The sequence below is a fragment of the Vitis vinifera genome, chromosome 4 (genome assembly GCF_030704535.1).
Source record: "Vitis vinifera cultivar Pinot Noir 40024 chromosome 4, ASM3070453v1".
In the NCBI taxonomy this organism is placed as follows: Eukaryota; Viridiplantae; Streptophyta; class Magnoliopsida; order Vitales; family Vitaceae; genus Vitis; species Vitis vinifera.
The window spans coordinates 16,197,306-16,269,394 of NC_081808.1; the positions used below are offsets into that span (position 1 = coordinate 16,197,306).

Here is a 72,089-nt window from a genome sequence, read left to right on the forward strand (position 1 = left end):
CATTTAAAAGTTTTTGGTTGTGTTTCTTATGTTCATATTGATTCTGATGCTCATAGTAAACTTGATGCAAAGTCAAAAATATGTTTTTTCATTGGCTATGGTGATGAGAAATTTGGCTATAGGTTTTGAGATGAACAAAATAGGAAAATCATCAGAAGTAGAAATGTGATATTTAATGAACAGGTTATGTACAAGGACAGGTCAACTGTAATGTCAGATGTTACAAAGATAGATCAAAAGAAATCTAAGTTTGTCAACTTAGATGAATTGACTAAAAGTGCTGTCCAAAAAGGGGGTGAAGAAGATAAGGAGAATGTAAATTCACATGTAGATTTGAGTACACCTGTAGTTGAAGTTCGCAGACCTTCCAGGAACATTAGACCTCCGCAGCGTTATTCACCTATTTTAAATTATCTCTTGTTGACTGATGGTGGTGAGCCAGAGTGTTATGATGAAGCCTTGCAAGATGAGAATTCAAGCAAGTGGGAGTTAGCCATAAAGGATGAGATGGATTCCCTGTTGGGGAATCAGACATGGGAACTGACTGAATTGCCAGTAGGAAAGAAGGCTTTGCACAACAAGTGGGTATACAGAATAAAGAATGAGCATGATGGTAGCAAATGTTACAAGGCTAGATTAGTTGTTAAAGGGTTCCAGCAGAAGGAGGGCATTGACTACACAGAGATATTTTCTCCAGTTGTGAAGATGTCAACAATTAGACTTGTACTTGGAATGGTGGCTGCAGAAAACTTACATCTTGAGCAGTTAGATGTGAAGACAACATTCCTTCATGGTGACTTGGAGGAAGACCTTTACATGATTCAACTAGAAGGGTTCATTGTTCAGGGGCAAGAGAATCTAGTCTGCAAACTGAGAAAGAGCTTGTATGGCCTTAAACAAGCTCCTAGACAGTGGTACAAGAAGTTTGACAATTTTATGCATAGAATTGGGTTCAAGAGATGTGAAGCTGATCACTGTTGCTATGTTAAGTCCTTTGACAACTCTTACGTCATATTACTGTTGTATGTGGATGATATGCTTATTGCAGGGTCTGACATTGAGAAGATTAATAATCTGAAGAAGCAATTGTCCAAACAGTTTGCAATGAAGGATTTGGGAGCTGCAAAGCAAATCCTTGGTATGAGAATCATTAGAGACAAGGCTAATGGTACATTAATGCTTTCACAGTCAGAGTATGTGAAGAAAGTTCTCAGCAGGTTCAACATGAATGAAGCTAAACCAGTGAGCACACCCTTGGGTAATCATTTCAAACTAAGCAAAGAATAGTCACCGAAGACAGAAGAAGAAAGGGACCATATGAGCAAGGTGCCCTACGCATCAGCTATTGGCATCTTGATGTATGTTATGGTGTGTACAAGGCCAGACATTGCACATGCAGTGGGAGTTGTGAGCAGATTCATGAGTAGGCTTGGAAAGCAGCATTGGGAGGCAGTCAAGTGGATTTTAAGATATCTGAAGGGTTCATTAGATACATGTCTTTGCTTCACAGGTGCAAGTTTGAAACTGCAAGGTTATGTAGATGCTGATTTTGCTGGTGATATTGATAGTAGAAAGAGTACTACTGGGTTTGTTTTTACTCTAGCTTGTACAACTATATCATGGACTTCAAATCTACAGAAGATTGTTACTTTGTCTACTACAGAAGCTGAGTATGTTGTAGCAACTGAAGCTGGAAAGGAGATGATTTGGCTACATGGTTTCTTAGATGAATTGGGTAAGAAGCAGGAGATGGGCATTCTACACAGTGACAATCAGAGTGCAATTTTTCTTGCCAAAAATTCAGCTTTTCATTCAAAGTCGAAACATATACAAACAAAATACCATTTTATCCGTTATCTTGTTGATGATAAACTAGTAATACTTGAGAAGATTTGTGGATCTAAGAACCCTGCAGACATGTTGACTAAGGGTGTCACTATTGAGAAGTTGAAGTTGTGCGCAGCTTCAATTGGTCTTCTAGCTTGAGGACAGGAGGATGAGTTGTAGGGATGAGGGATTGTTTCTTGGAGGATAACAGTTTGATGTTGGTGATTGGACTAGTCTCCAAGTGGGAGATTTGTTGGGCTTTGTGGAGCCTAGTTTTGTTTGATTCGGTTTGACAACCCGACCCGAATAATATTGCATGGCTTTTTAATGGGAGATTTACTGAGGCCTGTTGGGCCCATTTAACCCATTGTGGAACCACCTTTTGTAATTAGGGTTTTTTAGTATGGTGGGGTTGTCGTGTTATATATATAGAGAGAATATTGTAGCCGCTTGGTTGTATTATGTATTCTTCCCTAATAATAGTGATATCCCTGCAACTCCGTGGACGTAGGCAAATTGCCGAACCACGTAAATACTGTCTTGTGCGTGTGATTGTTTTTTCTTTGGCGTGTGTTTTCTCTAATTTTTGTTTCTCACAGGTTGGGAATTCGCTTTAATTCCATACAGGGTATCACTTGATGAATTATTTAAAAGTGAAAAATTTCTTAAGGTTTGTGTGAAAGATCCCTCAAAAGAATTCAAATGGAATAGTTTGAAGACTTTAATTCTCAAAGTCTAATTGATCATATTGAAACCCTTAATTTGGGATTGAAATTTGAGGAGAATGGACATAAGTTGATTATATCAAACCACTATAAAAATCATTATTTGTATTTCTCTATCCTTCTCTTTTTATTATAATTGCTATTTTGTTGTATTTTGTTTTATATTATTGCTTAAATTTTTATATGCATTCATCTAAGTTAAAATTTATTAAAACTCTAAAAAGAGACTAACATCCAAGTCACCTCCCTCTCCATTTCTTGAATGTTTACCATAGGTTAGATTAGTATAAATCTAATAGTTCCTCCACTAATACAAAATATAATGCAATAGCTTCTACAACCATAGAATTGTCATGGGTTACAAATCTTCTTTTTAAGCTAGGAGTCTCCTTTTTGTAACCCCCTACCACATTTTTGAGATAACCTTGGGCTTGCTTATTTATATGCCAATCCATTGTTTCACTTCCAAATGAAACACATTCCTCTTGACTATCATTGTGAGTGACAAGATCAATAATGGTTCTCTTTAGGTGTTTCCAATCTCCTCCCATGACCAACTAGCTAATCAATAAATCATGATTTGCTTCTTTGGTCTAAGATCAATGTCTCTAAAAGAAGCACCATGTTGTGGGGGCATATTAGAAAAGAAGACGATTCAATTAATCACTTTCAATTGTAAACAATTATAAAATCTTAATCAATTTCCCATTTCAACTAGTTACAAATGTTGTATTATAGTCTTCAATTCCCAATTGACATGTAATTTTTGTTGTAACGTACCTTGTATATTCCTAGTCTTTATTCAAAATTTTAGGTACTCTTAATAATATTCCTCTCAATATCACGTATATATATTTTGCAACATTGACAATGGACATGATAAAGTTTTACACCAAGTTGTGGTATCTTCATTATTCCTTGTAAAATCAAACAATCCCAATAACAGTCTTTGAACCATCAATCCCACGAGTGTAGTAATAAGTCTATAGGGATTTGATTTATTCATTCCTTCTTTTACTCCCTTTCATGATCTTATCTTCTTACTTGTATATAAATGAATGAATTCCTTGTAACAAAGAAATACACTATTCTTTTCTTTCTTTCCTCCTTAGTTTTTGACAAGAATAGATAAAATACTTTTTCTTATATATTTTTTAAAAGGTATAATAGAATTATATACAAAAACAATAAAAGGAAAATGAAATAATCTTATATATAATAAAAGGAAATAAAAACTTTCCTAAGAATATCTCTATTCGTAACATGGAAAGTCAAATATCTTCATATTTCTAATAATATCTCAAATTAGGGAATCAAATATCTCCACATCTCCAATAATATCTCCATATCTCTAATACTCCCTTCTCAAGGTGGCATGTGAAAATTGTGAACACCCAACTTAAAAAGTAGAGTATTGAAAATATCAATTGCAAATGTCTTAGTAAAGATATGGGTCGATTGTTCTTATGATCGAATTTACTTGGTGCAAATTAGACCTTATTGAAGCTTTTAATGAACTATGTGGTAGTCAATCTCAATGTGTTTTGTTCATTCATGAAAAGTTGGATTGGCTGATATATGAAGAGCAGATTTGTTATCACAATAAAGTAGGATTGGTTGCGAATGAGACACATCTAAATTTTCAAGTAGATAACAGATACCTATAACCTCACAACAGGTAGTTGTCATTGCTTAATATTCAGCTTCAGCTAAGGATCATGACGTTATTGATTACTTTTTAGACTTCCAAGAGATTGGTGAATTCCTAAGTAAAATACAGTGCCTTGTAATGGATCTTCTAGTATTATAGCACCTCCCCAACTAGAATCACATGACCGTTAGGTATAGAAAACGACCCACCAAACGTCTATATCAAGTGACATCAATTAAAGGTTCTTAGTCTATTTGGTTGAGCTTTAAATTTTGTTCCATAAGGGTTTTTGAAAGTTAGGAACTAAGGTGGCCAAATTTCTCAAGAAGCTCTAGTGCATATTTTCTTTGACTTAGATAGATCCCCTTTTTAGAGCGTGCAACCTCAATACCAAGGAAATATTTCAACTTTCCAAGGTCTCTCAACTTAAAATGATTTTGTAGATTTTCTTTTATTGTCATGATCCTTGTGATGTTATTGCCTACAATGAGAATATCGTCAACGTAAACAAGAATGGTTGTAAAAGAATCATACATGGCTTTACTAAATAAAAAATAATCTACCTTGGATTATGTATATGATGCATTCTTCGAAGTAGTTGATATCTTGGCAAACCATTGACATGATGCTTACTTAAGACCATAAAGGGATTTTTGTAGTTTGCAAACTAAGTTCTTTGTTCCCAATTGCTTGAATCTTGGTGGAAGTTGCATATATGCTTTTTCATATAGATCTCTATTAAGGAATGCATTATTGATGTCAAGTTGGTGAAGGTGCCAATTACGAGTTATCACTATAACAAAGACAACACATGGTTGTGAGCTTTGCAACTAATGCAAAGGTTTCCTGATAATTAACCCTCTCTTGTTGGCTATATCCTTTTGCTGCCAAATGAGCCTTGTAATGTTCAATTGAGCCATCTTGTTTATGTTTAATTTTGTAAACCCGCTTACATCCTATTTCCCTTTTATTTGGAGGCAAAGGTTCAAGAATCTATGTTTGGTTGCCCTCTAAGGCTTTGATCTCCTTTTTCGTTGCTTTTTTTTTTTTTTCCAATTCTTATCAAGAATAGCCTATTCAATACTTTTGGGTTTTGTAATAGAAGAAATAGATACTAAAAAAGATCTATATGAAGTAGAGAATTTATCATATTACAAATATTTATTTAATGGATGAGAAATGCTTATTTGACAAGAAAAGGACTTCAGAGATGGTAAAGCACAAGTGGCCATTTCACAATCATAGTCACTAAGGTAAGATGAAGGGTGTGTCTTATGGTTTGATCGTCTAACTGGTGGTTGAGGATAAGTTGATTCCAAAAAAGATTCATGAGCACCACAATTTGTGAAGTTGACTTTTTTAGTATGCCTAGAAATTGGTTCTTATTCTTCCAAAGGAAAAGGCACAATAGGTGCATTTGGAGAAATGTTAAAGGTCTTGGTAAAGAGAAAAACATTTTCATGAGATTAAACATCTTTTGAAGCAAAGAATCTTTTGGTGTTTAAATTGTGTAGCTTATACCCTTTTTTACAGTATGGATAACTAAGGAAAACACAATGAGAGGCTCTTGTATCAAACTTGGTTTCTGCAGCACTAGTATTAGTTGTGAAACACAAACAACCAAACACTCTCAAATGATTATAAAAAGGAACAAATCCAAAAAATAACTTATAAGGTGTTTTTCCTAAAAAGAGGGGTAGGAGTTCTATTTATTAGGTATGTGGTAGTCAAAACACACTCGACCTAAAAATGAATTAGGAAGTTGGCTTGGAAATGCAGGCTCTAGCAACATTTAGTAAATGACCCTATTTTCTACTCCATTTTGTTGAGGGGTGTCAGTGCAACTTGTTTCATGGATAATTCCCTTATTTTGATAAAACTCTTTCATTTCAAATTCTAACCCCTTATCAGAACGAATAATTTTAATTTCTTGCAAAACTAAGTTGAAAATAAGAATGAAATGATTGAAAAAGTAGGCGAGTTTCACTTTTATTTTGCATAAGGAAAGTCAAGTACTCCTTGTATAATCATCCACAATAGTAAGAAAATAACAAGCCCCACTAGAAGAAGCTCTATGTTATTTTCCCCAAATGTCACAATGAATCAAATCAAAAGGAGAACAAATTTTTCATTACTTAAAGGGTAAGGGTTTGTTTAACAAGATGATAAACTTCACATATTCGAGTTTCAACAAAAGAATTATAACTAGAAATGTATTTGGAAAATAATTTAAAATGACTAAAAGTAGGGTGTCTTAAACGTTGATGCTACAAGGTAGGATTTGAAGATGCGACTTGAGAACATTTGGGTGTATTAGGAAATGGCTTCACAACAAACAGGCTATCATGTAATCTGCCTACTCCAACCGTCTTCTTCAAGGACTGATCCTGTATAATTATACAAGAACAGACATAAAAAAACAACCACACAATTGGCATCCTGGATAATTTTCGCAACAAATATCAAGTTGACAATAAAACTTGTCACACACAACACTTTTTTTAAAATAATATTGGAAGTCAAATGAGCGATTCCAATGTGAGTTATGGATGCTTTTGAACTATTTGGTAGTTGGACACTTACATGTGAGGTGATATGAGAAAGTAATGAAGGAGAAGACACTATGTGTTCAATTGTACCAAAATCAACAATCCAAGAAATGGAGTTTGGAGAGGAGATGACATTTAAAGTGATCTTGATAGACTACTTTGTGGAAGGTTGTTACCTACAAAGTTTGAACTTGGTTGTGAACCAATTAAAGCCAAAATTTATTGGCATTGCCCTGGAGTAAAGGAAAAAGCCTGGGGGTGGACATGATAACAAAAACTTGGTTAGTTTTGTTGGTTTGGTCCCTTATAGAGCATATGGCCTGGAGGGTACCCACGTAGCTTGTAACATTTTTCTTTAATTAACATGTCCTTGCCTCCCACAAAAGTCACCACTTGGTTTTGAGCTACCCGAGTTGTTTTACTTCTTGAGTTTTCCTAATTAGTTATTTCTTTTCATAACAAACACAATGTTGCCTTGTGATGATGGTGGTGCCCCTAAGATTCCTCATTGCCTCTCCTCTAGAAGCAACAAAGAGAAGACCTTTCCAACAACTGGAATTAGGTCCATCAATAATATTTGACCATGCATGCCCGTATATGTTTTATTTAGACCCATTAAAAACTGCATGGTATGATCTCCATCTTAATTTATAGGCTTCTAAAGTTTTGTTAGATTCGGAGGTGCATGGTGGTATAGAAGAATAAAGATTCAACTCATCCCACAAAGCTTTTAATTTTGAATAATAAATAGTCATAGAATCCTAACCTTGCAATATCAAAATAATCCTTTTTGGCCATTCGAATATACAATGTCCATTGATTTGTAAGAACCTTTTTTCAAGATCCTTCCACAAGTCTTTTGCTATTTCTGTATAAATTACTGTCTCCTGCAAGTTCTGGAATGATGGCGTTCATGATCCAAGATGCAACCATGTTGTCATTGTTTTCAAAAAACATAATTTTCATTATCAATAGGAGGTTTATGATAGTTCCATTGATAAATCCAAACTTGTTCTTGGTGCTAAGAGCTTTGATAATTGCTCTACTCCGCATGGTGTAGTTGTCTCCATTTAAGAGAAGGGATACCAATTTGGCTTTAAGATTGTTGAGGCATGCAAAATGAAAGCTACGTTCTTGCCATTCTTCCTTGTATCATTATTTTCAATGTTTATTTTGTCAACCATAAGAACAAATATCAAAAGAATAAATGTCAAAAGATAGAACAAGAACAAAGAAGGCTTATTGGGTCTCAAAAGTGTTGTTGCTCTAATACCATGACAAAAATTGAAAAAAATATTTTTCTTGTATATTCTTTAAAAGATACAATTGTAAAAACAATAAAAGGAAAAGAAAATAATCCTATATGCAATAAAATGCAATAAAGATTCTCCAAAGAATATCTCTATTTGTAGCAAAGAAAGTCAAATATCTTCATATCTTCAATAATATCTCAATTTAGGGAATCAAACATCTTCATACCTTCAATAATTTTAATTTAAAATTTCAATTATGAACTATCAAAAAAAAAATAATTAAAATTTTGATTTAAAATGATAAAAGAGTCTAATATTACTACATGGAGAAAATTAACCTCTTTGTAATAGAACATAAATAAAATAAGGTTAACTTAGTATTAAGATAGAGTGATATTTTTTCCTTAAAAATTCATTTTATATATATATATATATATAGTCCCAAACAACTTAAGAAATGTTTGAGATGAATTTTAATTTTTAGTTTTAAGTGTAGAATTAACCTTATGTTGGAAAATTCTATTTTTAAAAAGGTTTTCAATATAATTTGATAGATTTCATTAAACATACATATGCTTGTACTCTCTCAACTTCTTCCAAACTTCTGTAAATCATGGTGAGAGTAGATCACATGTTGAGGAGTTCTATTACTGAATTATTTTTAGAAGTCGTGTTTGAGCTCTTCCAAAGGAGGCTTTAATCTTGGAAATGAATCTTTTTATTGTTGTAAAAAAAAGTTAAAAAAATAAAATAAAATTTAAAATGCATTTAATTCCACATTTTTAAAAAGAAAATGTAAATTCTGAAAAGTGGTTCACTTTTAAAGTAAATATCTTTTAAATTGTAAAAATACAAGCAGTTAAGTCATTACCAACATTGTGATTATCAAAATTCACAAGTGTCATCAGCCATATCATTTTAGATCCATTCTGCAACTTCCATACCCTTTTCTTTAGAACCTCCTCAATCAATCAAATCCCCCATCTTTACTTGTATCCTCGTACACAACCCTTGAAACCCTTCTACATTTTCTCAAGAAATCCACCATAGAATCACCCAGAAGCAAGAAAAACCCTTGAAGCCTTATGGTTCAAGGGGCTGGTAATGAGCCTCCACTGATGGTGGTGACTGACCCACAAACCAAAAATGAATACAGAATCAGGGATGTGATTGGAACTTCCAATGGAGCCACCGTCTACCAAGCAGACGAATCTTATGAATCCAACAAAGCCACTGCTGTAGCTGTGAAGATTCTCAATATCAAAAACAAAGATGAGAGGTACTGGGACTTGAAGCATGATATTCTCAACAGCAAATCTCTCCCTCATCATCCCAATGTAGTTGAAATCAAAGCCTCATTCAGTGTTGATGATAATCTCTGTGTTGTGATGCCTTTCATGAGCTTTGGCTCTCTCCAGTCCCTCATTTCTTCTCGGTTCAGAAATTGTTTTTCAGAAGATTGTATAGCCATAATCCTAACAGAAACATTAAAGGGTGTAGCTCATATCCACAGGAACCGTCATATTCACAAGCATATAGATGCTAAGAACATCTTTCTTTGCGAAAGTTCTGCTATAAGGTTGGCTTTTGCAGCTGCAGAGTATGATCATGGTCAAAATCACACCACTACAGCATTACCAAATCTGTGCGACTGGCCTGCGCCGGAGGTTCAGGGCTGCTGCACCACAATGTCTGATATATGGCTCGTTGGTATCACTGCACTGCAGCTAGCATTTGGCTTACGAGTTTCTACACGCCAAGGCATGGCGAGGATGATAAAAATGTACAGAAAAGACTGGGACGAAAGGACTCAGAAGGTGGGGTTAGATCCAACCCAGAGACATTTGCCCAGATCGTTTCAGGATATGGTGGGCATGTGCCTGGGTCAAGAGCAGCTGGACAGGCCGACTGCAAGTGAGCTGCTCAAACATGACTTATTCAAGAACCGTGGCGATGTACATTGCTTTTTCAACGCCATAAACCGAAAACGAATATGAGAGAAGAAGATATGAGTAAGATAGAGAGTGTTAGTAACAAATGTGAGGGGAAGAAGATACGAGTAAGGTAGAGAGTTGTAGTTTGAATTGGTTGATTTTTGGTTGCTGTAGCGTTGCAGGAAGAATAGAAAAGAGTTTGAGAATCGAAAATCCGTACATTTTCCCATCATGGTTGGAAGTGGACAAAGATATATGTATATTCATTTTGATTCCTCTTAGAAAATATTTTCCAATTTTCTAATATCAATTAACGTTCTCCTCTTTTTTTTTCCTGTCTTCGTCCCTCTGTCCAATATCCCACAAAATATTTATAAGAATGGTAAATTAACAACCCAGGAAAACATCCATTGTTGTGGTTGAACTATCTATTAAAAATAAAAAATTCATTCTCATGGAACCTTACTTTCGCATGGTATTACAATTTATCTCTATTCCCACTCCTATTCTTATATTCTTGCATGCCAAACACACCCTCAAAGAAACCAAAACCGAATCACAAGCTGCTAGAATAGTAGACTGGCCATGGGTTTTATTTTTCAGATCCAAACTGGTGATAAAGAATGTTTGTTTTTGCCTCATGTAATTCCAAATGAGGGAAGAAAAGAGTTTGAAAAGCACCCTTGAAGAGATGACATTAAACAAGGGATGGTTTTCAAAGAATACATCATCCTACCACAAAATCTGAAACAAAATAGGGGCATCAACTGATGCTCAGTTGCCTTCGCTCAACGATAATTGCAAGGCATGCTCAGCTTCCTTGAGGAAAAGACGGGTCAGTTGCTTTTGCCCTCGTCTGTATACTATACTTGACCATCTGTTTCTGCTCATCTTGTGTGGAATGCAGCTATCTGTCCCACTGTAGCAGCAATCAGAAGATGAAATCCAATGTTAGCAGAAAATTTTTATGAGCTATTTGTTCTCTGATCAAACAAGATCAAATGAAGTCGCTGATGCAAGGAAAATGCATACAGTGCTCAGTAAGAACATGATGACTCAGATGAGGTGCAGAAGTCACCAAAATAGTAACAAAACATGGTAACTCAGCAACCTCAAACCCCATCACATCCTTACCACCAACCCCAGAAAGAGATGTCAAACATATCAGAGCATTGGTATCAAGAAAGGGCAAATTTGAACATTTTGTAATTGAATATTCACTATAATATTTGGGCTCTTTGGAAAAGCATAATTTCTTTTTTTTTTTTTTGATAGGTAAATAGATTTCATTAAGAGCCAAAGGCTAGAGAAAGGCATACACGGAGTATACCAAAGACATAGAAGCAAAAAAACAAAGGGACAAAACAAACATGACCCTTACTTGGTGGCTAGCCAGTCTACAAAATCTATCAAAGACAAAGAGTGTTCCTCTATATACACCCTAACCCAATTCACAAAAGTGTACAAAAAAATGGATTTAATGTCTTGATCATTCCTCTCCATATCATCGAATGCTCTCCTATTTCTTTCTCTCCAAATGGTCCACATCAAGCAGAGGGGGGCAGCTCTCCAAGCTTTCTTCCTTTTCTTGCCCACAAAAGAACCATGCCAACCTAGGAGGTGTTTTTTCACAGTGGAGTGCATCACCCATTGCACCCCAAACAGGGAGAAAATTAGGAGCCATAACATTCTGGCTTTCTCACAAAACAGTAGAAGGTGATCTGTGGTTTCCTCCTTATGTTTACACAAAAAGCATCTGTTGGGGATGCTCCAACCAATTCTCTTCAGGCGGTCTGTGGTGAGCAACCTATTCCAAGCCGCCTCCCAACCAAAGAAACTAACCCTAATTGGAACCCAAGGCATCCAAATAGTTCTAGCCGGGAAGAGGGGTTTGGAATCCCTTGAGAATGAGCTATAAAAGGACTTGACAGAAAAGGTTCCATTCTTGTTCTCTTTCCACCGGAACAAGTCCTCCACACCTCTTCTAATGGTCAATGGATGAAGCTTACTTAATAAGCTTTCGACTTCTCCCACCTCCCAATCATTAAGGTGTCTGTTAAAACGAAGCCCCCAACTACCTCCTCCTTCGTCTTCCTCCCAAGCCTCAGCAACCCATCCTTCTTTGTTGACAGAGAGGTTAAACAAGATGGGAAAAGCTTCCTCCAGAGATTGATTTCCACACCACAAATCCTTCCAAAACTTCACTCTGGTGCCGTCCCCATTGATGAAGCGGGAATGAGAACGAAAATTCTCCCAACCTTTTCTGATGGCCTTCCAGAACCCCACCCCATACCGGTTTCTTCCATCTTTGGAGCACCATCCTCCCTCTTGAAGATCATACTTACTAAGGATAATATGCTTCCATAGGGCCTCATTCTCATTAGCGAATCTCCACAACCATTTCCCCAGAAGGGCCTTGTTAAAAGTAGCTAGACTACGAATGCCCAAGCCACCTTTCTTTTTATCGGCACAAACAACCTTCCAACTGACCAAGTGAGGTTTTTTCTCTAAGGCTCCACCGCCCCATAAGAAATCCCTTTGGATCTTTTCAAGCCTTGCGCACACTCTCTTGGGGATCACAAAAAGAGAGAGAAAGTAGGTTGGGAGGCTTGAGAGGGTGCTTTTCAGTAGGGTAAGACGGCCGCCTTTGGAGAGGTATTGCCTTTTCCAGAGAGATAACCTTTTCCTGAATCTTTCTTCCACTGCATCCCACACCCTAATGGATTTGTAAGGCGCTCCAAGGGGAAGACCCAAGTAGGAAGTAGGTAAGCTACCTATCTTACAACCCAAGACCGCCACGAGAGTCTCCATAGGAATGCCTTCCCCCACTGGTATGGCCTCTGTTTTATTCAGATTGACTTTTAAACCTGAAATCGCCTCAAACCACATGAAGGTCCAGCTAAGGTATTGCAACTGATCTACATCGGCGTCACAGAAAATTAAGGTGTCATCGGCAAACAAGAGATGGGACACGACCAGCCCCTCACTTCCTCTTCCTCCCACTCTGAAACCGGAAATAAAGTTTCCATTTCTTGCTCGGGACAACAATTGGCTAAGAGCTTCCATGGCCAAAAGGAAAAGATAGGGGGATAGAGGGTCGCCCTGTCTCAGTCCCCTAGAGCTACGAAAGAAGCCCGAGGGGCTTCCATTGATAAGGATCGAGAAGGAGGCCGTGGAGCAACACCATTTTATCCAATTAATCCATCTGTGCCCAAATCCCATCTTGAACATCACCTCCATAAGAAAGTTCCAATTGACATGGTCAAAGGCCTTCTCAATGTCCATCTTGAGAAGGAGACCCGGGATGTTGTCTTTCAATCTAGAATCAAGGGCTTCGTTAGCAATAAGAACAGCGTCAAAAATCTGCCTCCCATGGACGAAAGCATGCTGAGAATCAGAAATCACCTCCCCTATCACAGTTTTCAGTCTATTGGCTAGGACTTTGGCAAGCAATTTGTACACGCTCCCTACCAGGCTGATTGGTCTGAAATCTTTTAGATCTTCGGCCCCCTCCTTTTTAGGAATGAGCAAGAGGAACGTGGAGTTTAAGCTTCTTTGGAAGGTCCCATGGAGGTAGAACTCCCTAAAAAGGCCTAAAATTTCTGGTTTAACAACGTCCCAACAGAATAACCAGAAGGCCATTGTGAAGCCGTCCGGACCTGGGGCTTTGTCTCCACAGAAACTGCTTAGGGATGCGAAAATTTCTTCCTCAGAAAACATAACTTCTAGGCTGCTGGCCAAGCCTTCTCCCAACTCCTTGAAGGTAAGGCCATTAATATTAGGCCTCCAATCCCCAGGATCAGAGAGAAGGGTTTGGTAGGCATTACAAACACCTTCTTTTATCTCTGCCAAGGATGAGAGATTCACCCCATTTACTTTAATTTTGGATAGGAAATTCCTCCTTGCCCTAGCATTGGCCATTTTGTGGAAATACTTGGTATTTTTATCACCCTCTCTTAACCAGATTTCTCTTGACTTCTGTCTCTAAGAAGTTTCTTCTAGAAGGGCCCATTTCTTATATTCCTCAAGATCCAAATTTTTAGCCTCTATATCTTCAGGAGTAAGAGCGTTTTCGTTCTCCTTGGCCTCCCACTGCTGCAAGCGGGAGAGGGCCTCTGCTCTGTTGAAAGAGACGTTGCCTACCACCTCCTTGTTCCATTTTTTCAGGTCCTTCTTAAGAGCTTTGAACTTTTCAGTGATGCAGTGGCTGCTGTAGCCTTCAACCGAATATCCATTCCACCAGCTTTTTACTAGGTCTTTGAACCCATCAATTTTCAGCCACATATTTTCAAAGCGGAAGGGGCTTTTGCCTGAAGAGAAACCTCCAGCTTCTAGAATAATGGGGTTGTGGTCAGAGACCAGGCGAGGGAGAGCAGATTGTGAGATGGCTGAGAAGCGGTCCTCCCATTGGTCAGAGATTAAAAAACGGTCCAATCTAGAGGCAACTTGAGAGTTCAAGCCCCCTATCCAAGTGAAAGGACCTCCAGCCAGTGGTATATCCCTCAGCCCCAGCTCCCCGATCACCTCTGAAAATCTCCTCATATCGGCTGTGAGTCTCGGGGCATTTCTTCTTTCCTCTAGATATCTAACAGCATTAAAATCCCCTCCTATGCACCAAGGGTCTTCCCAAAGGCCACGGATGGCTCCAAGCTCTTCCCAAAAGTCTTCCTTTTCGCTACCTATCACTGGCCCATACACTCCAGAGAAGATCCAAGAGAATCCGTCACTGCAGTTTCTAAAACGAGCAGAGATGGAGTACCCCCCACTTTCTACCTCCAAATTCTCCAAGACTCTGTTATCCCATATGAGAAGGAGTCCTCCTGCCGTGCCCCTTGCGTCCACTGAAGCCCAATTAAGAAATCTTCCTACTCCCACACTATTCACCAATTGCGTAGAAACATTTTTCACCTTTGTCTCTAAGAGACAAACCAAATCAGCCTTCTGATTCCTCACCACTCCCTTGATCAGTTTTCTTTTATCACAATCATTAAGCCCTCGAACGTTCCAGCAAAGAATTTTAATTCTCATTAATCAACTGGAATCAAGTCCCAGGAACTCTGACCAGATCTTTTGGATATCCCTGATGTCCCCTTATAACTAACAGAGCATTCCAATCTTTTTAACTCTCGTTCAAATCGGGTGGAACAGGATTTTTCTTCTTCCTTCTCTTGCGGAGAGAGTTACTTCCAGTCCTCAGCTTCAATTTCGAAAGCAGCTCCAGAATTTCGACTTCATGCCCTTCAACAGGCATTCCCAAGACTTGACTAAAATGTAATAATTTGGAGAGCTCCTCTTCTGACCATCCTTCTTCACCCGGGGGGTAATCCAACGAGTCTCTCTGCTTAGCCATGTTGTTTCCCAGATCAGAGGTTGGGGTTGTAGACAAAATCACTGTCGACCCATCTCTAAGCATGATGGACAGGGGGTTCGGTGTCACTTCTACGTCCCTTGCCATTGGAAATAAAGGACTAGAGCCAACTTCCTTTCCCCTCTCAAGCCCCGTGTCCCAGAAAGGAGAAGAAGAAGAGGATGAGTCCCCTCTCAAGGAGATCGGGGGAAGAGAAGGCATACCTTTTTTATTACGAGCTTCGACGGGAGGGAAGCTCCTTTACAGATGTCGGCACTTCCACAAGGTGCGACGCTTCCAACTGGGTCGAATTGCGAGCTTTAACGGGGAGGGAAAGCTCAATAGCATGCATCGGCGATTCCACAGGGGATGACGCTTCCATCTGGTGGGTTTTGCTAGCTTCGACGGGAAGGGATGCCGTCGGCGCATCCAAAAGGGGCGACGCAACTTTCTGGGGAGTCCTTGAGAAGGAAGGTGTCACAGAGGGGGCTCCACTCCGACGCAGCGAGCAGCTAGGGATTTCTTGCCCTAAAGCTTTGGAAGGGGCTGGGCCGAGGGGTTTAAGAGAAGAACCCATAGAGACTTGGGCCTTCCCTAGCCTAGGCCCAAAGGGCCTTCCACAGGTCAGGCTCGAATGGGCCAAGACATCAAGAAGCTGGCCTGATTCCTCAACGCGGGCTTGGGAAAGGGGATATTGGCCCTTCTCCATGGCGCGGGCAGGAGACGAGGGAGCAGCTTCACCCATCATGTCTGTAGTAGGTGCACCAGTCCCCAGGGTCGGCGAAGGCAGCTTTTCAGGTTGCAGGATGACAGAGGAAGGGGGCTCTTCTTCCCACCATAGTTGCAGAGCATAACAGGAGGCGCCAGCGACTACCTGCAGCGAGCTTGGGTGTTGCCATCCACTGGTTTCGACTAGGACTCTGGCCCACTTGAGGTTCCGACGCTCAGTTGTGTTTTCATCCACAGCTACGTACCTCCCACAGGAGTCTCCGAACTGCTTGAAGAGGCTTCTTCCCCAGAGATGGAGAGGGAGTCCTAAAATTCTAACCCACACATGGCGCGCCTCCTCATTAACTCCCTTAAGACATCCCACAGATGGCTTCCATTTTTCTAGGCGGAAGCTTCTTCCTCTGAAACGTCTTGCCCCTGAGCTAAACACCCTTTCTGCTTCATCCTCAAATTCAAACTCCAGGAGCATGAGATTTTCTCTCACGTTTGAAAGCCAAAGGTTTCCTTCCAAGAACCATGAGTTCTTCGCCCATGACCCGAAAGAAACGGGGTCAAGAAGACGATCAGCGTCCCCCTCCCAAGAGCCCACAAGACACCTGCGCAGCAGCTCCTCATTCCTATCCAAAGTTTCTTTCTCAATTTCTAGCCAAACGGCATCTCAAGGCTCAGGGCAATCCCGAAGAGGGTATGAGCCTCTGCCTACGCTACTACTGGGTGAGACTTGGGAAGGTGATTGTTTCTCCAGCAAAACACCTCTCCATTGGAGGGGGGCGACTCCCACACTTCTCAGTTTACTAGCCAGCATTTTCCAGCCTCCAACAAGCCCCCTTCCTTCAGGGAAAGCCAAGGAAAATCTTTTGTTCTCCGCATCTCTTACCACGCAGAACAAAAATCTTCCTGCTCTATTGCATCTGAGTTCCAAACCATAAACTCTATCACCTTCTGACCAAAACTTTCTGAAAGGGGTTCTTTCCTTTAGCCCACAAACTGATTCAACCCCTTCTAGCAACAGAGATAAGCCTTTTCCTCCAAATCTGATCCATGAAGAGAACTTGGGGCCTCTTTCACAGATCTTTCCACGCACTTTTCCTTTGTGGTCTTCTATGCTAATCTCGAAGGTCTTCAAATCAATGCCAAACCAGCACTTACCACCAGGGGAAGATACCGGCATTTTTACCGGCGAGCTGCTATCATGGATCCCTTCCATCAATCATCTCAAACCCTATTGGGGTGAGAAAGCCTTTCGCATAACATTTAGAAAAGCATAATTTCTAAGAGAATCAAAACATTTTATAGCAATTGCAAATACTGCAAACACATAATAAATATGAAATATGACATTTAAGCTTCTGAAGAAGCCTAATGATAAGGATTGGTGTCTAGAGTTGATGAGAACACAAAGATAAAGGTAAAACTGCATCTTCAAGTCATTCTCTACCTTGTGTGCTGTTCTGGAATTTCAGTCATGAGGGCCTTCTCAAGTAGTTCAGTATCATTGTCCTCAGTTCCAGAACCCTCTTCAAGATCCATCATCCTATCATACACAAGTTCAATGAGGTAATCAAATCACATTAAAGTAAACTTATGGATTCGCATGAACTTTTGGATAACCTCCTTGAATTTGTTCAGTCATCTCAGTTAACCATATGACTAATATTCCAGTTTGTAAAGAGGAATATGAATCCAACATGGCAGAATTACAAAAGTCCAGAGTAGCAAGGAAAAACTGAAAAGAGAAAAAAAAAAAAAAAAAAGGTACCAAGCAAGCATTTCATTTCCCCTAGAATTTATTCTTCAAGAAGGTATACCAACCTATATAGATCTCCAGAAGCCTTGAAGGAAATAGTATAACAAAACCCAGAAGCTAAACACTACCACTGAGAATCCAGTTGATGGACAAGGCAAGGAAACTGATGGAGACAAGTGGCAGAAACCACCTGTAATTGCTTACCAAAGGTGTAAAACAATAGATGCTATGCCCCAAACATTGATTTGATTTCATTTGACAACCAATTTTGTTGGGATCTTATATAATTCAATGTGGATTTCAGCCTACAAATATTCTCCTGCAATCTTATTTCAGCCAACAGTCTTTTTAGGAGACTAGTCGAAGGGTCATAGATGTTATTGTATTCAAAGTGATTAATATCTTAATTTTTTAAGAATCTTTTAACCTTGTCCAAGTCCAAATTATACTGATGTTCAAGCTTTATTATCATTGTGAGTAGTTTTAAAAAGTTTTAGGATTGTCATTAAGTTGGTCAGAGCTTCTCCAAAAAAATCAATGAAAATACAGAACTATCCAGCCTTTTTCTTGTTTATGATATGGAAATAGAACCTGGATGTGAAGCCTAAGAATTCTAGGAATCATTCCTGGAGTTCCACTAGTGTGACACAAGTCATCCATCCCACATTCCTTTCCCCATTTTCTGTCATGCATCAGAAATATAGCAAGTTCAACGGGCAAGGGGCAAGATTTTTAACACTGCCTATGAGTTCTCAACTACTCTCATCCAGGATACACACTTTTTCCAGCACTTGAAATTTGGACATGACTTAAAATTGACTTGAATTCCAGCACTAGCTTCTTGGTCCAAACATTCTCTTAACCCAACTTTACTCGGCACATTAAAGACAATTAAAAGCCAAAACAATACATATAGTGAGAATTATAATGTTTAAACTCACTGAAGGAAAAAACGAAAAAAGAAGCGATATTTTATTCATATAACTCCTCTTTATTTCTCTAAAGGTGAACAAAAATCGAGTTCAGAATCGTTATGTACATAAAGAGCATTTTAAAAAAAGGGGGCATATTCCCAATACACCATGAGTATATAGAGACCACAAGCACGCAATAAAACATAAAAAACCAGAAATGGGAAAACCTATACAGCCTATACTTGATATACCTTGGGTACACAAATTTAAACTTCTAGTCTGATAGGGACTCTCTCAAGTCTATCTTTGGGTTTGTATTCACTCTAGGTGGTGGGCTGTTAGTTGGAGAAGTGTGAAGCAGTCTTGTATTGTTGACTCCACTATAGAAGCTGAGTATGTTGCTACTTTTGAAGCAGCAAAGGGAGCCTTTTGACTTAGAAAGTTCCTAATGACACTTGAGGTAGTTCCCTTGGTTGTACTACCCACAAACCTATATTGTGATAATATTGGGATAATGGTATAGTTTAAAGAATAAAAAAAACACTGGAAGGGTAAACACATAAAGAGGAAGTATCATTTGATACCTAAGATAATTGAGAGGGTTGACGTTGCTGTGGAGAAGATATCTTTTCCAGAGAACCTGATGGATCCCTTCACCAAGACTTTATGTAGCAGAGTCTTTGATGGACAAAGGGATGACACAAGTGTCACATGTATACCCAATATGCTTTGGAGCTAGGTGTCACAAGATGCTTCAAATGACCCTCCCCATGGGCTTATATAGGAGGAGAGAAGCTTCTAGAGACCCTTGGAGACATCCACACTTAGCCACTAGTGGGAAGAGTGTGGAAGGTTCTAGAAATGCCTAGAGAAGTCCACACAACTCTACACTATGGAAGAAGGCATGAGAAGGGTCCAAAGCTTTCTAGAGAAATCTAGAAGTCTCTTGAATATTCTAGAATAGTGTAGGACATTCTAGAAGTCTCTTGAATATTCTAGAATAGTGTAGGACATTCTAGAATATTCATGAATTGTAAGGAACCCTCCAAGGTTCTAGAGAGTTCCATTGGTGCCTATAAATAGGTGAGGGCCTCATTTGGCCAAGGCATCAAGCAAGTGAGCATCCAAGCACTTGTAAAGGCTTCTTGAGTTAATAGAGCTTCCATTCTTTCAAGAGTTGCCTACCAAGCTTCTTAAGCTTTTGAGTCGCAAGTGTCTTAGCCGAGCAAGCTAAGCATTGGGGAGCAAGGCTGACTTAGCAAGATCAAGCGTCTTGGCTTGTCTAAGTGCCGCACGAGCTTAGTGAACGACTAAGTCCGTGACAAGTGGTATCAGAGCGCGGTTACGAGGTGGGCATAGCAAAGGAAGCATGTCGGGTTCCAACGTGGAGGAGACTAGTGAGCAAACCCGTGGGAGGGAGACCGAGACTACTGCACGGGGCAGGGGCAGGAAGGATAAATCTCGTGATGCCGTTGCCAACATGGAGGCAAGGTTAGCCAAGGTGGAGCTAGCCATGGCGGACACTCAGGAGGGGTTGGACTTGATCGAGCAAGGCATGGAGAAGGGCTTAGAGGATCTAAGGGAGCAGATCCAAGACCTTCGTGAGAGGGTGCTAGTCTCACAGGTTCAACCAGTGTCGCACGAGGAGTTTGTGTCCTTCCAAAGAAAGGTCTTGAGCATGCTTGCTAGCATGGAGTCAAGGATAGAGGCCTTGGCCACTCGAATGGAGTCCCGAGACCAGGAAGTTAGGCAGGAGTTGGCCATCTACAAGGCTACTGTGTCGGCACGGGTCATGGCTACACAGGAGGCATCTAGGGTGGAGGTGCCGAAGCCACACAGGTTTAGTGGCAAGCGGGATGCTAAGGAGTTGGATAACTTCTTATGGCATATGGAGCGATACTTCGAAGCTATCGCATTGACGGATGAGGCGACTAAGGTAAGAACTGCGACCCTCTACCTTACTGACACAGCTACTCTATGGTGGCGTCGAAGGTTTGCCGATATGGAGAAAGGCATTTGCACCATAGAGACGTGGGAGGACTTCAAGAAGGAGATTAAGAGGCAGTTCTACCCCGAGGACGTGGCTTACCTGGCTAGGAAAAACATGAGGCGTCTCAAGCACATAGGTTCGATACGTGACTATGTCAAGGAATTCTCTTCGCTCATGCTTGAGATTCCTAACATGACTGAGGAGGAGTTGCTATTCAACTTCATGGATAACCTGCAAGGGTGGGCCGAGCAGGAATTAAGGCGCCGAGGCGTTCAAGACTTAGCCACTGCTATGGCAATAGCAGAATCCTTAGCGGATTATAAGAGGGGAGACTCCTCCAAGATTGAGTCTTTGGAGGATAGCCACGCCATGGGTGGGGGAGATGAGGTTCCAAGGGACCACAATGCTCCTAAAAAGGGATCAGGCAAGACGTCTAACGTCCGAGAAGGAATGGATAAGGCGGAAAGGAAAGAGTTTACGCCTAAAATCAAATGCTTCCTGTGTGACGGTCCACATTGGGCACGGGATTGTCCAAAGAGGAAGGCGCTCAGTGCCATGATCGAGGAGAGGGAGCAGGAGGACGAAGCACATATGGGCTCAATGCAGCTACTAGGTGCCCTCCAATTCAACCCGAAGCCTAGTACGCCTGAGACCTCCTTACTAGCAGGGGTGCAAGTAAAGGAGGAAAAAGGGGAGCGAGCTGAGGTAGCCCGCACACACATGGAAGAGGTCACCAAGGGAAAGGTGAACTCAATGGGTAAGAGGAAGCAGCACTCTAAGCATTGGAAGCGCACGGGTCTGCATCCATCTGAAGCCTCACGGGAGAAGGAGGTGAAGAATATCTTGGCTGAACGGGTCACCAGGAGACAAGGGGTCCTTCCTGTGATAGAATATCTAGTCCAATGGAAAGGACTACCTAAGAGGCAGGCAAGCTGGGAACATGCGGATGCCTTGAGAAAATTCTGGAAACACATCGAGAGGTTTCAGAATGAGGCAACGACGAGGACGTCGACGGCATTGGTGGGGGAGAGTGTCACAAGATGCTTCAAATGACCCTCCCCATGGGCTTATATAGGAGGAGAGAAGCTTCTAGAGACCCTTGGAGACATCCACACTTAGCCACTAGTGGGAAGAGTGTGGAAGGTTCTAGAAATGCCTAGAGAAGTCCACACAACTCTACACTATGGAAGAAGGCATGAGAAGGGTCCAAAGCTTTCTAGAGAAATCTAGAAGTCTCTTGAATATTCTAGAATAGTGTAGGACATTCTAGAATATTCATGAATTGTAAGGAACCCTCCAAGGTTCTAGAGAGTTCCATTGGTGCCTATAAATAGGTGAGGGCCTCATTTGGCCAAGGCACCAAGCAAGTGAGCATCCAAGCACTTGTAAAGGCTTCTTGAGTTAATAGAGCTTCCATTCTTTCAAGAGTTGCCTACCAAGCTTCTTAAGCTTTTGAGTCGCAAGTGTCTTAGCCGAGCAAGTTAAGCATTGGGGAGCAAGGCTGACTTAGCAAGATCAAGCGTCTTGGCTTGTCTAAGTGCCGCACGAGCTTAGTGAACGACTAAGTCCGTGACATAGGGGTAGTTTATTACGATAGAGCCTTAAAAAGCATGACATGATGTCAATAAAATTTCATTAATAAATTTATTTATTATGATTTCTAATTTCTATTTATATCTTTGCTTGCATTATTTGTTATTTCAACGTTTAAGCTCATATCACTTGCATCGTATATGACTTAGGTGTATTAGGAGTTGCACAAATACAAGTCATAGATCCCTTGCAAGATGATAAGTTGTTCATAATCGATTCATGAAATTAGGCAATTCATCAGAGATTGTAATGCACTACCTCCTAATTGGATGTATGACTTGTCTTGGTTATGAGAATGGTTTTTTCATAGTGAGTGCACTAGTGTGTATGATTATACATTGGACATGACCTACAATGAATCATAACATTGGCTATTAGGTAGTAATGATTCACTAAGCTACTAATTTTTCTTCTTTTCTTTTTTTTTTATCAATAAAGGAAAATATTATTGAAAAGAGCCCAAAAGGGGCTCACCAAAGTACACATGATGTATAAAACAGCCACACCAAAAAGCGTCAAAAAATGAAGAGAAAACAAAAAACTACTCCTTCCATCAAACCAAACCCAACCAATTAATGAAATCAAATATGGGCATGGAGCTTTCACATATAAACAGTTTAGTCCAAGTTAACAAGTTACACAAAAACAAAAACTTCAGCCTTTAGATAAAGAGCTCCACATTCTTAAAAGATCTTCTATTTCTCTCTTTCTAAATTGTCCAGAAAAGGCATAAAGGTACTGCCCTCTAAACCCTTTTCCACATTCTTCTAACAAAGGAGTCATATCAACCTAACAAAGTCTCTCTAACAGTAGATCGCATCACACAATAAACCCTAAAAAGAGAGAAAAATAGCTCCCACAATACTGTTGCCTTGCCACAATGTAAAAGGATGCGGTTAATTGACTCCTCATGAGCTTGACATAAGAAGCATCGATATGCCAAAGACCACCCACTCCTTTGAAGCTGGTCGAGAGTCAAAGCTTTGCCTGAAATCACCTCCCATGCAAAAAAGCTCACTTTAGGTGGAACCCACACATTCCACACAAACCAGCTAGGAATTGCACTAAACTTCTTGTCTCAAGGCTAGCATAAAGGGATTTAACAGAGAAGGTACCACTCTTCGTTTTCATCCACCACACCTTATCCTCTTTACCCTCAACTACTACCTTATCTTGTAGTCTTGCCAAAAAGACTCCACAACAACAACCTCTCAATCGTTTAGAGGCATTGGGAGGTTAGGATTCCAAACACCCCTCTCAATGTTGTCACAAGTCCACCACCCAAGCCTCTTTAGAGCTAATTAAGGAAAATAAGGAGGGAAAAGAAACATTTAACGGCTCATCTCCACACCATTTATCTTTCCAAAACTTGATCATTTTCCATTGCCCGCCGAAAAGGACAATCTACAACTAACTATATCCCACAACTTCCTTATGGCCTTCCATAACCCAATGCCATAGCTGCTTCTTGCTTCCTTAGAGCACCAACCTCCTTTTGTTTCCCATATCTACCGCAAATAATTTGTCTCTAAAACGCCTCCCTTTCTGAAGCATAACGTCAATTCCACTTACAAAGGAGGACCTTATTAAGTGAATGAAGGCACCTAACTCCTGCTTCCTTTTGTCAGAGCAAGCAGTAGCCCACTTCACCAAATGAGGCTTGCTTTCTAAGGTCCCACATCCCCAAAGAAAGTCCCTTTGAATTTTTTCCAACCTTCAACACACAATCTTCGGCATCCAATATAGAGACATAAAGTAGATTGGCAAACTAGATAATGTACATTAGTCTCCCCCGTTTGTAAATATATTGTCTTCTCCACAATGTCAATCTTTTATGGAATCTTTCTTCCATCCCAAGCCACTAACGAATTATGAGAAGTGCCTAACGGAAGCCCCAAATAAGTGGTCGAGAGCACCCCCCATTTACAGCTTACTTCAAGAGCCAACTCCTCCAAGTCCTCCACCCTTCCAACTAGAATGATCTCACTATTGGTTAAGTTAATTTTCAAGCCTAAATGACATCAAACCACACAAGCAACCAACTTAAGTAGGTCATTTAAGCATGAGAGGCTTCACAAAATACCAAAGTATCATCAGCAAACAACAACCGAGTAACTTCCAATCACTTTCCATCTCTACCATTCACTTTGAAACCAGTCAAAAAACCACCCTCCCTTACCCTTCTAAGGAGACAACTAAGTGCTTCCATGACAAAAACAACAAATACAAAGAAAACAGATCCCCTTGACTTAATCCCCTAGAGCTCTGAAAAAACCCTGAAGGGGTACCATTCACTATAATCGAGAACCTTGGAGAAGAAATGTACCAACTAATCCAACTTATCAACCTTTGCCCAAAGCCCATTTTTTCCAAAACCTCAAGTAAAAAGTCTCAATTAACATGGTCATACGCTTCTCAATGTCAAGCCTATAGAGCCCCCCAGACTTGTTACTTTTCAACATCGAGTCAATTGCTTCATTTGCTATAAGTACAACATCAAAGATTTGCCTACCTTCCACAAAGGCATATTGAAAATTGGAGACTACTCTACTCACTTTTTTTTTAAGCCTTTTAGCCAACACTTTAGTTAATAACTTATAAAGGCTACCACTAAACTTATAGGTCTAAAATCTTTAAGATCTTCAACCCCTCCTTTCTTTGGTACAAGCACCAAAAACAATAGCATTGAGACTTTTTATTGAGATATTCACTAAGCTACTATACTGTATGGCTCTCAACCTTGAGAGAGTAATGAGCTAGTGCTAAAGTCTTCAATGGCTTCGACTTATGGTGAGATGTTAATGTGGTCATGTATTCTCTATGGATTGGATAACTATTAATTAAGCCAAGTGACAACAGACATTTTCAAGATAGGCAACCTTATACCTCATAGGATTGAAACAATATGTCTCAATAGGTGATCCTAAAGACTTGATCATGTAAATTATGGCCATAGTAATTCTTTTAATAGAATTTAACGTGTGCTCTTTATGAGCTAGAGTATGTCAATCGATCACATAATAAAAGGATTCGAGACTCGAGAATTGTGGAGGTAATCTTAAGAGGTTGATAGTATTCACTTAATTTGATTACGAACACCAATTCATGGGAAGTTTGCATGTAGTCGATTAGTAGTTCATAGACTAGTAGTTCATAGACTTGAGCTTTATATCTTGATGTAATTTAATAGGATATTGGAATGCAGCCGACTCTCTTTAGTGGAGTGTTGAATCAACTATGGAATTTGATTTTAAGGGAGTTAGTATTTCCTTATAGATCCCAGTGGCCCTCGCTCGAACTCATATTCTTTGTTGGCATAAAGACTTAAGGTTTTATGGAAAATTAATCATTTATGTATATAAGGGTTTTTTTTTTTTGGTAAAATTGCAATGTTGCATGGGATTTATTGATTAGTTATTTTTTTCTTTTTTGGATTAGGCTAATCAATTAATTGAAGCCCAATTGAGCTAATTAATTAATTAGAACCCAGTGGACTATATTAAGAAACTCGAGCCAAAGATGAGCTTAAGTCACTTAAGCCCACTAGGAGGATTATATAACCCCCTTAGGGGTTTAAGGTTTCATTTTTCAGATCTTTTAGACACCTACATTCCAAAGAGCCTCCATCCTCCTCTTCCACAAGAAGGCTATGCAACCACTTGACACAAGTGCCAAGGCCCAGAGAACGAGTGATCAAGTGGAAGATCATCATAGTAAACAAGATCATCCTCTTCCTTTGGTTGGAATCTTGATCTAGGAACATCTAGATCAAAGGTATGCTTTTTAAGCCCTAAATCTATAGTTTTTGAATTATATTCACTTTTTTTGTGTAGATCTGGAGTCCCTAGATTGGTAGAGAGAATGCCCCTATGATCCAAGTACTAAGGTTCAGAGAACAAGTGATCAGGTGGAAGATCATCGTAGTAAACAAGATCATCCTCTTCATTTGGTTGGAATATTGATCTAGGAACATCTAGATCAAAGGTACGTTTTTGAAGCCTTAGATCTATAGTTTTTAAATTGTATCCGCTTTTGTTGGGTATATGTAGAGTCCTTAGATTGGTAGAGAGCATACCCCTATGATCCAGGGGTTGTCCCAACAAAGGCTTGGCTCAAGTGGTAAAGGGTTGGGATGGATTTATAGGAGCTACCAGGTTCAAGTTCCAATGGGGATAAGAAAAAAAAAAAAAAAAAAAAAGGACAATAAGCAACCTTTCAACATAGAATCACCACTCCACCTATCTGACCAAACCTTGTTTTTAGCCAATACACAATTAAGATATTAGGCCTTTGCCATATGGCATCCCACCCACATCTCTAACAGCCTTCTAAAAACCAACACCTTAAGCCTCTCTTATCTCTTTGGATCTCCAAACACCCTCAATCTCACAAACTTGACAGCAATAATCAATTATCGGAGGCAGTTTTCTTCCTCTAGAAACCTGCATTCTTCTAATGCCAAGATCACCATTATTCTTTTCCTTACAAAACGTGGCCCACTTCACAAAATGCATCTTACTCTGACAACTTATCCCCCCAAAAGAAGTCTCACTTATTTTTTCCAGCTGATTTCTTATTGCCTTGGGAGTAACAAACAAAGACATAATAAATAGGAAGCTCCTTTCAAAGCGCTCTCCACCACATCCCAAATAGTGTCAGATTCGAAGGGGACCCAGATGACTATACTAGGCCAAAATCATTATTAAGGGCGTATTTGTTTACAAAGAGTCATTCCAGAGTTTTGCAAATTAACAGAAAATGTTGAGATGATGGAAAGGAAAAGGAAATCAACTTAAGAAATGTTAAAAATAAATATTCCAAACTAAAATTTCATATCACTAAAACTTATATGAGAAACAATTATATGCAATAAGCAACCAGACTGAAGATAAAATATGAAGCTTTCATATTTAGAATGCTGAATTATCAAACATGGATGAAACAGTATTCAATGAGAGAAGTTTCCAGCGCTTACTTCACATTAAGAAGATCAACAAGCACTTGTAAAGCCCCTGAATCTCCACAAGCCTCCCATACTGCTGCTCGAGTTTCTGAATCCAATGGTTGCCTTCCTCCAGATTCAGCAAGCTTTAAGAAAGCAAAATATTCATTTAGGGACAGATAACTGAAAGAATAATACTAAGAACCACATTTATTTTGTTACTTTGGTATGTACATAAGCAATAAAACCTCTTAACAAGAATATGTTCCATATCTAGCAGGATACCAATAAAATCATCATCAAATATGATTGGCCGATTCCTCATAGAGCTTGCACAGACAGCAATGATACCAGCTGTCTTAAGAAGTTGATTATTTTTCACAATTTTCTCCAACATTGCCTTCCAAGCAAAGCAACTCATTTTAGGAGGAGCATGCAAAACCACACCACTTTCCCAGGAAAAGAGTCACTAGCTAAAAAGTCCAGGGACCTGTAAAAGGATTTAATTGAGAATCTTGTAGTCGGTACAACTCCAATCCAAAATTTGTTTTTGGTCCAAAGACCTATCACTCCATTTTTTTTTTTTTCCAGATCTTTCTTTTCATTAAAATTTCAAGAATAACTTACCAGGTTGCATGATTAAATTTAACAAGAAAACTCATCTTATCCATATACATCAGTTGTGATATGTCTTGGATGTTAAATTTTTTAACTTCATAAATGATTTTCATAACTGATGCAAGAGCATAGTAACTAATGATGAGCATTTAGTGTTGGTAGTAGTATTTCCAATTAAATCAAGGTTTTAAGATAGGTCTTTAAAATTCCCATATTGACAACCTTGTAAGTTAAATTCTTGGTAATATTCTAGCATTAGGTGTATGGGAAGTTTTAGCTACTAATTGCTTGTTGTAACTACAAGTATCAAAGAGAAATGAAGTGAGGGAAATGTTTTGGTAATCATTTCTAATCTGATTTTGCAAGTTTTCTTCCTCAAGTTGAATGCTTTCCACTAAAATAAGCATGTGGCTTAGTTGCATGGAGAGACATCTGTGATTAGCATTGTTGAGTGATTTCCACTAACCTTGGTTGAGTGACATCCCAGTTGTATCTGCTTCTTACCCATTATTCCAATTTCCTTTAGCTAGATCTTATACAAGGCCCTGGCCAGTTTCCCAAGTTGTGGTATCTTTTCTAATCCCCAGATTTACATGGCCATCTACTCCATATTCAACATTTTGTCAAAAAAAAAAAAAAAAAGAAGAAGGGTTTACTACTTGGTGAAAAGCTGACCTAATTGCTATTGGCGAGAGCATATTCTACCCAATTAACCTTAACAAATAATCCATGATTACAGATTTAATTCTGTAAATTCCATCTATAGTTTTGCGATGATCTTCAATATAAATGAAAATGGATATTAGTGAAAAACTAGTAAGCCTCACTAAGCCTATAGTAATAAAAAGACGAGTTTACAAAGGGAAAATGAATATTTCCAAACTTCACCTCTTCCAGCAGTGATGAGACCCTAGAAAGCTCATCTTCCTCCATGGATATTGTCCTCAAGGCAGTTAAGAAGGCCTCAGGAAAGACCAGCTTATTTAAGTAAGAAGGTGTCTTGCGTTGACCACTCCAACTATAGTTGCAGACCTGATGATCTGTGGACTTACCATTCTGTTCATTTTTTAGGGTGCTCGCTGGAAAAAACCCACGATCTAGCAGAGTTTTATGTAAAAGACACCTCATTTCAGCCTTCTGTGAGCAGAAACCAGTTTTACCATTAACCAAATATAAAGAAATGGAAAAATAAAAAAGCAAGATAAAAAATTTGCAAGGATATAAAAGTCATTAGAAGTGAACTTCTCTTAAAAACTAAACGAGAAGTAAACCACATAATCCAAGACATTTGTTTGACTAACCTGTGCTTCAAGAAGCTGTCCTTTGGATTCAGAAAAAGGGACATTCTTAAATAACTCCATTGGATAATGGACCTGCATAGTTTATTTGTGCCATTAATAAAATTCATGTACTCAGCTCATGATAAGGTCATAAGTATCCATAACTTAAAAGAAAATATGGCCCTAGATAGCGTTTAGAAAACCAATATAGAATTTGCATAGTTGAACCAAAAGGATAATGATAATATTTCTTGAGTTCAATTCAGATGAGTTTTAAAATAATTTTTTTTATAGGAAGCTTAGTTTAAATTAACATAAACACCAGAAACCAAAGTACTGTAATGGACCTGGAGAGCATGTATAATAAATGGACAAGATAGAAACTTCTTATACATGAGATTACCATGAGATAGTCATCTGGATTATTATCAATGACAAATCCATACAGGTACAGTAACTCCTGCATCAAAGGAAAGGAAACTTTTTTCGTTCAGAAGTTGCTTAGCTAGTAGCACTCAGTTTCCTATCTGGTAACATTCACAATGGTATAAGCCACAGTCATTTGGGCTCAAAAATAATAGTAAATGTAATCATCAATCCAATCAAGAAAGATAGAAATTTGATACAAGACTAGATGTTAGGCATTTCACTGAATTTTGATTTTTGGATTTCATGATTACCAACATTGCTAGCATAATAATTACTTTAGAAAAATATGAGAAAATTGAGTTAAAATTAAGCAGTTAATGGTTATTCAACTTGCATCAGTATGACACAAACCACCCTCCCTGTGTTATAAAGTGTTACATGCTTCATGTTGAAAGCAACACCACCACCAGCACAAGGTCAAAAAGGATGCAGGTTGGCCCTAGTCCGACCCTAGCGTGAAGCCTAGTCTGAAGCCTCACTCAAACACTCTATTGGAATTCAGATGAGAGACAAAGCGCAGAAGAGGCAATTAGAAGATTTCTAGGTTTCTCTTACCTATATAGCTTGGTGTTGATTTTTGCATATCGTTCCTTTTTCTAGATTTGATTTCTTCAGCTCCCTCATTAAAACAGGTTTCTGTTGTTCGACCTTGTTCATGCCATGTGACCTAGAACAGACCCACAATTTGCAGTTTTTTGACGTTCTTGATGGCATATGCTTTAACATAGACTATAACCATGATAAGTGGTGAACAGCAAGATGCATGTAGCATATCACGAACACATGCAAACTTCAATAGGACTGCTAAGAGCCAGTTTGGTAGTGTTTCTAGTCAAAGTGTTTTTATTAGAAGTGTTTTCTTCTATAACACTTCTGTGAAAAACACTTCTATGAGAATTTGGAAAAGTAATTCTAATAATGTTTTGGACAATATGTCACATGAGTACAAAAATGCTTTTAATATTAATAAATTACTAAAAAGGACATACAATTTAAGTACAAAAAAGAAATATTATAATAAACTAGGAACTTTTCATTAGAAAAGAATATATAAACATCTATGTTAAAAGAATATATAAACATTTATATTGTTAAAAAAAACTAAAAATAATTATTTTTATGATTACAAGAAAAATTTGAAAAATATTTAAAAAAAAATGGATTAATAAATAAACATCAATCATGATATAACAAATTTTCAAAATAAAACAAACTATTTGATTATATATTAGATTAAAAATAATTTTTATCGTGGAATGATGGGTGGCAGCTACCCAAGATTCAAAAGTCTTCTTAAATTGCATTTGTCTAAACTTGAAAGAGTATTCCTGCCTAGAAGTGGGGGGGTTAGGCTATAAAATATGGTTGAAATTTTAGTTTTATGATGCTTATGATATGTAATAATTTATAGGTTCAAGCACTCATATATGTCCATTATAAACATATGTCAGTTTCTTTCATTTTGTAAGGTAGGAATGGCTGAAGGCATTACTTTTCGATAGATATTTTTTCTACATCTTGCACATGATTTATTTTACAAAACTTGCCATCCATAACAAGGACTACCTTGGAGCAGAGTTCAACGATGTTGAATGAGAGTAATGAGAGCCTTCAAGCTGCGGAGTCTCCACTTGGATGAAGAGAGAAGGAGGGAGAAGAGAATGGAGGAAGAGAAGAGTGCAAGGGAAAGGGAGGGTATCAGGAAATACTTGGGGGTATTTTAGGAATATTTTAAAAAAATTAAAGTGTTTTTTTAAAGAAACACCTCCCAAGCGCTTCTCTAAAAATCACTTCAAGTTTTTTTTCTAAATTTTCCAAAGTGTTTTTTAAAATAATGCCAAACATCTATTTTTTTATCTTAAAAACATTTTTAAGTGTTTTTAGGGCTAGAAACACTTTTAAGAAGCACTTCCAAATGGGCTCTAACAATAAATCAAAACAAAATGAATGAAACAAAGAGAATATTTATGCTCAAGCTATCAAAAAGAAATTTCAATACAAGACACACTCCTTAGGTGTTCCCCTAGAATGTTTGAATATGCATGGATACCGTTTCTATCATGACATTTAAGCCAATGAAAATTAAGTACATACAGGTGCAAAAGCGATAATTTTCAACTGATAAAAATTTCACTCGAAGGATAGCTAAATACTAGCAGTATCAGTCATGGTCAAAATCCCATACAAATAGCAGTTTTGGATTCAGAAACGAGAACACTTCAAAATGACTATAGAAAGTACCTCATTTCCTTTGTTGCCATAACTAATGGATATCTCTTTCTGCATGTGGCACGGACTTTGTTCAACTTTTCAAGGAAAAAAAAGAATGTCATAACTACTCCACTATCCTAGCTCCTCAACTAAAAGAATAAAAAGGGGCAAGTAATACCAAGTTTCATTAGAAACTCTTACAACATGCAAGTGAATATACTACCAGAGAGAAGGTACATAGATAAAGGAACTCCAGTTTTCAATCCTGTGTTGTCAACTTCCCAAGTTGCTGCTGCCTTCAAATCTGAAAGACAATGTTCTCAGCAAGTGAGATAGAAACCTGCAATCTAGTTTGAATCCAGGGGGGAGAGGAATACACCAAGCATTTAAGCAAGTAAAAAATTCAAGACAGGTTTAGCTCTTAGTTAGGCACCCCAATTATATTTCTAAGAGCTATATGGAATTGTCTAATAACATGGTCAATTTATTTTTTTTTCAATAGGCAAATAATTAATAAATTATATATTAATGGGGGCTTGGAAAAACAGAGTTTCAATCCAAGTACACAGGAAGTAAACATGAAGCATCACAGAATCAGAACAACAATGCAAAGAACAAGGGCCGCTAGATGGAGTATGAACCACAATACTGTGATGGAGAAATTAATGGGGGCTCGGAAAAACAGGGGTTCAATCCAAGTACACAGGAAGTAAATCAATGAAGCATTACAGAATCAGAACAACAATGCAACAAACAAGGGCCACTAGATGGAGTATGAACCACAATACTGTGATGGAGAAATTAATGAGATAAATCAATGAAGAAAGAGTTCCCAACTATCTTTAAAGAAGATAGCTGAAGACAAAGAAAATAGAACCTAGTTGAAGTCTCAAGAAATGGACTGACAAGAGAGATACAAATAAAAGTCATTAAAGCTATTTAAATCTGTGTTCACAAGATAAAATAAAAAATGACAAAACAAAATCTAGCAAAAGCACAATATTTGAAGTGTACTAGTAGAGAGTTATATAACCTTGGAATTATAGAACCATTTCCATACCATGGTTACAAAAATCAATGCCAGGGACAAGACCCTCAACCCAGAGGATTTCTTCTTGCATTGAAGAGGAAGTCCCTCTGTTGACTTGGCTTTCAAACCCATGAACATCAGTGCCTAAAAAAGAAAAAGGTAGCCATCTCAGAAGACACATTACCTATTAAAAAGGACAAAAAAAAAGAAGAATCATGCATCCTACAAACCTTATATTGAAAAAATAATTGTAGAGATGAAAAAAAGAAATCTCATGGAAAAATGACGAAGAAGGAACAAGAATCTCACTTTTCTCATCCATCCCACTAACCAAGTTTCCACTAGAAATTTGATCAGTGAAAGCTCCAGAATCTTTAATAATGTTTGGAATGCAACTATTTTGCTCTTCTTGGATTTGGGGAAATACATACGAGCGTGGAAGAGGAATGTTCAAAGCACGTGTCCAGAATATGGAATTTGCCCTATCATGATACCAAGCATGCTAAATTGGCTGCCAAACTCTACAGCACTATGAATTCATATAGAGCAGGGATTGTGAAATTAAACATAAAGATAATAATGGCTCTTTGAGAAATTACATACCAGAGAAAATCTTCAAAATGCACCTCGCTGATAAAAGAACAAAAAATGGTTGTGGTTAGCAATATTAGTGGGAATTTGACATTTGAATGAGAATGATTGATAATCTGGTAGTTCTGAAACCCATTAACAGTTGATTTCAGATAACAGCATACCAGATTATATAGCTCATTCTTACTGTTAAAGGGCAAGATATGAAATTCTGAAATGGTTTCCTAGGACTGATATGGGTTTTACAGAGAGCATCATGAGGAAAGAGGAATTTTTACACACACCAATATGGCCATCTTAGGTTATTAGAACTAAAAAGTGCTTCGGTTTCTCCAAAAGAACAAAAAAAACACTGCAAGTGTGTATTTGTTGAAGAAACAAAATATGGTATCCAACTTCTACGCACCCTTTTGAATCCCCGTCAAGAATTAGAAGTTTTTTCACCAAATCCTTCACTTTATCATCATATAGAGACTGCAACTGCTTCTTCTGTAACATGAACCAGTTTTTCATCATTTATGTTTTGCATTTAAATTTAGAAAGCACAGTTCAAGAAAAACTAAGAAAAAGAAATGCCATCAATAGCACAAAAAATGAGCCCCAAACAAACAGAAATAAATTGCATGTTTATAACAAAATTTTGAAAAAGCTAACTGTAAGCATATGATTCAAGTAAATCTCACTTCCAAGTTCCATCATGGAAATCATAACTGGAAATCTAGCTTACTATTACATAGGTGATACCAAAAGTAGTCTTGTGGTATCACAATTAGAGAAGCAGAACAAAACTTATCCGAACATATACAACAACTAACATTCTTCACCTGCAATTCAGTTGCCCGATGTACCGATGTACCCTTCAGCTCGATGAACTCATCATCAATAAACCAAAGTGGAGTCCCAAAAGTGGTTGGAAGCATATCGAGATACCTAGTACAAAATTTTCATCACATATTAGTCTCACCGAAAAACAGAAAAGATACAAAAAAACATATTACTGAAAAATAAACCATATTCATGCTACACATACGGTTTCCAAGAAGAATTCTTACGGAGGCGCTCCACAGTTAGAAACAATATCATCAATAACCTGTCATCCACTTCTCCTTCTTCAAACATTGCTCTACACTCTGGTCCCAAAAATGGGTCTTGCAGCACCCTCATTGGAGTTATGGCTAAATCTAGCGGAACCACAAGTGGAATCCCTGAAATTTTTACCCAAAATCAGTCAAACAAACAATCAATCTACTGTTCTATTTGTTTTCCAAAAAACAAAATGAAGGAAAAATTTTAAGTCTTATATTGAGTCATATGTGGTTCCTTAACAAAAATCAGCTCAACGAAGCCAAATAGTTTTATTAGGCTCAGTTGAGGGGACAGGCCCCGGATAAAATAATAAGTTTTCTCCAGTTCTCATAAACCAAACAGGATTAGGTGTGAGTATTAAAAAGATCATCCCAATTAAGCGAAAAAGAGTATTAGCTTCAGTTGAGTGAAAAATTATGTTCCTTCCTGTCTCCAATCATTAAACGTCTACAATTAAAAAATTTACCCTCCTTTCAATTTCCCACATTTTCTCGGTATCCAAACACAGCTCAAAATTAATTAAAAAATAGCTAGGCTGAAATGTGCATGTCCAGATTGATTGGGAGATTCTATTTACCATCTGAAGCGTCATTCGCGTAAAATATACCAAACCCTTTGTTGGAATCACAGTACTTGATCTCGCAACCACGCAATTCAACTCTATTCAACTGAAAAAATTCAAAATTCCCAAAAACAAAAAAATAATTAGCAAATGAAAATATATATATATATATATTCCTTCGGTTTCCGAGAAAATGCCAGAAAATAAAGAGATAAAAAATATCGTTAAAATACACAACCAATACATCATTGAAAATTTTCTCTAATTCAAAAAAAGAAAAAAAAATCATATATTGAGGTGGGTTTTAATTTTTTTTTTTTTTTTTTTTCCTTCTCTTTTTTTTTCTTTTTTCTTTTTTGGTAATACATAACAAGAGACGTTGTTGAAACTTTTCTTTTCTCATTAACCAAACAGGGTAAAAATGGGTTTAATGAAACCTGTAGCCATTGAAGGAAGTGTTGGAGCTTGGCTTCTTCTGTACTCGCCATTGCTGCAGAATTCAATGGCATGGGGAGAGAGCTTCAATAGTTATGCAATTGAAGCCTGCTTGAGAGAGAACACGGCCCTAGCACTGAAACGACGCCGTTTAACCCAAAAAAATTGTTTAATTCGGGTCTAACGTAATTAAATGAATTAATAAGTCAAAAAGGAGATGTAAAATTCCCTATATTTTTTAATTTAACGACTTTCATGTTTTTGCCCATTTTGACATGAAGACCCTTTATTATTTTAGGTATTTACATGTATGTTTAAAAAAAAAACACCCAAAATTTATAAAATTAGTCTTTTCATTTTTTAGTTTGAAGGATAACTTATTTTTGACGTAAATATTTTTGAACATTTTTATTATTTATATGTGTGTTTTAAAAGAAAAAAGTTATTTTTACAACAAAAAAAAGTGAGGGTATTCTTATCCAAAATGGGTATTCTTATCCAAAATGTGTATTTTTTTGGGTAAAAAAAATGAAAAGTTAGATTTGAAATTTCATGTTTCTTTTGTCATTTTAATCGGTTATCCCTTATTTTTACAAGAAAAGAATGGGGGTATTTTTGTCAAAATGATTCAAAAAAAGATAGAGGTTTAGATTTTCAAAATTGGGTTTACAATGATCATTTTAATCAAATAATCTATTAATTAATGATTTAATTAATTAAATTATTAACAATTTTGGGAGAATTGTGTTTTGGGCCCGGCTGGGCCCAAAAATTAACATTTGATCCATATAACTTCCATAATTGATGGAAAGGATATGAGATGTTAAAAGACCAATATATCCTTCAAATTTCTATACATTACCTTTTAAGGACATAAAATAGTGATGGACTAAAATACCCCATGACCTTTCACATAAACTTTTTTTTTTTTTTGTCTTTATTGCACCATTATTCATGCAACCATAATAATTCTATTTTAACAATTTGGATTTTTCATTATTTTAATTTTTTTTATATATAAATAATTGAAAATCAACATTATTTTCTATTTTAAATTATAAATAAAGAAAAATTATGTTCGAAAGCTATTTTAAAAAATACTTTCTAAAAAATAGTAATATGATTTATATTTTTTATATTTTCTTTTTGAAAAAACATTTATATAAAAAATGAAAACTATTTTAAAAAATAAAAATTGAAAACCTTGTTTAGTACTATTTTTTATATGAAAATAATAAAAAGAACTAAATTTCATTCATTGATTATCCATTTTTATTTTTTTTTCATTAGTTATTTTAATAATAAAAAAAATATAGTATGTTTACGATTAAACAAAGAAATTGATCAATTATGTGTTTTTTGTGGGACTATCTTTTACATGAAAAATACTTAAATAACTAAATTATATATATTTATTACTCTTTTTAATTTTATTTTCTTTATTTATTTTTTATCGAAAATTTTAATATATCCATAATTAACAAAGTAATAAATCAATTGTGCACATTTTAATCTATTAAAATAAATTAATTTCTAATTTAATAAATAAAATGAAATAAGTAAATAAATTTGGGGTTATTTCTATTTTTTAATATATCTTATATCAATATTTTTTATGATTAAATAAATTTTTTATTTTTTATTTCTTTAATTCCAAAAATAAAATGAAATAAATAAATAAATTTAGAATTTTCCAACTGATCTTATATTCATATTTCTTATGGTTAAATAAATTTTTTATTCTTTTTTCTTTATTTCCAAAAATAAAAGGAAATAAATAAATAAATTTGGCTTAAATAATAGTTTTTAAGTAATTTATTTGTCTTATTTTTAATTACATTTTGCATTGAAAATAAAATAAAATAACATTTTTTTTAGTCACTGTACAAGGTATTTACACTAAGTGTACATGACAAATATATTAACTGTACAAGGGTGTACAAGACTATTATTTATGAAGGATTTTAAGTGATTCTAAAAAACTTGTTTGTTTATTTCCCTTAACCAATGATAAATGACATTTCTTACACACATTGGTTAAGCATACATTCATCTCATGTATTTTATCTAACTTGTATATGGTCATTTTAATAGGTACCTCACTTATGATGATTGTAAAACAAAATTATACAACAATTTTTTTTTCCTTTTTAAAACCAAACCGATGCAAACATGGTTAACCGACCTATTGTTAGATATTCATAAAATGATGTATGAAATTTGAGTTATTGTACAAGGGTATTACACTAACTGTATAAGGGTATTACACTAACTGTACAAGACAAATTTACTAATTGTACAAAGGTGTACAAGACTACTTTTTGTTAAGGATTTAAAGTGATTTCGAAAAACTTTCCCATTTTTTTCCACTCAAATATTTTTTCCCCACTCAAATTCTTTCACTCAAGAATTGTTTCGAATTTTATTTTTAAATTTCATCATCAAATTTTTGTAATTGCATATTTTGTTTTTGTAGTTTTAACAATGTTCTTTCTTTCCACTATTTTTTTTTTTTTTGTGAAATTTTATCCACATGAATCTATATTTAAAATTATAATCATATTTATCAAATTTTTTACTAAGATTATCTTTAATTTTTTTTTAATATATTTATACTCATTTATTTAAAAAATGAAAAACTAATTTTTTTTATAAACATGTTCTATTACCTTTCAAGTAAAAAACTAGATAAGTTTCAAAGTCAATAAATAAAAAAATTAAATACCACTTTCAATAATTTTTAGATAAAATTTTATATAATATATTTTATTTGAAACTTAATTTTTAAAGTTTAACTAAAAAATTATATTGACAATTTTCTTGTTGGGGGTCAAAATACTTTGCATTAGTCTATCTAGATAAGAAAAATTATTAATATAATATTAGAACTTCATATCTTAGTTATTTTTTTTCAACAAATTTATCTTTTTAAAAATTTTAAAATAAAAACATTAAAAATTAAAAAGCTAAATATATATATATATATATATAATAAAGTGAAGTGATAGTTAATTTTAAAAATTTTTAAAATATGGTTAATGTAGAAAATATAAAAAATAAGAGAAAAATATAGATGAAAGGGTAATATAAATTTAAAATAAAAAATGAAAATTAAAGTAAAAGATAAATACATAAAGATAAAAAATATTTGGATGAAAAATCCCAAAATTTTTATCATTGCTTTTAATAAGAGCAAAAAGATTCAATATCTTTAAAAATGAAAAATAAAAAAAAAATTATTGTTTTTTATTTGACATAAAATAGAAATATATATTGGAATAAAAAGGAAAAAAAAAGTTAGAAATGAGTAATATTTTAATAGGGAATAGAAAAGGAAAAAAATACAAAAAAAAATTAAAATTCACACTCACTTGTAGGCATATAAGGGATAAGGGTATTTTAGGAATTAATGAAAGACAATATCCTTCATCTTAATTTTCATACTTTGTTTGGGTCTTGGGTTTAAATATGGGTGGTTGGAGGACCAAATGTTAATTTTTGCACACAATTCTCCCAACAATTTTATCATCAAATTAAATTTAGAATGAATTGATTAAAAATTATGAAAACATTCCAAATTTGTAAAACTAACCTCCCCCATATTTGAACTTGAAGAGTAACTTATTTTTGACATAAATACCCTTAAACATTTTCATTATTTACATGTGTGTTTTAAAAGAAATAATTACTTTTGCAAGAAAAAAATGAGGGCATTTTTGTCAACAATTGGTATTTTTTAGGTTAAAAAAAGGTCAAGGGTTAATTTTCTAAAGTGTCAAAGATTTCATCCCTTTTAATTGGTTATCACTTAAATTTAATAGTTACAATAAAAATTATGATTTGGGTAAAAAAAAAAAAAAAACAAAAAACAATTGCTCCAAAATTAATAGAATTATTAGTCCATTGATATTAAAAAATAGGATTATTTTAGATTTTATGACCATTATCAAAGTATATGTACCTGAGAAAATAGAAAGGAAAAAAAGAAAAAAAAAAAGCAATGAAAAAGGCATGGTTTTAAAACCGGACCGAACCGACCGGTCCAACCGGTTCGGTTCGATCAATTGGCCCAAAAATAGGTTGAACCATAATCGGACCAGTTGAACCGGCTGTCCGACCAGCGAACCAGACGAATTGGCCAGTTCCATATGAACCAGACGATTCAATTAATTTTTTTTTTTAAAAAAATTACAATATCAAAACGACGTCGTTTTGATGCTTTTAACATCAAAACGATGCTGTTTTGGAGTATATGAAAAATCTAAACCCTTCCTCCTCCATCTAAACTTCAGTGAAGAATCTATCGCCCCCCAACGCGTCGCGACACCCACGTCAGCTCCCACCAACGATCTCCCTAGCCGTTACACCTCTTGCTTGCCTGAGCGACCGCCTCAGCACAAAACCCGTTGCAACCACCCCCCCCCCCCCCCCGGTCAAAGTGCCCTCCCATCCCTTCCCTCTCTTCTTCCCTCGTAGATCCCCTTGTTGCAAAGCCCATTCCCAACTGTCAAGGTTTATAATCTGAGTGTATTTATCTAGACATAAAATTGTAGGACCTACCACCAAAACGAGTTTTTGATGACTTTGTTCTCTACAATTTGGTGCTCCATTTGGTGATCATGAACTTCCTAGGTTAAAATTTTAGGAGGGATACTTGCTCCAATCTTGACAGTAAGTGTTATATGAATAGTTATGTGGCTATTTTTCTTAGGGCGTGTAATATGGAGATCACCATTTTACAATTGGTGAACAATTAGGGTTTTTTTTTTTTTTGGCTTGGATTTAGCAGTCATACTTATCTATTATATTAAACAAATGAATTGGAGTATCATTGCTCAAAAATAAATATTAAAATTTTAAATTTTAAATTAAAATTATGGTTTTAGTTTAAATTTCTAATTTGAAACTAATATTTTGATTTTTAAATAATATATAAATTATTATTTTTATTTTTATAATTATTTTATATTTTAATAATTTATAAATTGTATATTTATGACGTCACCAGTTCGATCGCGGTTCAACCGTTGGTCCGACCAGTGAACCATGAACCAATAATTTTTCCAATTCAATGATCGGTCCGGTTATGAAAACATTAGAAAAATGTTTATATATATTATTTTATTTTTCTTTTACTTTATTGTATTAGAAAATTTTGAGGAAAAGGAAATTAAATCATATGGAAATGTAATTTCCCAAATGTATTCATTTTTATTTCAAGAAAATTAGGAGAAAAAAAATAGGCATCTTCTCCCACTTTTCCTTAGGTTACCTTTGATTACTAAGAAATTTAAAGGAAAATATAAGGGAAAAAACATAGAGAGTAAAAGTAGACGAAAAAAAAAAAAAAGATTTAAAATCAATAGTTTATTTTTATATATTTTTGCAATCTTATTTTTCTCTATTATACGAAGATTAAAAAAAAATGCATACATTTCTTATTAATTTTAATTATATTTTATTTTCTTTTATATTTCTCATGTGAAATCAATCACAAGAAAACTATTTTCTTAAACATTCTTTTACTTTGCTTAGTAATTTTTCAAAATCAGACATAATTTTTGCATTTTGTCCTTACCTTTTTATGTATCATCAAGTGAAATAAAATGATTTTTCTTAGGATATGTTTGGTTTTTAGAAAGTTTGAAGTAATTAAAAAAAACATAAAGGAAAAAGTAAGAAAAATTGTTAAAAACAATTCTTATTTGACTATTCTTAAAATATTTAAGAAAAAAAGTTAAATTATTTAAAATATGTTATAAAACATGAAAATTTATTGGATTGTGGGAACTTATGGATAATTATCCCTATTCATGTAAATTTTTTCCTAAATTTCTATAAAAAGAGAGGACCTACTAATGAAATAATTGACTACTTTTCTTTGAATATTTTTGTTTATTCTTTTTTCTTTTCTTCTTCTCATTCTTTTATTTTATAACACATTATTAGCACGACACTTTAGGTAGGAAAGAGAAGAATGCTCAAGATAGAAAAAGTAAATAATTCATCTATAAGATTTCTTATAGGTATGTGGTCTTATTTTCTTCAAACAAAATGTGAAAAATGGTACGTCATTGTATTCCATTTTTATTATTATAGTTTTTATTTATTTTATCTCATAATAAGAAGCTATATAATTCATATTTTGTATAATCAAGTCAAAAACTTGTAATCATTAATAATTTAATTTTATAATAGTTTGAAGCTATATAGAGAATTTTTCATGACAAAAAAATTATAAAAACAATCTCTATTAACAATAATTTTATAGTTAGAAGCTATGCACATAATTTCTAATTCTCTTGTATAACAAAAAGTTACACAAAACAAAATTATCAATTAACAACTATGTAGTTAGAAGTTGTAGAAACAAATTTAATTTTGTTGTATAACTAAAGGTTATATCATAATATAATTGTCAATATAACGTTACTCATGAACTTTTAATTATTCATAGCTCAAGCTATGTAGAAAAATTTAGTAAATTAATAATTGTTAAAAAACATATAATTAGAAGCTATGTGAAAAATATTTTATCATAAACTTGTATTATATAGCCAAAAGCTATATAATTACTATTATTCATAACTCGAAGTTGTGAAAATGAAAAAATTAATATTTTTTGTATTAATAAAAAGATAAGTCAAAGTTGTTAATATGTATTTTCTTATAGGAATATGCTATAGAAAACAAAATTGTTAACTAACAATTTTGTACAACTTTATGAAATTCATACAACCAAAAGTTATAATAAAATATATTATAGTTTGAAGTTATGGTAATAGGCATGTAAATGATATTTACATATTATAAAAATATTAATATTTTGTATCAAGTTATACAAAAATAGGTTAGTGGTTGATAATTTTTTTTATTCTTTATTTATTTTTATCTCTTATACCTAAAAGTTATGTAGAGTCAGTCATTGGTAGAAATATCTTCATATAGAAGTGAAATTTTAGTTTACATGAAAGGATGATATTTAAACTTAATATTCTTGTGTAAGAGGTAATATTTTGGAATATTTTATATTTTAGTTGTTTAATACACAATATAATCTTTCCATATGATATAATAATTGAGATTAATTTTAATCTTCATTTTCCCATTGAAAAAAATATGGATATTTCTTTGAATACCCTTGAATAACCAAAAGTCCAATAGGGAATATCCAAAAAAATGGTGAATGGGTGATTTTAAAATTTTATAGGGATAACTTGGATATTCAAATAGGATTTTACCCCAATAAAAATATGATTTTTATGGTTAATTGATATCAAAGGATTAACAATATAGGTTGAAGTATGTTGGGATAATAATAACCAGACAAATAGCCAACCTAACAAACTCAATAATAATCCCAACGAATCAATAATTAGTTATAGGTATAACCACCACAAGATAACCAATTCAACAAACTCAATAACCAATTAACCAATTAACCAATTAATCCAATATATATAATATCTTCAACCATAATATATGTAGGAATAAATATAAACTTTTTGAAGTAGCCCTGCAAGATATTTGGATAAATCAAATTAACCTATTATAGGCAATTCAAACATAATATCAAATATAAGGAGATAAACAATGTGACACAAGATTTTACGTGAAAAAACCCCACAAATTGTGGAAATAAAAAACCACGAGGTCTAAGACCTATCAATCGAAATCCACTATTCGAAATTAAGTTACACAGATTTACATGGTCATTTTACCCTAAAGGCTTACTCTTCGATACCTATAACTTGATCCATGTTCGTGACACAACAACTACTTTTTGCTCATTAGTAGATCCTTTGAACTCTTAGAAGGGATTACAATCTTTAACCAACAATTCAAAGAATCAATTCTTTGAATGAGAGAACGAGAATGGTGTGGCAAATTAGGTTTTCCTCATAAAGAGTATTTCTAAAGAATGAGAGGTCTCTAACACTTAGATCTCTATGATCTCTAATCTCTTAACCCGAATCTCTTACCCTCAAAAGGTTACAAGGGAGGTATTTATAGGCAAAAGTCATAAGGATTTCGATATCTCAAGTTTCCAAATTAGAGTTGGATTGAAATTCATTCAAAATATGTTTCTATACTCGACAAGACTGTCATGACTGCTTGAGTGGACTTAGACTGCTTGAACGGGATTAATCGCTTGAGCACTCTAACCACTTGAGTGAGATGAACTGCTTGAGTGTTCCTTGTTTTTTGAGAAATTATTTTTAAAAATATTTTAGGTTAAAAAATGATATCAAACTTTTTATACCTTAAATAAGCCTTTATATCACAAGCCAAAAAAATTTTAGATGTACCTATGACTTTCCAATTGGACAAACAACAACCTTTGATCTTTAATGGAAAGCAAGTCACTATTTAAAAAGAATTCTATGGCCAAACATAAATTGGAATAAAATTGCTAACATATAATCAAGGCTCCATGTCCTAACACGCATATTTGAGAGTGACATATAACACTCAAATATATTTGTTATTCTTATAAAAAGTTAAGATCTCTAGATAACATATATACTTATATTTTGAAAATTCTTGATAATATCCTTTTATCTATTTTAATGCAATTTCAATTTCTAAATATTCTAAGAAGCATGTAAAGAATTCCTCTTATGCAAAGGGCTTATGTGTCTAGAATTTAATACTAAAATTATGTGTTGAAAATATAGAAAACTTTATGAGAAAATTGGTTTTCCTAAGACATAATTTATTAGGATGTGATCTTTTTTATGGATCTTGTTTATAAAAAAAAATATGGAAATAATTATTATATTTATATGGAGAAATTTTAAAATCTAGTCTCTTTTTGGATTATAGATTAGCATATTTGTTTTTTCTTATTTGAATCTTAAAGGCAAACCCGAGTGTTGAAAGATATCATTTTGAATATTGTATGAGATATGTAATATTTTTGGTATATCTAAGAAAATATATGTGATTTTTCATAAGATTTTGTACATGACTATCTATGTTGATATCTATGTTGAGATTTGATATTATTTTAATTTTATGGCATAAATGTAAGGAAATGTTTTTAATTTTAGTATGCATGTTTCAATATCATGCTTGATGAAAAGTAAAGATTTTGTTTTGATATATTTGAAATATATGAAAACTTATACAAATATGCATATGTATGAAGTATATATCCACTTAAGGAACTACTATGACCATAATTTCCATGAGCACAACTCTTTAGGATCACCTAAGGGGACATTTTATCTCAATCCTATGAGATATCATGGCGTTTCTATTGAGAATACCTATTGTTACCGACTTTCATCAATAGTGACCTAATCTATAAGAAATATATGATTAACTTACGATCTCACTCATAGGTTAAAACCACTACTAACTTTAACACAAACTAAATATTCTCTCAAGGGTGAGAGACAACACAATGAAACAACTCAAGGAAGTCATAACTACTTAATATCCTTAAGTTGTGACTCACCATAGATCATGTCTAATGTGTAACCATACATGTTAGTGCTTTCACCATGGGAAACCCATCCTAATGGCCAAAACCAACTATCTCTCAAATTAGGAAGGAGTACATTATAACCTCAAATGGATTGTTTTAGTCCAGAAACTAATTGTGAAAAAAATCATCTACTTGCAAGGAACCCATGATTTTGATCTTTCATGCAACTCCTAAGGCACCTAAGTCATGTACAATGCAAAAGGTGCTAGGTAAGAATGCTCATAAATACAATGCATGGAATAAGGATAGATAAAAGTAAAACTAGAATATTATTTAATAAATAATGAACTCCAAATATGTTACATCATGTCATTTTTTTAAAGGTTCGATCATAAAAGGGACACATTAGACCAAACTCTTGGGATGACACTTGTATGGAGTCCCTACTTGACTCTCTAGGGCGTTTTTCTCTAGTGGTACTGGTGGCTTCATCAGAGTAGTTCTTACTCACCGATCGCTTTATTCAAGATCTTTGCTTATAGGCGGTGAAGAGCCATTAACCAATAACTAATTGTCAACTTGAAGTGAGGATTCCATATCAGACGACTAAACCCTTTTTGTTGTACTTTGGGATGAAGCAAAAATAGTTCGACTGATAGAACGATGACTCTTTCTACTAGTGTGGTGACTTGTGGTTACTTGAGCTCACAATTCAACATTTTCATGTCTTAACTAATTAGCATGTCGAAGCAAAGTTTGTATACGCTGTTTGTATTCTACTTTCCTTTTTCTCCATTTTTTACTTGAAAGACATTAGATATTTCGTTAATTCCAATGTGTTGAGTCTAAGATGGGGTGTTGACACCAATTGCAGAGGTTGGTGCTCGATCGAGAGTCAACATGCTGGAATTGACAAAAGAAGCTAGACGATGCCAATTATTGGTGTCTTTCCATTGACAAAACTAATTATTGGTGCTCGACCAACATCAACTTTTCTACCAAAAAATGGAAGTGTTGGTACTCCTTTATAATGTGCTTGTACAATGACATTGGAATGTAGCCAATTTAAAGAAATACTATCTATAAAGAGTAAGTATCATTATATCCTATTTTACTATGTCCTTATATTTTAACTGTTATAAAGCATAAAAACGCTCCTACTCATTGTATAAACATTTTCTATGAAAAATGAGTGTTGCTCAAATACCACTCAAATAATAACCAAAAGTGGGAACACCTAGATAGGCTGGCTCTGTTTCTCCCATTATGCTCATAATAGATGTTTCCCTATATACAACACATATACCTGGGATGTAACTCTTTTAGTGCCTTCTAATGGATTTATTAAATTAAAAAATGCCACTTAGACATTATAACCCTACACTGTGGCTACTTATGCTTTACTTTAGGATAATGATGCCTTATGTAACTTTGATAATGAATTACCATTTTTGGAAAGTTTGTTGCCCTTATAAATTTGAAATACATATTTATTGATATTTTGAAACTAAATTGAAATTGATGGACAATATAGCTACTAGGTGTTCTAGTTCCCTTAGTTTCTCTCCTTGGCATTGAATGAGATATGGGTGTAATAAATTAAAGCAAGTATATTTTCTTCATATTTTGTTTAATGAGGAGTATACCCTATATAGAAGTGGTTCACAAAACAATAGAGAACCAGTAAGGGAAAAAGAAAATTTTAGGCTAGAAGTCAGGTTAACAAAACACAAGGGATTTGCAATGAATATGAAAACTAACTAGTCCTATAATCACTCTAAATTAAAAAAAGAATTACTACTCATGCCAACACTCCCCCTCAAGTTAGTGCATAGGTGTCTCTAATGCCCAACTTGTCTAGTGAGTTATGGAAGCTCTTGAAATAGCCTTTGTAAGCATATCTATGAATTGATCTTCTAACATGACGAAATAAAATTGAATGACTTTTTCTTCAATATTTTGTTTGATAAAATGTCAATCCACTTTAATGTGCTTAGTACGATCATGTTCAATTAGGTTATGAGAAATTTCAATTGCTACCTTGTTGTCACAAAACAAATTCATTTTTGTGGTTGGTGCACACCCAATCTTGGTTAACAGCTTCCTGAGCTAAAGAAGCTCACAAAGTCCTTTGGATATTCCTTTGAACTCTGCTTCAACACTAGACAATGCTACCACATTCTATTTTTTACTCCTCCATGTAACCAAATTATCACCAACAAAGGTGAAATACCTCAATCTTGACTTTCTATTAGTAGTAGTTCCTTCCTAATCCTCATTTGTGTAACCATCAACATTGAGATGGTGATTCATGGAGAATATGATTCCTCTACCTGGGACAAATTTTAAGTAGCGAAACATTTGAATTACCACCCTCATATGATTTTTCATTAGGGTTGTGCATGAATTGGCTTACTATGCTAACAACATATATATCTAGACAAGTATGAGATAAATAGATTAGTTTACCCCCTAATCTTTGATATCTCTCTTTATTGGTTGGCACTTGATTTGAATGTTCTCCAAGTTTGTGATTCTGAACAATCAATGTATTATCTAGCAAACAATCAACCATCCCCACTTCAGATAATAAGTCTAATACATACTTTTTTTAGGAAAGAATTAAATATACCTTGGCTTGATCTAGCTACTTCTATTCCCATAAATTATTTTAGTCCTCCTAGGTTCTTCATCTCAAAATTGGTCCCCATCCATTTCTAAAGCTTGGAAATTTCTTTTGTGTCGTCTCCTATGATAATCATATTATCCAAATAGATTATCAAGGTAGTTATCTTTCCTTGTTGATGGTAAAAAAAAAAAAAAAAAAGTGATCCAAGATATCTTGTTGAAAACCATGTTTTCTCATAACCAGGTTGAAATGACCAAACCATGATTGAGATGACTGTTTCAGTCCATACAATGCCATTTGCAACTTATATACTACTCTAATGCTTGATGATGCAATGTAACTCGGTGGAATATCCATATACACCTCATCCTCAAGTTCTCCATGAAGAAAGACATTCTTCACGTCGAATTGATATAAAAGTCAATCTAAATTTGTTGCTAGAGATAGTAAAACTCTAATAGTGTTTAGTTTTGCCATTGGTGAGAATGTCTCCTAATAGTCTATGTCGTATGTCTATTTGTATCCCTTGGCTACAAGCCTTGCCTTATATTGCTCAATGGACCCATTTGTCTTATGCTTAATGGAGAACACCCATTTATACCCTATTGTTTTCTTTCCCTTCAGTAGTAAAACAAGATCCCATGTCTTGTTCTTTTGTAGCTCCATTTTCTCTTGAATTGCTTAGGCCCATTTCAGATCTGTTAAAGCTTTGTGTACTCTACAAGGAACATGTCAAGAGGACAACTTGTGCACAAAGACTTTAAGAGGCCTAAATAGTCTCTAGGTGGTTACATAATTAGCAATCGGGTACTTTGATCATTTCTCTTCAACATTCAATGGGTATTAAACTAGACATTTACCTCTATTATGCCTAAAAGGTAAGTGATAACTAGTTGGAGTATCTAAATCTTGACTAGAAGATGGTACAAAGGTACTTACCTCAAGAATATCTTTGGAGAACTATTGTTGGGTATATAAGGGAAAGAAGTTTTTTTTTTTTTATTTTTTATCGAGAGGGTCCAAATTGACCTTCCTCCATATTGTTGCTACCATTTCCATTGTTTTCATCATCATTTTCTGCACTATTCTCTTTATGTTCTTTGACTACTGTCACCTCATTTCTTCCCCTTATTACCTCGCTAGATCCAGGTTCTTGATCAATTTCCTTAACTTCCTCAAAACCCCACCACTTCTGTTCTTCATCCTATGTTTCCCCCTAAAGATCATAAGTGGATGTTGGTGAAGAGCAAAAATTTTCAAATTCCAAAAAAGTAACATTCATCGTGACATTGTTACGTTTAGTGGAAAGAATGTAGCAACTGATTACTACTCAAAAAGTGCTATTTGATAGCCTATAATTAATCCTTTTAAACACTTTTGAGTAGTAGTTTAGGCCTTTTAACTCAATTGGCATATTAAGGATCCTTTAAAGCAATTTTAATCACTTTGTGTAAGTTTTGGTGTTTTTGTTAGTATTTTGATCACCAAAGCAAGTCAAGACTGAGGAGAGATATAAGGAATCTTGGTCAAAGCTTAGAAGTCATTTGACAAGAGTAAATCCGGATTGCAAGGAGAAAAAGCAAAGAGAATCTGCCATAGAGCATATTCTTGATGACAGTCACAATGGCCACTTTTGGAGCACTTTCTAAAGTCCAAATGATGCATGCTATATACCATTTCAAAGCTCAGGAAGTCAACAATCCAATTCTTCAAACGGTGTGCAATTCGGAGTTGAAACGAAGAAGTTGCAGCCATTACAAGCCAATCACTCCGAGCTGAAGGAAGCATTTTGCCAAGTGTTGCGAAATCACCCTTTTGTTGCGAAGTGATTTCGCAGCATTTTTGAACAGTATGATGTTTCTCCTTCTGACGATGCCCGATTTATGCCGCGAGAAGGAAGCTGGGAACCTCAAGGTGAAAGCCAACTTCGCAGCCCTGTGAAGATAGCTTGGTGTTGCGAAATTATTTCGCAGCCCTCTTGAGTGTCTGCGAAATTTCGCAGACACCATTTTTCTCTTGCGAAATGGTTCCTGAAGCCTCCAGATATTTGCTACCGACATTAGGAGATATTTTCCATTAGATTTTTGTTGTCTAAATCCCAAAATACTCCTTGTAAACCACCAATTACAAGATTCCTTAGCTTTTAAGTTAGTAAAAAGACTAAATATCTATGTAATAATTAGTTTTATATTATGTACATATATATACCTCTCGGGAGCCTGTTCTCGAGGAGGAGTTCCTTCTATAAAGTTTGGGTAAGCAAGTAAAGTTCAGTTCTTTCTACTGCCTTACCTTCTCACTTTGTATTTTTATTTTATTTCTAAGTTATGAATTCTCTGAGGAGTTTTCCCCAGAGAATGAGTAACTAAACCTCTAGTTCCTTGGAGCTAAGGTTGCCGGGGGAGGTTCCAAGTGCAAGAAGGCAAAGCTCTGTGGTTTTAGCTAGTAATGAAGAGGAAGTGAAATCCTTTAATGATTTCTATGTTTTTAGTTAACTTAAAACACCTTAGAGTCACCTGGGCCAATACTTGGTAAGGCAAGTGATTTCCAACCATGGAAATGCACTAGTTTACCCCTTGCGAGCCTCTGGGAGGTGACTTTAAGGTAGGGTTTTCTGAAATTACCAACACTTGGTAAGCTTTTGGACTCCAACGAGACATCCATTAGTTATCTCTTGCGAGTTTGTGAAGGGAAGTCCAAGGTTAAAGATCATCTTGAATGGTAAGTGCTCGTGAGAGGCATGAACCATTGCAAGTTGCATCAGTGAGAGAATTAAAGTGAAATCTAATTGAAGGAGTCTCTGTACAACACCGGTTAGAGAAGTGACTATATGTTGAATCTCTAATGCGAGGAAATGAACCATCTGACCGGAGCTATGTCTTTTGCATGAGGAACCACCCCAGTGAACCTAACTCTCCAGGGAATGCTTTTCTTCCTAAATTATTCCAAACTTCTGTTATGATAGTTAGTTTAAGTCTAAACCTTTACCCATCAAAGTTTGTGTTTTACTTCTTAAGCTAACCTTGAAATGAAACAAAACCAATTCACTTGGAATTGGTATCATTGATAGCTTGTTAATTCTTCCCAGTGAACGATCCTAGAGCCACTATACTATAGTAGCTTTGTCTTTGCTACCCTAGTATATGGTGTTATAGGTTATAAATTTTGTTGATTACTCCCTCATTCAAGGAGCACCAGCTGGACACAAATCAGCTGGCACACCAATTGGGCACGAATCAGCAACAATATTTTTTTTTTTTTTTGTATTATACCCCACAAAAATGCAACAAATGACATAAGGATCGAGTTTCGTTCATTGATTTTTATATATATGAACAAATGCAACACATCTAAATATGCATGGTAGAATAAGCAGTATGGACAGTAAAGTAATATGGTTAGATAAAACCTATAATGGGGTATGAAACTTCAATACCTTTGAGGGCAATTGATTCAATAAATGTATACTAGTAACAAAAACATCATCCTAATGTCAACCATGCGTTTTTGCTTTGATTAACAAACCACATGTCATTTCTACAATATGTTTGCTCTTTCGCTCAGCCCGCCATTTTGTTGTGGAGTTTGAGTATAAGAAGTTTCTTAAAGAAATCCATTTAATTGAAAATAGGCTTAACATAAATTCTTATGTAGATCTCTAATCAAGTATCTTATCTATGAATTCTTGGTTGACATACTTGCCTTCATTATCTGATCGAAGAATTTGAACTTTAGTTGAGAATTGATTTTGCATGATGGCATGAAATGCAAGAAAAACACACCAAATACCTCATCCTTATGTTTTAACAGATGCAACTAGGTCATTCGGATATAGTCATCTATAAAGGTTACAAACCAATGAATACTAGAAAGAGTTATGTGGGAAGGTCCCTAAATATTGAAATGAATCAAAACAAAAAGAACATCACTTTTATTTGAACTAATCGGAAAAGACACACAATGACTCTTAACTAAAATGCAAGTATCATATTTAAAGTTTTGAATAATCCAAATCTATAAATAATAGAGGAAATAAGTGTTTCATATAACTAAATAATGGGTGCTCCAAAAGATGATGCCACAACCAAATATACTTTCCTTAGCACTGATCGAATGTTGCACATTATTGACACTACCAACATTGAAGTCATCCATATAATATAACCTCCTTCTCTTAGTACCATGCTTAATGATCTCCTTGGTGAGAATATCTTAAAAGAGGCAAAAAAAATAGGATATATTAGAGTGATGCAATTTACTTCTTCATTTACTTGGCCCATAGACATTAACTTATTAGAAAGAGATGGTACCAATAAAGTATTTGACAGAGAAAGTGAAGGTGAAAAGGCTATAGTTCTAGCCCCTGAAACTGGATATGTAACCCCATTGGCATTGACAATGTGAGTCCATTTTGGCTCCATAGTCTTAACAAAACCATTTGGACAAAATGTCATGTGTGTTGGAGTTGAGAATTTCTTGAGCAATAGTCATCTTCTCGCCACACTCTTCCTTATACCTGCCACATAAGGCTTGCCTAGTTTTACCCCGAGATCATCTTTTTCGATGATTAAGTTAGTTAGGATTTTATAGAAAAGGTAATATTTTTTAATGCTGCCATTTTTTTTCTTCCTCCTCTTGGACTTGCCAGTAGCATTCATACACCTTTCAGCCTTCGATAGGAGTGGAGATCACGGGAGCACTTTTTGGCCATTTCAAGTGGTTACCACCTCAAGTGTTAACTGTCTCCACTACTCTTCGTGGGCTGTTCTCCCATGTTTTATTTTCCACTATACCTGTTGAGCTATTTACGTTAGCTAGGTCATTAGGCTAGATGGGCTTTTAATCCTAGCCCAAATTGGCCCGATGCAATAGATAGTTTTTTGGGTAGGCCCGTTATCCCCATTTGCGAGGTGCCCATAATTGGCCCTAATTTTTTGTTGACCTTTGGTTGAGGTAAAACGAAAAATACTTTTTCATTTTAAATGGGAACATATTTTCCTTGATTTTCTAGACTTTCCAATTTTTATATTGGAAACACATACCTACGTACCCTCCAGCCACCTTTGGGGGTTTCTCTTGCTCCCTAATGGCGACACCCATACCATGCTTTTTCAAATTGCAAAAGTTGTAATATTCTTCCTTTTGGAGTCTCAACAACAATGTTACCACACCACGACATTCTTGTTTTTTCATCTTCCATTTGCATCAAGTTACCAATCCGCGTTATCGGTGTTCAGGTGAGGAAAACTCATCTCTTTCATCATTTTTATATGCTAATTCAGATTTTTGTTCTATTTGCTTCATTTACATTCTTGCTTTCTTGGATAAAGAGTTTTTTTTTCCGTTTGATCCCTCGAACTTTGCACAAAAGTGCACTCAAAAGCCTTTTTCTAGGGTTTCCTTCTCCATTCCTTTTCCTACTAGCAGTGCAAACCCTTATAGAATGTTGAAGCAATCTGAAGGTTCTGTGAAAAGGAAAAAACCTTACAAGGGTTCCTCTTCAGACAACACAGCCCGCGCTTTAGTTCGTATTGTGGATGATTTTGCCACTAATGAATTCAGAAGGGATTTCAATATTCCAAACAATGCTGATATCCAACTACTGCGCAACACCACACCCATTCCAACCGATACACATAAGAAACATTCCATGTGTTTCACTAGAAAGCAGTTCCATGTCGAGCTGTGCTTACCTTTACCTTCATTAGTGCGGGAGTTTTTGCACTATACCCAAATTCCGCTCTTATTTGTTCATTCGAACTTGATCTGCATTATCACGGGCTGCTCTGTTTTAAATTAGTTATTCAATCTCGAGTTGTCTTTACTTGAGATTCTTTTCATTTACACTATTAAGTTGAACAAATGAGAGAAATTCCTCATTTATTCTTGCAGAAGGCAATTGTAACTGATCATGAACTTGTCAGATTTTGGGAAAGGTTGGGCCATTGGACACGTGATTGTTTATAGAGAATGGTAATTTTCAACTCCAGATCCTCGTGGTCCTTACCCTTTGAATCATACCCTTAAACTGCCTAGTAAGCGCCTTGATACCACTTTTTTTAATTATTATTATTATTATTATTATTATTATTTTATAATATTTGTCTAATCTTGCTCCCAGACAGCTGAAAACTGCCGAGGACACCTAGTTGAGTGGGTAGAAAAACAGTCCTGGTAACGACTTACCAAGCTGTTCAACATTGATCTCAAGCAAATAAATTTTTCTCTTTTACTTATCAAGACCAATCTTCAAAGCGTGTTCTCGAACCCAAACCCTTTCATCCCTCAAAATTTTCCAAGGATTGCTCATAGCGACCTAATTCCTAGGGTGCATTTTGTTCCAAAAGACTTTGAAATAGACAAACCTTTTGGCTTTTTTTATACTAGCATAGAAGCTGTTAGGGAAAGTGAGTAACCTGTCCCACCAACAACTGCTCGACAAACTACCCGACCTGGTCCCTCTGTCACAATTCCTCTCTTTTCGTTTGAGCACACTCCTTCTGCCCAGGGCTCAACTTCTATTACCCCAACAGACATGCCACTACTAGTATTGAACAATGATTTTGTTGAACAGAACGAACCAACTCCTTTGATTGTGAGGACAAGCTTGGCAAAGAAGGTAAGGCCCTTGACATTTTTAGTTGGGTTAGAGAGAAAAAAAAAGAAGAGAAAAAGACTGTGTCGACCCATCTAAGACTACCCAACTAACTTCTACCATGATTCAAAAGGCGCTGGCTACACAAAGTGCTTTATCGGATACTACTCCACAAGCATCTCCTCACGATAAGATTATTGTTCCCGACCCACTTCCAATAGGGAATATGCACCGTCACAAGACTGGTCCCATTTCAACTAAGGAGGTAGGGGAAATCCTAAACCAGTATTCCTCATTTACCATTACTGATCATCCTTTATCAGATATGAGTGTTTTTTTTTCCTACTACTGAGCAGATCACCATGGAGGTTCCTGGCCGACCAAACTTGAATTTTATTGCAAATGTTCCCATCGGGGCTCCTGTCCAGGTTGTTTAGATGACAATTGTTATTTGAGGACTGGATAAATGTTAAATTATCAAAATGGTACTGTAGACCTTCCATTTTGTCCACTTAGCACATGTCCTATAAAGTATTTGTCCCGTATTTTATAGCAATTCCCTGGTGGCCCATTACTATTCGTGTAACCTATCTTTTCTAAGCTACCTTAGGGACTTTGGTTGAGGGATTCATCTAACTCCATTGTGACTTTTGGCAACCCTATTTTAGATTTAGGCCCATTTAGGCACCTTAGGTCCATTAGGCACCACCCTAGGCCCACTTAGGCACCTTAGGCCCACTTAGACACCCTAGGCCCACTTAGGCACCTTAGGCCCATTAGGCACCACCCTAGGCCCACTTAGGTAGCCTAGACCCACTTAGGCACCATAGGCCCACTTAGGCACCCTAGGCCCACTTAGGCACCCTAGGCCCACTTAGGCACCCTAGGCCCACTTAGGTACCCTAGGCCTATTTAGGCACCGTAGGCCCATTTAGGAACCCTAAGCCCATTTAGGCATCCTAGGCCCACTTAGGCACCCTAGGCCCATTTAGGCACCCTAGGCCCATTTAGGCACACTAGTGTCACAAGATGCTTCAAATGACCCTCCCCATGGGCTTATATAGGAAGAAGGAAGCTTCTAGAGACTCCTAGAGCCATCTACACTAAGCCATTGGTGGGAAGAGTGTGGAAGGTTCTAGAGATGCCTAGAAATGTCCACACATCTCTACACTATGGTGGAAGGCATGAGAGGAGTCCAAGGCTTTCTAGAAAATTCTAAAGATCTCTTGTATATTCTTGTACATAGGGTTGTACATAGATAAGTGTAGGGAGTTCTAGAATATTCTTGATTTGTAAGGAACCCTCAAAGGTTCCAAAGAGTTCCATTGGTGCCTATAAATAGGTGAGGGCCTCATTTGGCCAAGGCACCACCCAAATCACTTCCTAACCAAGCAAGTGAGCTTCCAAGCACTTGTAAAAGCTTCCTTGAGTTAATAAGAGCTTCCATTCCTTAAAGAGTTGCCTACTAATCTTCTTAAGCTTTCGAGTTGTGAGCATCTTAGCCTAACTAGCTAAGCATTGGGAGCAAGGCTGACTTAGCAAGATCAAACATCTTGACTTGCCTAAGTACCGCACGAGCTTAGTGAACGACTAAGTCCGTGACACTAGGCTCACTTAGGCAATTGCATGGATGCATGGTTTGCATGGCTTGCATGGTTGCATGGCTCATATGGCTTGCATGTGCTTGATTTTGTTTTTTTTGTTTTTTTTTTGTTTTTGTATTTCTCTCAATTTATTAGTTTTATTCATTTATTTACTTATTTTTAGAAAATTGCATGAGCTTAATGATTATATTAATTTCGTTTTTATTTATCTATTTATTAATTTATTTTGATAGAAAGTTGCTTACGTTAGTAATTCATTTTAATTTTGCATGTGATCTATATTTTAAATTTTGTTTAAAATTGCATATTTTGGATTTTCTTAATTCTTAGTTACACGTTTTTTATTATTATTTTAACCCTTAGTTTTCTTTTATTTATATTTTTATTTCCCTTTTATTATTTTTATTTTTGGTTTTGCATAGGATTCCATGTGCTCCATATGGGAAAGAAAGGGAGCATGGATGGAAAAGGAATAGGCCATTTTGGAAAAGAAAATTGGGACAACCGACTGGTGATTGGAGAGAGAGAGAAAGAGAGAAAAGAAAAACTCACCAAAAAGGAAGATGGAGCGTGAGTGAATGGGGAAAAGGAAACTGGTGGTCTGAAAGAAAAGGAAAAAACGCACCATTAAAGGAGGGTTTGCAGCTGCATGTGAGGAAGTGTTGACAAACGCGCATCTAGAAAGGAAGTAGGGGGCAACACCAAAACAGGAAGAAGATTGACAGCAAAAAAGATAGGATGAGTAGTTAGTTGCATGAAATAAAGAAAATGAGAAGAAAATGAAAGAGATGAAAGGAAAAGGTAAGAGGGTTAACCAGTTTTTTTTTTTTTTTTTTTGGATGGAGGAATCACGCTAGTCTGAAGAAGAGATTAAAGGAAAGAAAAAGATAAAGGAAGCACGCACCATAGAGGAGAGGGATGGGCAACTGCATGATTGGAAAGGAGGATTAGGTGCAGCCGCACCATTTAGAACAAAGTTTGGCATTTTGGATTGAAGAGGAGGTACAACCGCACCGGGTTTTGGAGGAAGTACAGCCGCACCTTTGAGAGTATTTGTAGCACGTGGAGAAGACAAGAAAGCACTTAGACAGAGAGAGGAATGACGCATCATTGAGAGGGGATCAACAACCACACCAAGAGAAGAGAAAAAAACAAGAGAGAGGTGGTCGAAAAGGTGGGTTTTTTCTGTGGATATAGAAGTGCAAGGTGTAATCGCACTATTGGAAAGCAAGAATAGGTGTAGTCGCACCCCTAAGGAGGAGCAAAATCCTTTCTTCTAGAGGTGCAAGGTGTAGCCGCACCCTTGAGGAATTTTTCAGGAACAGCCACACCGATGGAGGAAGGAAATGAAGACATGCATCAGAGAGAGGAAAGGTGCAGCCGCACCCTTAAGGAATTTTTCGCATCAGCCGCACCATTGAGAGAACTTCTAGAACAGTCGCACCCCTAAGGAGGAGCAAAATCCTTTCTTCTAGAGGTGCAAGGTGCAGTCGCACCCTTGAGGAATTTTTCCAGAACAGCCACACTGGTGGAGGAAGAAAAGAAAGGCACGCATCAGAGAGAGGAAATGTGTAGTCACACCCTTAAGGAATTTTCTGCATCAGCAGCACTATTGAGAGAACTTCTGGAACAACCGCATCATTGAGGGACAAGAGAAGAACCAACTGCACACACCCAGATTTGATCCAATAGCTTCATAGACGGCTGGCAACAAGCACAACAGCTGGTGTTCCCTTGCTTGCTCTTCATCGCATTAGCCGCACACATCCGAACTGTTTCGATAGCACCACAACCGGCTCGCTTCTTTGATCTCCATGGGAGGCATCTTCAGCATTGAACACGACTGCCACTTTGGGAAGCCTATTGCTCATACACTTATTTGGTTGGGTGAGCTTCTCTCTTCTTATATATATATTTATATTTAATCCATCAATACAATATGTTAAAAATTCTTTGTGGATTTACTGTTATGCCATTATAAGTCATTATTAAACTTGAGATCTATTTATCTATATGTTAACTATTTATCCATTTATTAACAAGATTTATGTTATAGGTTAGAGACATAGTTTTAAAATTTTTCTTAGACAGTTTTTCTTTAATTTAATTTTTGGTTTAAGTGAAATTTGTGTTCGTTAAAATAGTTAATATTAAGTGTTAAATATTTGATTTTAGGATTGCCATAATTGGTGTTAAAAATATTTTTTAAATTTAGATTCCATTCTAGTAATGTAACTTTATTTAAAAAATTTGATTCCATGAGTTCATATTTCATTTTAGTCATACTTATTTATTCATGTGTTATCTATTTATCCATTTTTTAATGAGATGGATTTTATAGTTTATTTTTAAAATTTGTTTTGGATAGTTTTTCAATTTAATTTTAGGTTTAAGTAAAATTTTAGTTTCTTAAAATAATTGACCTCATGTGTTAAATATTTGATTTTTAGATTTGCCTTAATTAGTGTTTAATTCATTTTGAGCTTAGATTTCATTTTAATAATGTAAATTTATTTGGGAAGTTGATTCCATGAATTCATATTTTGTTTTTAGTTTGCTTTCATTTAATTTGATTCATTTTAATTATTTTAGGTGTTTTTATAATTTTAAGTTATTAATAAAAATCAATTCTATATTTGAAGGTGCCTGTGTTTAGTTTACTCTGATTTAACTTCACTCATCTATTCAATTCTCATTAATAAAATTAATTCTATGATTGAAAATTCATGTTTGCCCTGATTTAATTTGGTCCATTTTAATCAGTCTAGATGCGTTTGTGTGTTTAATTGATCACTGCTAATTCGTGATTATTACTCTTAATTGATATGTTTCTTGAATATTAGTCATTAACTTAATTGATTTAAGTTTGAATAGTTTATTGCTTAGGTAGTTTCTGGTAAAATTTACCTTTCGAAGGCCATCGGAAAATAGTGAAGATTGGCTTCCATTCTCACTATTTCAATTTTTTCGGTTGTCAAAAATTTTACTTGGTGATTTTGTTTTCTTTTGTTTTTCCAGGTATTTTGTCTCATACATTTTGTTTTTTTTCAAATTAATTTCTTTCATTTTAAAATAAAATACTTTTCTCATTTAGTCCTTGAAAGCCAAATCTCATTTTCTTGAAATAACATGCAACCATTTTTTGATCGGTTCGCATCTTTCTCGGTTTTCAATGAAAATTTTGGTTTTGAATAAAATACGAATCAAAGCTTGTGGTCCCAAATAAATAGGATGATTCTAGGCTAGATTTGTGTATACCAATTGGGGAATTGGTGAAACCCTTACATAAGAAAATTTTTCAAAACTCTTCCTTGCTACCAGTTTTCACTCAACCACTGACCCTTTAGATTTAAAATTCATTTTAAAAACTTTGAAATGGTTTTAAAAATTTTCCAAAACTTGTATGACTTTTCTCACTTCTTGAACTTGAATTTAAAGTTTTGTTTGAGTTAGAAAACCATTTTGGAATAGAAGATATAAATGCGTCTTTGGGGGGGCTTTATTTTCAACCAGTTCTAGATACCCAAGATCTTTTTGCCAAAATAAAATATCATAAGACTTTTTAAATTTGATTAAATATTTTTTCGCAATTCTAGGCTTCTTGAAATTGATATTAGACACATAAAATATTGAAAAATGTGCCTTTTTGAGGGAGATATGATTTTTCAAATTCATACCTACTATGCATGATGGAATCTAGATATTTGATTAGTTGGAGCATTTTAAAAATATTTTTGAACACTATTTGACCCTAAATTTATTTTTCCTATGATATAGACAACTTGAAAATATATGATTTTTTGCACGATTTTATGTGATGTATTTTTATTTTAGAAAAAATTTGTTTATGCATGCCACTATTTTTTTTTACCTAATCTGGATCTTTAGGAACTTTTGGGCGTCTTTGTTGCAATTTGACATTTGAATGAGTGTTTGGATTTTGGTATTTTGTTCTAGATGTGTAAGAGTTGTTTCCAGAAATTTTTTGTGAATAAATTCCACTCCAAGATATTTTTTTAGAAATTATTTTTGTGATGCTCCCTTTATTATATGCATGCTGATGACTCGGTACTTGCTTGAATCGGTATTATTTTTGGAGTCATTTGATTTATCTTAGCTCGATTTTGGATTTGGAAATGTATATTAGACATAATAAAGATGTTATATGATATATACTTGTGCTAACGACTCTAGCCTTTTTTGAGGAATCTTATAAATTATGCATATTATCCAGGTACGCTCTATATCACTTACTTTTCAAAATTTTATGAACATGCATGTTATTGTGAATTTCATTTATGCTTGATGTGATCCTTAGGTGCTTAGATGTATGCTTAATTCTTTATGATTAAATACATGTTGTGTGCTATATTTCTATACTAACTCTGATGTTTTATGATAGTGCTTGAGAAGCAGTTCAGGTACACATCCTAACTCTCATTTATTGTGATTTGATCTTGTTTGACATGCTATTTTTTGAAATCACCTTAGTCTACCTAGGTACCTGTAGACCCTCAATTTTGTCCCTTTAGCACATGTCTTTAAGTTCACTTCCAGTGCTCCATAGTAGTTCCTTGGTGGCCCATTACTACTCATGTAGTCTATCTTTTCTAAGCCACCTTAAGGACTTTGTTTGAGAGATTTATCTAACCCCGTTGTGACTCTTGGCAGCCCTAATTTAGACTTAGGCCCACTTAGGCACCCTAGACCCATTTAGATACACTTGGCCCATTAGGCATCACCTTAGGCTCATTTAGATGCACTTGGCACCTTCTAGCTTGCACACATTCACCCTAGGTTACTTAGACAATCTTTCAGAATAGGTCACTTGGAAGGAATCCGGGCTGCATATAGAAAGTGGCCAGATCACGACTTTAAGAAGGAATCCGGGCTGCATATAGAAAGTGGGCAAATCACGGCCGAGGCACATTAGGGAGCATATGGAAAGAAGATTAAAGGGGATTTGATCACTTACCAAACAAGATATGATTACATCCTTGGGGAAATCTCCAAGTGAGCCACACATAATGGACTTCCCATATCCACTCACACGTAGGAAAAAATGAAAATAAGATATTCCATAAGGAGTGGGTTGCCTTATAAATAAAGGAGAGAATCCAAGCATAAGGGAACTTTTTTTTTTTTTTTTTCGGAAGGGAGGACTTTTCTTTTGAGAGGACGCGCGAAGAACTTTGAGGAGCCAACACATAACCATAAAAAAGAGAAGAGCAGCCCACAAAATCTCCACAAATAACGGTTTATAGGTAAGTGTACGCTTTCAAATTTATCTTTGATTTCGTTTTGATTCATCCTTTTAGTCTTGAGTGTTTTAATGATTTCAGTTCTTTGATTTAACTAATCCTATATAATAAATTTCTTGTTTTAATTTCGATTTAGTTTTAATTTATTTTTCTTTTTTATGTTTAGATGTGTTTGTTGTTTTAATTCGTTAGTTTAATTGTTCCTATTAGAAAAGTTCTTATTTTTAATTTCAATTTAGTTCAATTTTAATCTATCCCATATGTTTGTGATTTTAATTCGTTAGTTTAATTATTCCTATTAGAAAAGTTCTTATTTTTAATTTCAATTTAGTTCGATTTTAATCTATCCTATATAATTTTGTGATATTAATTCGTTAGTTTAATTATTCCTATTAGAAAAGTTCTCATTTTTAATTTCAATTTAGTTCAATTTTAATCTATCCCATATGTTTGTGATTTTAATTTGCTAGTTTAATTATTCCTATTAGAAAAAGTTCTTATTTTTAATTTCAATTTAGTTCGATTTTAATCTATCTTATATGTTTTTGTGATTTTAATTTGTTAGTTTAATTATTCATATTAGAAAAGTTCTTATTTTTAATTTCAATTTAGTTTAATTTTAATCTATCTTATATGTTTAGATGTGTTCGAGATGTTAATTCATTAGTTTAAGTATTTCTGATAGATAAAGTTCATATTTTTAAAATCCCAAATTAGTTTAATTTTAATTTAGCTATTAGTTTAAATATGTTTGTGTTTTAATTCCTTAGTTTAAGTAATTTAAGAGATAAAATTTATTTTTTTCGGATTAATTTAGTTTTAGTTTATAATTTAATTTGAATGCGTTAATGATTTCAATTCCTTAATTTAAATAAGTTGTGAGATAAAGTTTATTTTTAAAATTTCAGATTAATTAAGTTTTAGTTTATGATTTAATTTGAATATGTTAGTGATCCTAATTAGTTTGATTTTAATTCGTTTTTAGTTTAAATAATCACGCTAAATAAAGTTTGTGTTTTTAATTCCAATTACTTTAATTTTAATTTGTTTTTAACTTAAAGGCATTCATGGATCTTAATTCTTTAGTTTAAATGATTGTATCAAGTAAAGTTTGAGTTTTTAATATTCCAATAACTTTATTAAGTAGAATTTAATTTCAATTTTGTTTGATTTTAATTTATTTTATAATCTAAATGTGTTCATGATTTTAATTCAATTGTTTGATTAACCTTCTTAGACAAATTCCATATTTTTAATTTCGATCTTAGTTTAATTTTATTTTGTTAATTTATTTATTTGCTTTAGTTTAAATATATTTGTGATTTCAATTTGATAGTTTAGCCAATCTTATTAGATGATGATGACGTTCTCAATTTAATCTAGTATTAATTATTTTTAGTATTGAATGTGTTTGTGTGTTTTTTATTTCATTAACTTTGAATTTAATCCGTTTATATCCAATTTTGCAGTTGATTATAATTTTGTTTAATTAATCAAGTCAATCACGTGTAATTATTTTCATGTTTTAAGTATGGTAATTTTGGCTTTGATCTATTGACATTTAGTATGAGCTTTAGGAATTTTAGATAATCAATCCAGTTAATTGCATGTCATTGTTTTCATACCTTCAAGATTGTTGAACTTTGGTATTTGATTTATCATATTTTGTTAAAATGCTAATTTACCTTAATTGATTCCATATTGTTATCTTCATATGCTAAGTTTGTTGGCTTTAATCTTTGATTGGTTATTTTTCTTAATTCATGTGTTTCTTGAAATCTAAACGTTAATCTTAGGTAATATTTTGTTAGTTTGTTTGATTAGGAAGCCATAAATTTGATGCCTTAGTGATTGTTAGTTAAATTCTTTTGTTTTTTTGAAGGCCACTAGAAACTCACGAAGGTTGGTCTTACCCTCACTACTTTAATTGATATGATTTTCTAAATCTTTATTTTGTGATTTTCGCATTCTTTTATTTTGATTGGTATTTTGTTTTCTATGTTTTATTATTTTAAAAATTAATTCCTTTTAGTTTAAAATCAAAACCTTTTTCTCCGAAGACCCCTTTAAGAAATTCTATTTTTTTTTTAAAAATTCATTAGAGTTCTTAGAATCAGAATCTCATTTTCTTAAAATAATATGCAACCATTTTTTTATCAGTTTGCATCTTTCTTGGTTTTTAACAAAAATTTTGGTTTTAAATCAAACACGAATCCAAGCTTGTGGTCCCACATAAATGTGATAATTCTAGGTTAGATTTGTGTATATCAATTGGGGAATTGGTGAAACCCCTACATAAAAAAAATATTTTTTAAAAATTCTTTCTTTACTACCACATTTGCTACTTATTGAAATCGTGTTTATCTTTTTTTAAGAATTCTATACAAGACATGTGTGATGATTGGTAATTTAGTGTACTTTGATCATTTTTTGTTATATTAATTAGATGTGCATGTTGGATTTTTTTATTTATTTTTGCTCTATTATTTATTATCTAACCTCTCCCTGTCCTGCGGAAGCACGCTATGAGTTATATATGCTATCCAGGTACATTCCCTAATACCCACTTTCTAAACCTCGTGAACATGATTGTCATTGCGTACTATGCCCATGCTTGCTATCCTATTTGATTGCCTTGATATATATTTGATGCTTGTTTGATTATCTTTGACAAAAACACATGTGATATATTTCTATACTAACTTTTATGTTTCATGATAGTGCTTGAGAAGCCGTTCAGGTACGCACTTTGATTATCTCTTATGATCAGACTTTCTTATTTAGCATGCTATTATTTGAAATCACCTAGCCTACCTAGGTATCCATGATCAACCATTTAATTGCCACGTTTCCCTCAACTTAGTCAGTAGAGACCTCTTTAGGGCTTAGGGGGTGCTACCTCCTAGAGGTACCTTCCCAGTAAGTAACTTGATCCCCGGACCTAAACTCGGGTTTTTCAAAGACATGATTTTTCCAAAAATTATGGAGTCACATTTTAGGGGTTTTCTTTCTTGTTTTATTTTCCCTTTAAAATAAAAATAAAATAAGTGGCGACTCCGACTTTTTCCAAAATTAATTTTTTCACAAATAGAAAAGCGAGTCTCGTCGATCGAGTGGGGGCGCACGTGAGAAATGTGGGTCCACAGTACCTTCAATTAATCAATTAATTGCCACATTTTCCTCAACTTAGTAAGTAGAGACCTTTATATGGCTTAGAGGGGTACTGCCTCCTAAAGGTACCTTCCCAATAAGTAACTTGATCCCCGGACCTAAACTCGAGTTTTTCAAAGACACATTTTTTCAAAAACTATGGAGTCATTTTTTAGGGTTTTCTTTCTTGTTTTATTTTCTCTTTAAAATAAAATAAAATAAGTGACGACTTCGACTTTACCAAAATTAAATTTTTCACCAATAAAAGTGAGTCTTGCCGATCGAGTGGGGGCACACGTGAAAAATGTTGGTCCACAGGTACTAAGGCAAACCGAGCACGCCGACTTCAATCCACCAATAAGAAGTTGGAGGCTGCCAATAGACTTAGGCAATATGTTGCTAAGTCCATGGTGAAACAGGTGAACCTTGAGATGGACTTGGCTTCAGCTAAGTCACGTATTGCTGAACTTGGGAACTCCAATAAAGTCCTTTAGACCTTAATCCAAACTTTTTAGACCAAGTGTAAGGACTTGAAAGATGATCAAAGAAGGAAGGTAGAGGATATAGAACGACTTCATCTTCAAATTAATTAGTCCTAGTCCACGTCAAAATCTCAACATGTAAAGTTAACTGCTGATTACACCGAGCAATGATGAAAATATGGGTAATCACAGATATATCGACATTTCAATTTTATGGATATATCTGATATATCGAAGATATATCCGTGGATATTTTGAAAAAAAAATATCAATGGGCTTAAAATTGATCAAAATTCATGAAACTATAATAAAAATCTTATAGAAATGTAATTAGAAGTATATTAGACATTTAAAAATTTTTTTGTTGAAAATTTTGATATATGTATGATATGATTTATCATATTTGATGATAATATCATATACATTAATAAAAAAATATAAATTTTATAAGTGTATATTTATTATTAAATTACATTAAATATTATTTTATAATAATATTATGATATTTAATTATAATATGTCAAATTTAAAATATATTTAATATTAAAATTATGATATATTTAATTCAATTATATTAAATAATATAAAATAAATGATGATATATGCATAGTTGTGATATTTAACAATAATGTTTATAATTTCAAAACATACTTTATGCATTATGACTTAATTTGGATGTATTTAATGACATAAAAAGAAATAATGATAATTTGTATAAGTATTTTTTATTTTAAAATTTTGATAATTTTATTCAAAAATTTATATTTATTATATATATAATTATTATATAAAAGTCACAATCACAAAAAATAATTTATTTATAATAATTTTATTATGTTTAATATATAATATATGTATATAATTTACAATATTTGTTTATATATATGATTAATATATTTAATGCTAATAATGTATATATCTACATATATACATAAAATGTGAACATTTTGTCAAATGAAGCATTTGGTTGGTGTTGGTGAGGAAACATGAGTGGGTGGTTAGGGGTTCTAATCCCTTAGGCTTCATTCTTCAATTTCCTTGGATTTTCCCTTGCTTTTTCAGAATTCCAATTGCAATCCCACATCGACAATTGTTTGCACCAAAAAGCTTTATTTTAGCATTAGAGTGGTGCATGGTGGGTAGGCGTGAGCGCACGTTGGGCTATCGAGCTGTGCTGGTTGGGGGGTGTGGGCTGGGCCACTCTGCCTTCTAGTGTAGGAGTTTTAGGCCATTTTAAGAGATTTGGGGAGATAACTAAATGACCGATATTTCTCCTACAAGTATCATGTCGGTAACCACCGAAATACCGATATATCGACGATATTTCATTGATATATCTCAACATTTTCATCCTTGACACTGAGTAGGTGGAGAAGATGTATTGGTATGCTTATCGGCGTTGCAAGAAAAAACATGCTATCATTGAAGACTTTGATACTGACAAGGACTTTGTCACCAAAGATGAAGGTTTTTCTCTTGAAACCTCACCATTGGGTGCTGGTAGAACCGACAAGAGAGTGAGACCGATTACTATAAATGAGGATGAAACCGACCTTGCTGGGGTGTTAGCCTCGCCGGATGCTTTTTTGCTAAAAGATATCGCCTCTTACTTGGAGGAGGTTTTTCCTCTATGTCACATTAGTGATGTGCTTTCATTTGCTGAACCAATAGGTGATCTGGATGACCAAGGGAATGCCCTAGAGAGGATTGAAGAATTAGAACCCCTGTCGGCCAACTTGGATCCCATTACTCACATTGATGACTTGGAAGAATGAACTAAAGTCATAGTTCTTTCTATTTTCTTTTTTTGTAAAAACTTTGATACCGACAAGGACTTTGTCACCGAAGATGAAGGTTTTGCTCTTGAAACCTCACCATTGGGTGCTGGTAGAACTGATAAGAGAGTGAGGCCGATTACTATAGATGATGATGGAACCGACCTTGCTAGGGTGTCAGCCTCGCCGAATGCTTCTTTGCGAAAAGATATCGCCCCTTCTTAGATGAGGTTTTTCCTCTATGTCACATCGGTGATGTGTTTTCATTTGATGAACCAATAGGTGATCTGGATGACCAAGGGAATGCCCTAGAGAGGATTGAAGAATTAGAACCCCTGTCGGCCAGCTTGGATCCCATTACTCACATTGATGACCTGGAAGAATGAACTAAAGTCATAGTTCTTTCTATTTTCTTTTTTTTTTTTTGTAAAAACTTTGATACCGACAAGGACTTTGTCACTGAAGATGAAGGTTTTGCTCTTGAAACCTCACCATTGGGTGCTGGTAGAACCGATAAGAGAGTGAGGCCGATTACTATAGATAATGATGAAACCGACCTTGTTGGGGTGTCAATCTTGTCGAATGCTTCTTTGCGAAAAGATATCGCCCCTTCTTGGATAAGGTTTTTCCTCTATGTCACATCGGTGATGTGTTTTCATTTGATGAACCAATAGGTGATCTGGATGACCAAGGGAATGCCATAGAGAGGACTGAAGAATTAGAACCCCTGTCGGCCAGCTTGGATCCCATTACTTACATTGATGACCTGGAAGAATGAACTAAAGTCATAATTCTTTCTTTTTTTTTTTGTAAAAACTTAACAGTTACATTGGTTCTTTGACCTTTGGAGGGTTTTACCGCCTCTTTTCTTCTTCTTCTTTTATTTTTTTTTTTAAAATATTTTTTGGATTTTTCCTTGACAATAGGCTTTTGTGCCTTGCTTCTTTTGTTCTTATTTTGTTCAGGGATTCTTTGAAGCTTTTCACTTTTATCAATTTTTTTTCCTCATACTTTGTTAGGGGTTTTTTTTTTATTTTTTTTTATTTTTTATAATATGACATCTATCATTTAATGAATTTTGCTAACATGCTTGTACTCTTTACTTTAATCATAGGTTTTTTATTCAAGGAAAATAACTTTTCAGGTTAAAAATATTCCAAGGACGAGGTAAATGTTCCCCAATTATTTCTTCTAGGTAGTAGGCTCCTCCATGTCCTACTTTTATTACACGGTAGGGACCTTCCCAATTGGCTTACAATTTTCCAGGCCTGGGATTTCCCATATTCTCAAACATTTTCCTTAAGACTAAGTCCCTGACGCAACCTCCTTTAATTCATTAGCCCAATCCAGACTAGTTTCAATCTCTTGGTTTCCTACTAGTTCTTGGTTTGTTCGCAACGTTGGCATTCCTATCTCAATTGCGATGACATCTTCCATCCCTTAAGCTAGAGAGAAAGGAGTCTCCCCAGTTGGGTGCTATCGCGTGTTTTAAAGTGCCCACAATACTTCAAGCAACTCTTCCACCCAATGCCCGTCAGCTCCTTGAAGCCTTTTTTTCAATGCATCAAGCAAAAACTTATTTGTCTATGGGTAGTGTGGTGAGGAATACATGTTCTTGATCCATAACTCAACACAAAATTTTCTATAATTAGAGCTATCAATCTGTGGCCCATTATCTGAGATTATCACCCATGGTATCCCAAAATGACAAATGATGCTCTTCCATAAAAACTTTGTTACGTCTTTATCTTTTATTGTTGCGAAAGCCTTTGCCTCAACCCACTTTGTAAAGTAGTCAGTTGCCACCAGCAAAAATTTCTTTTGGGCAGGGGTTACTAGGAAATGACCCATTATATCTATTCTCCATTAGGCAAAAGGCCAAGGACTAACCAAAGGAGTGAGGAACTTTGATGGTCTCCAGAGGATGTGTGCATACCGTTGGCAACTGTCACACATCCGCACTAACTCTTGGGAATCCTTATGCATGGTGGGCTAATAGTACCCTCGTGTGCAGGCTCAATGAGTAAGTGTTTGGCCGCTTGGGTGGTTTTTGCGTACTCCTTCATGCAATTTTGAAATGACATACTTCGCTTCTTTTGGGTCTAAACACCTTAAATATGGCCCACTGTAATACCTTTGTGGACCCTCACCCGATCCACCGGACCGGCGCAACTCGCTTTTAGAAGAAAAGAAAGAAATAAAAAGTTGGTGTTTTCCAGTTTTGAAAAACCCGCTCCCGGTGAGGAACGGTGTTGTATGGAGTCGCCACTTACTTTTTATTTTTATTTTTAAAATGGGGAAAATTAAGTAAGAACAAAAACCCCTAATGACCCTAGTATGGAAAAAAGCGGTCTGCGAAAACTAAATTCTGGGTCCGGGGATCAGGTTACCCATTGGGAAGGTACCTCATGCAAGGTAGCACCCCTCTAGGCCTAGAACTCGGTCTCTACTAATGAATTGGGTATGTGAGAGCATATGGGTCAAAAATGAAACCCTAGGCTAAATAGATGTCATGAATCACACAATCCTAATTGGTATTTGGCATACATATGAATTCAACCAACCAAAACAATGAGTGCGTACCTGTGGTCCCCAGCCAAGCGCTGCATAAAAGGTTAGCCAAACACAGATAAACACATAACAAACATTCAGGATTAAGCACCATGCATGCATATGATTCAACAATCAAAACCAACGATGCATACCTATGGTCCCTAGCCATGTGCTACAACAGAGGGTGAGTCAGCCACGCAACATGTATTCAGAATCAAGCATCAAATTTTGTGCCAAAAAAGGAAGAAAGCTGGTTGAAATTAGGTAATGGACTCCCCAAATGACATACAAATCAAACTAGACTTACCTAGACCACACCGCCCATAACCTCAAAATGAGCCCACACTAATTGAAATCAAACACTGACTTAAACCTTCAAGATGGCTCACAAGTGCCCCATAGCAAATGGGTTTGAGCCCCAATGGATACGGGCTTGAAAAATGCCAAAATTGAGGGCTGCCCAAAGTCCTCTTGTAGAATAGGTTGACCCAGTTCTCAATTGGTACAACTTGTTGAGAAAAAGTTCCCAAATTTTTTAGAAGACTCCTAAATAAATAAGGAATCAAACAAAAGCAACGATACTCAATCCCGAGCCCAGACGAGTGAGAACCAAACAAAGCCCGATCAGGTGCTCCTCATGACTAATAGAGTCAGCCAGCCATGGTGCTGAACCGGTTGAACCGGTTCAGCCGGTTGATAAAAAATCCAAGATTTGGTCAGAAAGTTCCTAAATGAATGAGGAAGCAAAAAAAAGAAAAGGTTCTCAATTCCAAGCTTGGATGAGTGAGAACCAAACAAAACAAGGTCAGGTATTCCTCATGACTGATAGAGTCAGTCAACTATGGTGCTGAACCGGTTGAACCAGTTCCCAACCAGTGCAACCGATTGATAAAAAATCCCAGATTTGGTCAAAAAGTTCCTAAATGAATAAGGAAGCAAACAAAAGAAACGGTTCTCAATTCCGAGCCCGGATGAGTGAGAACCAAACAAAGCAAGGTCAAGTATTCCTCATGACTGACAGAGTCAGCCAACTATGGTGCTGAACCGGTTCAACCAGTTTCCAATTGGTCCATCCAGTTGATAAAAAATCCCAAATTTGGCCAGAAAGTTCCTAAATGAATAAGAAAGCAAAAAAAAGAAACGGTTCTCAATTTTGAGCCCAGATGAGTGAGAACCAAACAAAGCAAGGTTAGGTGTTCCTCGTGACTGACAGAGTCAGCCAACTATGGTGCTAAACAGGTTGAACCGGTTTTCAACTGGTCCATCTGGTTGATAAAAAATCCCAAATTTGGTCATAAAGTTCCTAAATGAATAAGGAAGCAAACAAAAAAAATGGTTCTCAATTCCGAGCCCGGATGAGTGAGAACCAAACAAAGCAAGCTCAGGTGTTCCTCATGACTAATAGAGTCAACCAACCATGGTGCAAAATTGAAAACGATGAATGAATTAAACTTGAGCCTAAACGTGATTCTAACACATCAAGAAAACAATCATCCTCAACTGTAATCCTCAACCATTCATAACCAATCAACAACAAACATGTGTGGCCTTTATTATCCACACCCAAGCAATATAATCTTCACATCAAAGGAAATAAAAGAGGATGAGAAAGAAGAAAAAGCATACGAAGACGATGAAGATGACCTATAGGTAAAAAAAAATTCAGCATACTTACCTCAGAATCTCCGCCAAATATGATCCATGTACGCTGATGATGACTTCCAGAAACTGAGACGCTGTAGCTTTTCTCTTCAAAAAACCACAGTGCTGAAGCTTTCCTCCACACTCTCAACTCAGAAGATGCTCCTCACCCTCTGTTTTTCTCACCAACAAAATATCCCCTCTCTAAAAAATGCCAAAAGGTCTTTTGCTCTCCTATCCTCTCACCTTTTATACTCATACCCCTCTCAGCATTTGAGCCTCCTGGGTTCCTTCCCCTTCAGCACCGAAATCCCCTCCATCAGCATGGGAACCACACCCCCCATTATTTCTCTTGCACTTACAAGGCCAACTCACTCCCTTCAGTTTTCAACTTGCTTCACCACCAAGAATCCATATGAATTTGTGGTGGGCTGCAAGGAACCCAAACCAAAGCCCAAAATAGGACCACAACATTGCCCAAAACCAATTTGGAGCTTATGGGCCTGAGCCATGTAGGATTTGGGTCCCAAAATTACCAAAATCAGTGTTTTACATCGGCTGACTTGATGAACCGGCTGAACCGGCTGAACAGGATGTCAACCCGTCGAACCGGTTGCAAAAATTTTTGAAAATTTGACAGAATGTTCCTGGAAGAGTGAGGAATCCATAAAAAAAAAATGGTACGCAATTCCGAGTTCGGAAAAGGGAGATATGATCAAAACAAGCCCGAGTGCTCCGAACCTCAACATGCCCCTATAAACTCCAATTAAGCTAAAACATCGGGATGACCCCACTTCCTTCCTATAGGGTGATGTGAATGACTAGGAAAATGGCCATGATGACCCTCCAAAATGAACCACATACGCACCACAATGGACCACAGACAAGCCCACACAAGGCTCGGACACCGACTAAGCCCAAAAGGGGCCCTAGTGGTGCCATATGAGAATGATGGGTGCAGGTGACACCCAAAGGATAAATGTCAATGTCGAGGGACAAAATTGAGGGTCTACAACCTTATGTATAATTGACCGCTGATCATGTTATATTGTGTCAACTTAATCCTGATTTGATGTGCCTGAAGTTCATCCTCTAGTAGCTCCCATGCTTCCAGATACTTGACAATCGGTTCCATCTAACTTCTATGGATATCATAAACTTGATTCACTTGTTATCTTTATAAGATTGATGGGCCGTCTTGGTATTAAACCGACAAATAGTTGTTTGTGTCATAGCTAAGGAAGCTGCTAATCCAGCTAACACATTTGATCGAACATTCTCTTCCTTAGTGATTTGAGTCACCCTTCACTCACTAAATTTCTGAAGCTATTTTTTCATTTTCTAAAGGTATTTTACCATTCTTTCATCCCCTACTTCATACTCTCCTTACACTTGGTTCACCACTAGTTGTGAGTCACTTTGTATATTGAGGTGGTTAGCCTGGACTGACAGTGTGAGGCTTACCCCAATAAGTAGAGCTTCATACTTGGCCTCATTGTTTGAAGCGTGGAATCCCAAATGGA

The 72,089-nt window shown here is 35.5% G+C and overlaps 2 protein-coding genes across 3 annotated transcripts; one reads left to right on the top strand and one right to left on the bottom strand.

The window, feature by feature from the left end:
- Positions 1 to 9,090: 9,090 nt before the first annotated feature.
- On the top strand, positions 9,091 to 10,002 carry LOC104879109 (serine/threonine-protein kinase BLUS1-like). The gene has a single exon (XM_010650673.1). It carries the CDS (start codon positions 9,091 to 9,093, stop codon positions 10,000 to 10,002), a length of 912 nt encoding a protein of 303 aa, XP_010648975.1.
- A 501-nt stretch (positions 10,003 to 10,503) lies between these two features.
- LOC100267311 (uncharacterized) lies at positions 10,504 to 35,587 on the bottom strand. 2 transcript variants are annotated; one of them, XM_010650654.3, is made up of 16 exons: positions 35,446 to 35,587; positions 35,024 to 35,114; positions 34,391 to 34,565; positions 34,185 to 34,290; positions 33,767 to 33,849; positions 33,373 to 33,399; positions 33,079 to 33,251; positions 32,800 to 32,913; positions 31,963 to 32,043; positions 31,770 to 31,834; positions 29,503 to 29,559; positions 29,121 to 29,192; positions 28,708 to 28,956; positions 27,235 to 27,347; positions 17,454 to 17,549; positions 10,504 to 10,858 (listed from the first exon to the last, which is right to left on the bottom strand). In XM_010650654.3, exons 1-16 carry the CDS (start codon positions 35,515 to 35,517, stop codon positions 10,714 to 10,716), a joined length of 1,719 nt encoding a protein of 572 aa, XP_010648956.1. In that variant the 5' UTR covers positions 35,518 to 35,587; the 3' UTR covers positions 10,504 to 10,713. The 2 variants fall into 2 exon arrangements, with proteins under 2 accessions (XP_010648956.1, XP_019075187.1); XM_019219642.2 differs by lacking the exon at positions 35,024 to 35,114.
- Positions 35,588 to 72,089: the final 36,502 nt, after the last annotated feature.

Coding starts and splice junctions, on each gene's coding strand:
- LOC104879109 (XM_010650673.1), top strand. CDS start 9,091: ATGGTTCAAGGGGCTGGTAATGAGCCTCCACTGATGGTGGTGACTGAC.
- LOC100267311 (XM_010650654.3), bottom strand. CDS start 35,517: ATGCCATTGAATTCTGCAGCAATGGCGAGTACAGAAGAAGCCAAGCTC. Junction 32,914..33,078: donor TAGTGGGATGGATGAGAAAA/GTGAGATTCTTG, acceptor TTTCTTTTTTAG/GCACTGATGTTCATGGGTTT. Junction 29,560..31,769: donor ATGGCAACAAAGGAAATGAG/GTACTTTCTATA, acceptor CCTTTGATGCAG/GAGTTACTGTACCTGTATGG.